The following is a 72,089-nucleotide window of genomic DNA, read 5'->3' on the forward strand; positions in this document are numbered from 1 at the left end:
ATACAATACCGGGGCACCTCCCCCAAGCTTGGTGCAAGCCAAGGGGAGTACCCATACCCGATACTCAATTTTCTTTTGGTGATGAAGAAGGAGGTGGTAGTGACGAAGTGGTAGCGATCTTGTCCTCGGGTTTCCATGGCAGAGGCTCACCACCATAAGAAGAGGAGTGAGCCTCGCGGGTCTTGCAACTGGCAGCCAAACTCATACCTTTAAACCTTGCTTCATATTCAAAGACTTGGTTTTGGAGGTCGTAGATCTGGCTCTGGAGGAAGTTGATTTGCTCGTTGAAGGTGAAGACGATGTCCTTCATGGACTTGCCATCCACCTTGAGATCACGGGTATAGTTCGCGATCATGAGGTGATTGGCATTGACTCCACGTTCCACCATCCCCTTGCACCGGAAGACTTCCTGCTCCATAGCTTCAAGCCTAGCCTCCATAGATCTAGTCCCCTAGGGGCCTTGCACATCGCGGATGTGGAGCACCCCCTCACGCATCTGGATAGCTTGAGGGTGCTGCATCACCTCCCGCAAATATGGGTTGATGACGTTCTCGAGGAACTTGTCCTTGGAGGAGCTCGAAGCGGCCATGGTGAACTAGATCGGTCAGAACACAGCAAGGAAAAGAAAACAGAAGATTTCTCCGTGATGCGGTGATCAATAGGTTCGAGGGGTATATAAAGATTTTTTATCTTGGGAAACAAGCAAACGGAAGAAAAACGGAGTTCGGGAGGTACCCGAGGTGGGCACAACCCACCTGGGCGCGCCCTGGTGTCTTGTGCCCACCAGGGGTGCCTTCCTGGTTGTTTCTTATTTTCCTAATTTTTGTTATATTCCAAAACGGACAGAAAATATTTTTGCGGATTTTTCGGAGTCCGTTTACTTACCGTATCACGTACCTCCTTTTTTTACGATTCTGGAGTGTTCCGGAAGGTTTATTTTCTATGTTCTTCCGGTGTCATAGTTTGGATAATATTGCTTTCAACATTAATGTGTGTACCTGAGATATAATGTTTTATTCGTTGCCCATTAACAACCTTCAGGTTAGTACCATACCATCGGCATTATTTATTCTGATAGCTCCAGATCGATAAACCTCCTCGATAACATAGAGTCCTTCCCATTTGGAGAGAAGTTTTCCTGCAAAGAATCTGAAACGAGAGTTGTACAAAAGAACATATTATCCAACTTTGAACTCATGCTTTTGGATTCTTTTATCATGCCATCTTTTAATTTTTTCTTTAAATAACTTGGCATTTTCATAAGCTTGGGGTTCTCCATTCATCTAATGAGCTAATATCAAATAACCTCTTCTCACCAGCAAGTTTGAAATCATAGTTGAGTTCTTTAATTGCCCAATAAGCTTTATGTTCTAACTCAAGAGGCAAATGACAAGCTTTCCCATAAACCATTTTATAAGGAGACATACCCATAGGATTTTTATATGTTGTTCTATAAAACCCAAAGTGCATCATCTAATTTCTTAGACCAATTCTTCCGGGACCTATTGACAGTCTTTTGTAAAATTAATTTTATTTCTCTATTGCTAAGTTCAACTTGACCACTAAACCAAGGATGGTAGGGTGATGCAATTCTATGGTTAACATCATATTTAACAAGCATTTTACGGAAAGCACCATGAATAAAGTGTGAACCACCATCAGTCATTAAATATCTAGGGACACCAAACCTTGGGAAAATGACTTCCTTAAGCATTTTAATAGAGGTGTTGCGATCAGCACTACTAGTTGGAATAGCTTCTACCCACTTAGTAACATAATCAACAGCAACCAAAATATGTGTATACCCATTAGAGGAAGGAAAAGGTCCCATGTAATCAAATCCCCAAAAATCAAATGGTTCAACAGCAAGTGAATAATTCATAGGCATTTCTTGACGCTTACCGATATTACCTATTCTTTGACATTCATCACAAGATAAGACGAACTTACGAGCACCCTTGAAGAGAGTAGGCCAATAAAACCCAGATTGCAATACCTTGTGAGCAGTTCTGTCTCCCGCATGATGTCCTCCATAAGCTTCGGAGTGACATTTCCGTAGGATTTGTTCCTGTTCATGCTCAGGTACACAACGTCTAATAATACCATCTAATCCTCCTTTATAAAGATGTGGGTCATCCCAAAAGTAATGTCTTAAATCATAAAAGAATTTTGTACTTTTGCTGGTAAGTGAAGCTAGGGGGTTGTATTTAGCAACAATATAATTAGCATAGTCAGCATACCAAGGTGTACTATTAGAAACATTTATTGCTGCTACTTGCTCATCGGGAAAACTATCATCAATAGGTAGTGGGTCATCAAGAACATTCTCCAACCTAGACAGGTTATCAACTACAGGGTTCTTCGCTCCTTTTCTATTAGTGATATGCAAATCAAATTCTTGCAGCAAGAGAACCCATCGAATAAGCCTAGGTTTGGCATCTTTATTTTCCATAAGATACTTTATTGCAGCATGATCAATGTGAACAATTACTTTTGAGTCTACAATATAGGATCTAAATTTATCACAAGCAAACACCACTGCTAGAAATTCCTTTTCAGTAGTAGCATAATTTCTTTGTGCACTGTCTAGAGTTTTACTTGCGTAGTGAATAACATTTAGTTTCTTATCAACTCTTTGTCCTAGAACAGCACCAACAGCATAAACACTAGCATCACACATAATTTCAAAAGGCAAGGTGGTTGAACAATAGGTGCAGAAATTAAGTCTTTTTTGAGTGTTTCGAAGGCTTCTAAACAATCATCATCAAAAACAAAAGGAATATCCTTTTGCAAAAGATTCGTAAGAGGCCTAGAAATTTTAGATAAGTCTTTGATAAATCTCCTATAGAAACCAGCATGACCAAGGAAACTAGGAATACCTTTGATATCTTTAGGACATGGCATTTTCTCAATTGCATCAACCTTAGCTTTGTCCACCTCAATACCTCTTTCAGAAATTTTATGGCCCAAAACAATACCTTCGTTAACCATAAAGTGGCACTTCTCCCAATTCAAGACAAGATTTGTTTGCTCACATCTCTGCAAAACTCGATCAAGATTGCTTAAACAATCATCAAAAGACTTCCCATAAACAGAAAAGTCATCCATGAAAACCTCAAGAATCTTTTCACAAAAATCAGAGAATATAGCAGTCATACATCTTTGAAAGGTAGCAGGTGCATTGCAGAAACCAAAAGGCATACGTCTATAAGCATAAGTTCCAAAAGGACAAGTAAAAGTGGCCTTTTGTTGATCAGGTTCAGAAATAGGTATTTGTGAAAAACCAGAATATCCATCAAGGAAGAAAAAATGTGTGTGCTTAGATCATCATTCTAGCATTTGATCAATAAAAGGCAGAGGGTAATGATCTTTGCTAGTTGCTTTGTTTAATTTTCTAAAATCAATTACCATTCTATAGCCTGTAACAATTCTTTGTGGAATAAGTTCATTCTTATCATTAGGAACAACGGTAATACCTCCTTTCTTAGGGACACAATGGATAGGACTTACCCATCTACTATCAGCTATAGGATAGATTATACCTGCTTCCAGAAGTTTTAATATTTCCATTCTTACCACTTCTTTCATCTTCGGAATTAACCGACGTTGGTGATCCACAACGGGTTTAGCATCAGGTTCCATATTAATCTTGTGCTGGCATAGAGTGGGACTGATGCCCTTAAAATCATCAAGAGTATATCCAATAGCAGCTCAGTGCTTCCTTAGAACTTTCAATAATCTTTCTTCTTCATGTTCTAAAAGGTTAGCACTAATAATAACAGGATATATCTTTTTCTCACCGAGATAAGCATATTTCAATGTGTCAGGTAATTGTTTTAATTCAAACACAGGATCACCTTTAGGTGGAGGAGGACCTCCTAGAGTTTCAATAGGCAAATTGTGCTTAAGCAAAGGTTGTTGTTCGAAAAAGATTCTATCTATTTCATTTCTTTCGTGCATATGCAAATCATTTTCATGGTCTAGCATATATTGTTCTAAAGGATCAGTAGGAGGTACATCAATAGAAGGAAGACGAATAATTTCATCCTTACTAGGCAATTCTTTTTTATGAGGTTTTCTACTAAACTTGGAAAAATTGAACTCATGAGACTCATCACCAAAGCTAACACCGACAGTTTGTTTAGCGCAATCTATAGTAGCATTGACGGTGTTCAAGAAAGGTCTACCGAAAATTATGGGACAAAAGTCATCTTGTGGGGAACCAAGTACTAGAAAATCAGTAGGGTATTTTGTTTTCCCACACAAGACTTCGACATCTCTAACAATCCCAAGTGGTGTGATGGTGTCTCTATTAGCAAGTTTAATAGTAACATCTATGTCTTCTATTTCAGCAGTGCTATGTCATTCATAATTTCTTGGTACAAAGTAAAAGGGATAGCACTTAAACTAGCACCTATATCAGATAAACCATGATAGCAATGATCTCCTATTTTAACTGAGACAACGGGCATGCCAACAATGGGTCTATGTTTATCTTTCCCATCGGGTTTGGCAATTCTAGCAGCTTCACCAACGAAGTAAATAACATGCCCACCAATATTATCAACCAAGAGATCCTTAACCATAGCAACACTAGGTTCTACTTTGATTTGCTCAGGGGGTTTAGATGCTTTGATATTACTTCTACGGACCACAATTGAAACCTTAGTATGTTCTTTTATCTTAACAGGAAAAGGTGGTTTCTCGATGTAAGTAGTAGGAACAACTGGATCAACATTGTAGATGATAGTTTCTTCTTTAGCAACTACTGGTTCTTCAATTTCTTCTTTAATAGGGGGATGATATTTAAACCACTTCTCTTTAGGGAGATCAACATGAGTAGCAAAAGATTCACATAAAGAGGCTACTATCTCAGAGCCAAGTCCATATTTAGTGCTAAACTTTTGAAAAGCATCGGTATTAATAAAATATTTAACACAATCAAACTTAAGCTTAATACCTGACTCTTTACCTTCGTCGAGTTCCTAATCTTCAGAGTTGCGTTTAATTCTTTCCAAGAGTTCCCACCTGAATTCAATAGTCTTCTTCATAAAAGAACCGGCACAAGAAGTATCAAGCATGGATTGATCATTACGAGAAAGCCGAGCATAGAAGTTCTGAATGATAATTTCTGTTGAGAGCTCATGATTGGGGCAAGAATATAACATTGACTTAAGCCTCCCCCAAGCTAGAGCGATACTTTCTCCTTCACGAGGCCAAAAATTATATATATAATTCCTATCACGATGAACTAGATGCATAGGATAATTTTTTTTGATGGAATTCCAATTTCAACTAATTCCAATTCCAAGATCCAATATCATCACATAGCCTATACCATGTCAATGCCTTTCCCTTCAAAGATAAAGGGAAAACCTTCTTCTTAGCTTCATCTCCTGGTAAACCTGAAAGCTTAAACAATCTACAAATTTCATCCACATATATCAAGTGCATATCAGGATGTTCGGTTCCATCTCCTGCATAAGGATTAGCTAGCAGTTGTTCTATCATACTCGAAGGAATTTCATATTCAGTATTTTCAGTAGGTGCAGTGGGTTGAGTGGCAACTAATTAGATTCCGATCAAGGTAAAGATACCCCGAACAAACCCCTCAAAGGATTGCTCTCCATAGTAACAAGTGACAATAAATTTCAGCACGTAATAATAATTTTTCCTTACCAAGATCACTTCACTCCCCGGCAACGGTGCCAGAAAAGAGCCTTGATGACCCACAAGTATAGGGGATCAATCGTAGTCCTTTCGATAAGTAAGAGTGTCAAACCCAACGAGGAGCAGAAGGAAATGACAAGTGGTTTTCAGTAAGGTAATGTCTGCAACCGCTGAAATTGTAAGTAGCAGATAATTTGATAGCAAGATAATTTGTAACGAGCACGTAACAGTAATGGTAAATAATATGCAGTAAGATAGCCTAATACTTTTGTGGCAAAGGACATGCCAAAACGGTTTCTTATAATAAGCAAAGTGTTCTTGAGGGCACACGGGAATTTCATCTAGTCACTTTCACCATGTTGGCTTGATTTGTGTTCACTACTTTCATAATTTGATATGTGGGTGGATCGGTGTTTAGGTGTTGTTCTTACTTGAACAAACCTCCTACTTATGATTAACCCCCTCGCAAGCATCCGCAACTATGAGAAATTATTAAGATAAAATCTAACCATAGCATTAAACTTTTGGATCCAAATCGGTCCCTTACGAAGTAGCGCATAAACTAGGGTTTAAGCTTCTGTCACTCTAGCAACCCATCATCTAATAACTACTCCACCATGCATTCCCTTAGGCCCAAATATGGTGAAGTGTCATGTAGTCGACGTTCACATGACACCACTAAGGGAATCACAACATACATATTATCAAAATATCGAACACATATCAAGTTCACATGATTACTTGCAACATGATTTCTCCCGTAACCTCAAGAACAAAAGTAACTACTCACAAGTGATAAACATTTTCATGATCAGAGGGGTATTAAATAGCATAATGGATCTGAACATATAATCTTCCACCAAATAAACCATATAGTGATTAACTACAAGATGTAATCAACACTACTAGTCACCCACACGTACCAATCTGAGGTTTCGGTACAAAGATTGAACACAAGAGATGAACTAGGGTTTGAGAGGAGATGGTGCTGGTGAAGATGTTGATGAATATTGGCCTCCCCAAGATGAGAGGGTTGTTGGTGATGATGATGACGATGATTTCCCCCTCCAGGAGGAAAATTCCCCCGGCAGAATCGCTCCGCCGGAGGGCAAAAGTGCTCCTGCCCAAGTTCCGCCTCGAGATGGCGGCGCTCTGTCCCGAAAGTCCTCTCGTTGTTCTTTCTAGGTCAAAATGACTTATATACCAGAAGAGGGGCACCGGAGGTGGGCTGGGTTGAGCACAACCCACCAGGGCGCGCCTGGGGGGCGTGGCGCGCCCTGGTGTCTTGTGCTCACCAGGTGGCCCCCCTCCGGTAGTTATTTGCTCTAGTATTTCTTATTTATTCCATAAAAATTCCTCGTGAAGTTTCAGCTCATTTGGACTTGTGCAGAATAGGTAGCATGACGTAACTTTTTCAGGTCTAGATTTCCAGCTGCCGGAATTCTCCCTCTTTGTATGAACCTTGCATATTATGAGCGAAAAGGCATTAAAATTACTCCAAAAAGCATTATTATGCATAAAAACATTATAAATAACAGTAAGAAAATATGATGCAAAATGGACGTATCAATGTGGTGCTTCCTGGTCCGCCTTTTCAGTCATGACATCCCCCCCCCTTGTGAACCGACTTGTCCCCAAGTTGAGGAGAAAGACAGAAAGCGTTGATGGAGCATCACAAGCTCTTCCCATGTTGCTAGAGAAGATGGCAGAGTTGTCAAATCGAACATGGATGCGTGTCGGGGGGATGACCCCCGGGTAGGCTCAAGGAGACGAAACGACACTTCAAAACATCGGGGCGGCCGACGCCCCTCGGTCCGGCTCGGACACTGTAGCATGTCACTTCACCCCACGCCAATAGTCAGGCACTGTTAGCTAATAATGGCGCACTATAGCAGGTGTAATGCGTCACGTCGTTGTTTCCTCAATAGTATAGTTTGCCCTTGTGGGCCACCCCTTGTCCCCTGGGCTCCCTTTATAAGGAGCACCAGGGGAGGCTCACTGGCCACGATCACTTGGCCGCACACTCACGCACACTCTCACGAGCTCCCATGCCCAAGCACTAACGCCACACACATACATACGTGAGGTCAGAGGGCCATAGCTGCCTTCTATAATACAGCTCTAGGACCGACTCTGTACTGCTACATACTCCACATGTAGGGGCTCGCTGGTGCTGGAAACCGCGGTCCAGGCAGGACCCTTTTCATCACCACCGCCGCAACATTGCCGCCGTCCCTCCGCCTGCGTTCGGCCCGGCCGTCCGCGTGCCTCCGCGCTACATCTAAGCTCCGGCCTTGCCATCGGCGGGGGCCGCCTCCTCGCAGCCCAGCCTGCTCGACCTCACCTTGACCCTGCTGCGCACGCTCCGCCTCCCTCGCGCGCCCACGCCCTCCCGCGCGCCTCGCCCACCAAAGCTCCTCTCGATCTCCTCCTTTCAGCGTCGCAGCGCAGGGGCGAAGCCGCCACCATCTGCCGCAGTTGCCTTCCTGCCCATATACGCATCAGATAATAGTCGTAAATAGTCAGACACAAGCCATATATGTCCCAGACAATGGCGTTCTTTGCACCATGCTTCGTGCATCTCCGGCCTTCCCTACTTCCGCTCCTACGCCTTCCCGCCTCCTCCTACCGCCCAGCTCCCTCGTGCGCCTCGCAGCCTGTGGCCTCGCCCGCGGGCTCCGCCCCACAGCCGCACCGCTCCGGCCTCGTTGCCGCTTCCCGCCCGCGCGCGACCCGACTCCGCGCCGCGACTCCGCCCGGCCAGCAGGGTGCGCCCACGGCTCCGTGCCGCGCCTCCGCTTGGCTTGCCGGCTCGCTGCCCGCGCCGGGTATGCCGCCCCACGGCTCCGGCATGCTCCGCCGAGCTCCCCGCGTGACGCCCTGCCTCGGCTGCGCCCCGCCCTCCCGAGCCACTCCCGACGCGCCGCTCCGGCCGTCCCCGCGCGACGCTCCGTCGCGCCCCGTGCGCCCGCCAGCCGCACGACTATGCTCTCCTCCCGCCTGGCCGCCAGCCGGACTCCGCGTCCCGCGCCGGCCGGGGCCGCCGCTACCGCCACCCGCACGCCGGCTCCGCCTCGCCACTCCGCGTCCCGCACTGGCCGGGTAGCCGCTGCCGCCTCCTGCGCGTGGCCCGTCCGCGCCCAAGCCGCTCCCCGCGCCGCTCCTCTGCCCGCCCGCTCCGGGCGCGCCAGCCGCCTGCCGGCTTTCGCGTGCGCCGGCTCCCGCTGCTCAGCAGTTGCGGCCGACTGCTCGTGCAAAGAAAGGGCCGGCTAAAAGAAATAGTGTGTTGATGCCGGCTTGAAAAAGGATATGGGCGGGATGGAAAAATAACAGAGGCGGGCACGCAAAGTCTCTTTTACCGGAACCGGTATGTACCGGCAAAGGATCCATCATACACCTCAGACTTTAAGATTCGTGCAATGAAAATAAAATCCATTCACATTTGGAGATACAGACGGAATACACAACTAATAGAACTTACATGCATAGACTTTTGTCAGGGAAAGTACTAGTGGAGGATGCTTTCACTCAGAATAGTACAACACTGGCTGCATGCACATGTCGTCCTTGTCTCCCTCTCTCTCTCTCTCCAAACAAAAAGCTTGCCTTTTATTTTCAATCTAGCATTTTGAATTGCTCATAACTTTTAAACCGAATTTTTGTTCTGGAAACTTTTTAGATATTTGTATTTAGATCGACAAGATATTTAAATCAAGACCAATCTTGGATATATTTTGACTAGTTTGAATTTTCAATTATATTTCAATTCTAGTTATGTTTTTCAAAGGAGTGAAATAAGTTTTGAAAATGAGTGAAATAAGTTTTTGAAAATGAGTAAAATGTGTGTTTTCAAAGGAGTGAAATAAGTTTTTGAAAATGAGTGGGGTTGGTCTCATGATTTTTTGAAAATGAGTGAAACCAATTATTTCAAATGATTGAAATATGTGTTTTGAAATGACTCACATAAGTATTTTGAAATGAGTGAAACAAACAAGCTAAATCATTTTTAAGAAATGAGTGAAATTTGTTTATTAGAAATGAGTGAAATATGTTGCAACAATTTTAAACTCGTTCGAAATGTATTCAAATAACAAGTTTCACATCTCAACTGAGTGAATACTGTCTTCGAATTGAAAGCAGTGAAATCCCTTTTTTAAAATGAGTGAAACTAAGTTTTTCAAATGATTGAAATATGTGTTTTGAAATGACTGACATAAGTGAAGGAAATATGCCCTAGAGGCAATAATAAAGTTATTATTTATTTCCTTATATCATGATAAATGTTTATTATTCATGCTAGAATTGTATTAACCGGAAACATAATACTTGTGTGAATACTTAGACAAACAGAGTGTCACTAGTATGCCTCTACTTGACTAGCTCGTTGATCAAAGATGGTTATGTTTCCTGGCCATAGACATGAGTTGTCATTTGATTAACGGGATCACATCATTAGAAGAATGATGTGATTGACTTGACCCATTCCGTTAGCTTAGCACTCGATCGTTTAGTATGTTGCTATTGCTTTCTTCATGACTTATACATGTTCCTATGACTATGAGATTATGCAACTCCCGTTTACCGGAGGAACACTTTGTGTGCTACCAAACGTCACAACGTAACTGGGTGATTATAAAGGTGCTCTACAGGTGTCTCCGAAGGTACTTGTTGGGTTGGCGTATTTCGAGATTAGGATTTGTCACTCCGATTGTCGGAGAGGTATCTCTGGGCCCACTCGGTAATGCACATCACTTAAGCCTTGCAAGCATTGCAACTAATGAGTTAGTTGCGGGATGATGTATTACGGAACGAGTAAAGAGACTTGCCGGTAACGAGATTGAACTAGGTATTGAGATACCGACGATCGAATCTCGGGCAAGTAACATACCGATGACAAAGGGAACAACGTATGTTGTTATGCGGTCTGACCGATAAAGATCTTCGTAGGATATATGGGAACCAATATGAGCATCTAGGTTCCGCCATTGGTTATTGACCGGAGACGTGTCTCGGTCATGTCTACATAGTTCTCGAACCCATAGGGTCCGCACGCTTAAAGTTTCAATGATAGTTATATTATGAGTTTATGAGTTTTGATGTACTGAAGGTTGTTCAGAGTCCCGAATGTGATCACAGACATGACGAGGAGTCTCGAAATGGTCGAGACATGAAGATTGATATATTGGAAGCCTATATTTGGATATCGGAAGTGTTCCGGGTGAAATCGAGATTTTACCGGAGTACCGAGGGGCTACCGGAACCCCCCGGGGGCTTAATGGGCCATAGTGGAGAAGAGGAGAGGCGGCTAGGGCAGGGCCGCACGCCCCTCCCCCTCTAGTCCGAATAGGACAAGGAGAGGGGGGCGCCCCCCCCTTTCCTTCCTCTCTCCCTCCTCATTCCCCCCTTCTCCTAATCAAACAAGGAAGGAAGGGAGCCCGACTCCCGGTGGGAGTAGGACTCCTCCTGGCGCGCCTCCTTCTGGCCGGCCGCACCTCCCCCCTTGCTCCTTTATATACGGGGGCAGGGGGCACCCTAGAGACACAACAATTGATTTAATCTTTTAGCCGTGTGCGGTGCCCCCCTCCACCATAGTCCACCTCGATAATACTGTAGCGGTGCTTAGGTGAAGCCCTGCGTCGGTAGAACATCATCATCATCACCACGCCGTCGTGCTGATGAAACTCTCCCTCAACACTCGGCTGGATCGGAGTTTGAGGGACGTCATCGGGCTTGAACGTGTGCCGAACTCGGAGGTGTCGTGCGTTCGGTACTTGATTGGTCGGATCGTGAAGACGTACGACTACATCAACCGCGTTGTGCTAACGCTTCCGCTTTCGGTCTACGAGGGTACGTGGACAACACTCTCCCCTCTCGTTGCTATGCATCACCATGATCTTGCGTGTGCATAGGAATTTTTTTGAAATTACTACGTTCCCCAACAGTGGCATCCGAGCCTAGTTTTATGCGTAGATGTCATATGCACGGGTAGAACACAAGTGAGTTGTGGGCGATATAAGTCATACTGCTTACCAGCATGTCATACTTTGGTTCGGCGGTATTGTTGGATGAAGCGGCCCGGACCGACATTACGCGTACGCTTACGCGAGACTGGTTCTACCGACGTGCTTTGCACACAGGTGGCTGGCGGGTGTCAGTTTCTCCAACTTTAGTTCAACCGAGTGTGGCTACGCTCGGTCCTTGCGAAGGTTAAAATAGCACCAACTTGACCAACTATCGTTGTGGTTTTGATGCGTAGGTAAGAACGGTTCTTGCTCAACCCGTAGCAGCCACGTAAAACTTGCAACAACAAAGTAGAGGACGTCTAACTTGTTTTTGCAGGGCATGTTGTGATGTGATATGGTCAAAGCATGATGCTAAATTTTATTGTATGAGATGATCATGTTTTGTAACCGAGTTATCGGCAACTGGCAGGAGCCATATGGTTGTCGCTTTATTGTATGCAATGCTATCGCCCTGTAATGCTTTACTTTATCACTAAGCGGTAGTGATAGTCGTAGAAGCATAAGATTGGCGATACGACAACGATGCTACGATGCAGATCAAGGTGTCGCGCCGGTGACGATGGTGATCATGACGGTGCTTCGGAGATGGAGATCACAAGCACAAGATGATGATGGCCATATCATATCACTTATATTGATTGCATGTGATGTTTATCTTTTATGCATCTTATCTTGCTTTGATTGACGGTAGCATTATAAGATGATCTCTCACTAAATTTCAAGATAAAAGTGTTCTCCCTGAGTTTGCACCGTTGCCAAAGTTCGTCGTGCCCAGACACCATGTGATGATCGGGTGTGATAAGCTCTACGTCCATCTACAATGGGTGCAACCAGTTTTGCACACGCAGAATACTCAGGTTAAACATGACGAGCCTAGCATATGCAGATATGGCCTCGGAACACTGAGACCGAAAGGTCAAGCGTGAATCATATAGTAGATATGATCAACATAATGATGTTCAGCATTGAAAGCTACTCCATTTCACGTGATGATCTGTTATGGTTTAGTTGATATGGATCACGTGATCACTTAGAGGATTAGAGGGATGTCTATCTAAGTGGGAGTTCTTAAGTAATATGATTAATTGAACTTAAATTTATCATGAACTTAGTACCTGATAGTATCTTGGTTGTCTATGTTGATTGTAGATAGATGGCCTGTGTTGTTGTTCCGTTGAATTTTAATGCGTTCCTTGAGAAAGCAAAGTTGAAAGATGATGGTACCAATTACACGGACTGGGTCTGTAACTTGAGGATTATCCTCATTACTGCACAGAGGAATTACGTCCTGGAAGCACCGCTAGGTGCCAAATCTGCTGCAGGAGCAACACCAGATGTTATGAACGTCTGGCAGAGCAAAGCTGATGGCTACTCGATAGTTCAGTGTGCCATGCTTTACGGCTTAGAACCGGGACTTCAACGGAGTTTTGAACGTCATGGAGCATATGAGATGTTCCAGGAGTTGAAGTTAATATTTCAAGCAAATGCCCGGATTGAGAGATATGAAGTCTCCAATAAGTTCTACAGCTGCAAGATGGAGGAGAATAGTTCTGTCAGTGAGCATATACTCAGAATGTCTGGGTATAACAATCACTTGATTCAACTGGGAGTTAATCTTCCGGATGATAGCGTCATTGACAGAATTCTTCAATCACTGCCACCAAGCTACAAGAGCTTCGTAATGAAATATAACATGCAAGGGATGGATAAGACGATTCCCGAGCTCTTCGCAATGCTAAAAGCTGCGGAGGTAGAAATCAAGAAGGAGCATCAAGTGTTGATGGTTAATAAGACCACCAGTTTCAAGAAAAAGGGCAAAGGAAAGAAGAAGGGGAACTTCAAGAAGAACAGCCAGCAAGTTGCTGCTCAAGAGAAGAAACCCAAGTCTGGACCTAAGCCTGAGACTGAGTGCTTCTACTGCAAACAGACTGGTCACTGGAGGCGGAACTGCCCCAAGTATTTGGCGGATAAGAAGGATGGCAAGGTGAACAAAGGTATATGTGATATACATGTTATTGATATGTACCTTACCAGAGCTCGCAGTAGCACCTGGGTATTTGATACTGGTTCTGTTGCTAATATTTGCAACTCAAAACAGGGACTACGGATTAAGCGAACATTGGCCAAGGACGAGGTGATGATGCGCGTGGGAAATGGTTCCAAAGTCGATGTGATCGCCGTCGGCACGCTACCTCTACATCTACCTTCGGGATTAGTAATAGGCCTAAATAATTGTTATTTGGTGCCAGCGTTGAGCATGAACATTATATGTGGATCTTGTTTGATGCGAGACGGTTATTCATTTAAATCAGAGAATAATGGTTGTTCTATTTATATGAGTAATATCTTTTATGGTCATGCACCCTTAAAGAGTGGTCTATTTTTGATGAATCTCGATAGTAGTGATACACATATTCATAATGTTGAAGCCAAAAGATGCAGAGTTGATAATGATAGTGCAACTTATTTATGGCACTGTCGTTTAGGTCATATCGGTGTAAAGCGCATGAAGAAACTCCATACTGATGGACTTTTGGAACCACTTGATTATGAATCACTTGGTACTTGTGAACCGTGCCTCATGGGCAAGATGACTAAAACGCCGTTCTCCGAAACTATGGAGCGAACAACTGATTTGTTGGAAATCATTGATACAGATGTATGTGGTCCGATGAATGTTGAGGCTCGCGGCGGGTATCGTTATTTTCTCACCTTCGCAGCTGATTTAAGCAGATATGGGTATATCTACTTAATGAAACATAAGTCTGAAACATTTGAGAAGTTCAAAGAATTTCAGAGTGAAGTTGAAAATCATCGTAACAAGAAAATAAAGTTTCTACGATCTGATCATGGAGGAGAATATTTGAGTTACGAGTTTGGTCTACATTTGAAACAATGCGGAATAGTTTCGCAACTCATGCCACCCGGAACACCACAGCGTAATGGTGTGTCCGAACGTCATAATCGTACTTTACTAGATATGGTGCGATCTATGATGTCTCTTACTGATTTACCGCTATCGTTTTGGGGTTATGCTAAGAGATGGCTGCATTCACGTTAAATAGGGCACCATCGAAATCCGTTGAGACGACGCCTTATGAACTGTGGTTTGGCAAGAAACCAAAGTTGTCGTTTCTTAAAGTTTGGGGCTGCGATGCTTATGTGAGAAACTTCAACCTGATAAGCTCGAACCCAAATCGGAGAAATGTGTCTTCATAGGATACCCAAAGGAGACTGTTGGGTACACCTTCTATCACAGATCCGAAGGCAAGACATTCGTTGCTAAGAATGGATCCTTTCTAGAGAAGGAGTTTCTCTCGAAAGAAGTGAGTGGGAGGAAAGTAGAACTTGATGAGGTAACCGTACCTGCTCCCTTATTGGAAAGTAGTTCATTATAGAAACCGGTTCCTATGACGTCTATACCAATTAGTGAGGAAGTTAATGATGATGATCATGGAACTTCAGATCAAGATGTTACTGAACCTCGTAGGTCAACCAGAGTAAGATCCGCACAAGAGTGGTACGGTAATCCTGTTTTGGAGGTTATGTTACTAGACCATGACGAACCTACGAACTATGAAGAAGCGATGGTGAGCCCAAATTCCGCGAAATGGCTCGAGGCCATGAAATCTGAGATGGGATCCATGTATGAGAACAAAGTGTGGACTTTGGTTGACTTGCCCGATGATCGGCAAGCCATTGAGAATAAATGGATCTTCAAGAAGAAGACTGACGCTGACGGTAATGTTACTGTTGGAAATATGCCCTAGAGGCAATAATAAAAGGTTATTATTATATTTATTTGTTCATGATAATCGTCTATTATTCATGCTATAATTGTATTATCCGGAAATCGTAATACATGTGTGAATATATAGACCACAACGTGTCCCTAGTAAGCCTCTGGTTGACTAGCTCATTGATCAACAGATAGTCATGGTTTCCTGACTATGGACATTGGATGTCATTGATAACGGGATCACATCATTAGGAGAATGATGTGATGGACAAGACCGAATCCTAAGCATAGCATAAAAGATCGTGTAGTTTCGTTTGCTAGAGCTTTTCCAATGTCAAGTATCTTTTCCTTAGACCATGAGATCGTGCAACTCCCGGATACCGTAGGAGTGCTTTGGGTGTGCCAAACGTTACAACGTAACTGGGTGACTATAAAGGTGCACTACGGGTATCTCCGAAAGTGCCTGTTGGGTTGGCACGGATCGAGACTGGGATTTGTCACTCCATGTGACGGAGGGGTATCTCTGGGCCCACTCGGTAATGCATCATCATAATGAGCTCAATGTGACTAAGGCGTTAGTCACGGGATCATGCATTGCGGTACGAGTAAAGAGACTTGCCGGTAACGAGATTGAACAAGGTATTGGGATACCGACGATCGAATCTCGGGCAAGTAACATACCGATTGACAAAGGAAATTGCATACGGATTGATTGAATCCTCGACACCGTGGTTCATCCGATGAGATCATCGTGGAACATGTGGGAGCCAACATGGGTATCCAGATCCCGCTGTTGGTTATTGACCGGAGAGGCGTCTCGGTCATGTCTGCATGTCTCCCGAACCCGTAGGGTCTACACACTTAAGGTCCGGTGACGCTAGGGTTGTAGAGATATATGTATGCGGAAACCCGAAAGTTGTTCGGAGTCCTGGATGAGATCCCGGACGTCACGAGAGGTTCTGGAATGGTCCGGAGGTGAAGAATTATATATAGGAAGTCCAGTTTCGGCCACCGGGAAAGTTTCGGGGGTTACCGGTATTGTACCGGGACCACCGGAAGGGTCCCGGGGGTCCACCGGGTGGGGCCACCTATCCCAGAGGTCCCCATGGGCTGAAAGTGGAAGGGAACCAGCCCTTAGTGGGCTGGGGCGCCCCCCTTGGGCCTCCCCCCCATGCGCCTAGGGTTGGGAACCCTAGGGGGGAGCTTCCCCCTTGCCTTGGGGGGCAAGGCAACCCCTTCCCCACCTTGGCCGCCGCCCCCCCCCCCCCCCCTTGGAGATCCCATCTCCCTGGGCCGGCGCCCCCTCCCCAGGGGGCCTATATAAAGGGGGGAGGGAGGGCAGCAACCTACAGCCTTGGGCGCCTCCCTCCTCCCCTGCAACACCTCTCTCTCTCTCGCAGAAGCTCGACGAAGCCCTGCCGGAGAACCGCTACATCCACCACCACGCCGTCGTGCTGCTAGATCTCCATCAACCTCTCCTCCCCCTTGCTGGATCAAGAAGGAGGAGACGTCGCTGCACCGTACGTGTGTTGACCGCGGAGGTGCCGTCCGTTCGGGACTCGGTCATCGGTGATTTGGATCACGGCGAGTACGACTCCGTCATCCACGTTCATTGGAACGCTTCCGCTCGCGATCTACAAGGGTATGTAGATGCACTCCTTTCCCCTCGTTGCTAGTATACTCCATAGATGCTTCTTGGTGAGCGTAGGAAAATTTTAAAATTATGCTACGATTCCCAACAGTGGCATCATGAGCCAGGCTATGCGTAGTTACTATGCACGAGTAGAACACAAAGCAGTTGTGGGCGTTGAGTTTGCCAATTCTTCTTGCCGCTACTAGTCTTTTCTTGTTTCGGCGGCATTGTAGGATGAAGCGGCCCGGACCGACCTTACACGTACGCTTACGTGAGACAGGTTCCACCGATTAACATGCACTAGTTGCATAAGGTGGCTAGCGGGTGTCTGTCTCTCCTACTTTAGTCGGAACGGATTCGATGAAAAGGGTCCTTATGAAGGGTAAATAGAAATTGGCAAATCACGTTGTGGTCATACGTAGGTAAGAAAACGTTCTTGCTAGAAACCCACAAACCACGTAAAAAAACTTGCAACAACAATTAGAGGACGTCTAACTTGTTTTTGCAGCAAGTGCTATGTGATGTGATATGGCCAGAAGATGTGATGAATGATATATGTGATGTATGAGATTGATCATATTCTTGTAATAGGAATCACGACTTGCATGTCGATGAGTATGACAACCGGCAGGAGCCATAGGAGTTGTCTTTATTATTTTGTATGACCTGCGTGTCATTGAATAACGCCATGTAATTTACTTTACTTTGTTGCTAAACGCGTTAGCCATAGAAGTAGAAGTAATCGTTGGCATGACGACTTCATGAAGACACAATGATGGAGATCATGATGATGGAGATCATGGTGTCATGCCGGTGACGAAGATGATCATGGTGCCCCGAAGATGGAGATCAAAGGAGCATAATGATATTGGCCATATCATGTCACTATTTGATTGCATGTGATGTTTATCATGTTTTTGCATCTTATTTGCTTAGAACGACGGTAGTAAGTAAGATGATCCCTTATAATAATTTCAAGAAAGTGTTCACCCTAACTGTGCACCGTTGCGAAGGTTCGTTGTTTCGAAGCACCACGTGATGATCGGGTGTGATAGATTCTAATGTTCGAATACAACGGATGTTGACGAGCCTAGCATGTACAGACATGGCCTCGGAACACACGCAATACACTTAGGTTGACTTGAAGAGCCTAGCATGTACAGACATGGCCTCGGAACACGGAGGACCGAAAGGTCGAGCATGAGTCGTATAGAAGATACGATCAACATGAAGATGTTCACCGATCTTGACTAGTCCGTCTCACGTGATGATCAGACACGGCCTAGTTAAACTCGGATCATGTTTCACTTAGATGACTAGAGGGATGTCTATCTGAGTGGGAGTTCATTAAATAATTTGATTAGATGAACTCAACTATCATGAACTTAGTCTAAAATCTTTACACTATGTCTTGTAGATCAAATGGCCAACGTTGTCCTCAATTTCAACATGTTCCTAGAGAAAACCAAGCTGAAAGATGATGGCAGCAACTATACGGACTGGGTCCGGAACCTGAGGCTCATCCTTATAGTAGCCAAGAAAGATTATGTCTTAGAAGCACCGCTAGGTGATGCACCAATCCCTGAGAACCAAGACGTTATGAACGCTTGGCAATCACGTGCTGATGATTACTCCCTCGTTCAGTGCGGCATGCTTTACAGCCTAGCACCGGGTCTCCAAAAGCGTTTTGAGAAACATGGAGCATACGAGATGTTCGAGGAGCTGAAACTAGTTTTCCAAGCTCATGCCCGGGTCGAGAGATATGATGTCTCCGACAAGTTCTTCAGCTGTAAAATGGAGGAGAACAGTTCTGTTAGTGAGCACATACTCAGAATGTCTGGGTTGCATAACCGCTTGTCTCAGCTGGGAGTTAATCTCCCGGATGACGCGGTCATTGACAGAATCCTCCAGTCGCTTCCACCAAGCTACAAGAGCTTTGTGATGAACTACAATATGCAGGGGATGGAAAAGACCATTCCTGAGGTATATTCAATGCTGAAATCAGCAGAAGGGGAGATCAGAAAAGAACATCAAGTGTTGATGGTGAATCAAACCACTAAGTTCAAGAAAGGCAAGGGTAAGAAGAACTTCAAGAAGGACGGCAAGGGAGTTGCCGCGCCCGGTAAACCAGTTACTGGGAAGAAGTCAAAGAATGGACCCAAGCCCGAGACTGAGTGCTTTTATTGCAAGGGAAGTGGTCACTGGAAGCGGAACTGCCCCAAATACTTAGCGGACAAGAAGAAGGCCGGCAACACCAAAGGTATATGTGATATACAAGTTATTGATGTGTACCTTACCAGTACTCGTAGTAGCTCCTGGGTATTTGATACCGGTGCGGTTGCTCATATTTGTAACTCAAAACAGGAACTACGGAATAAACGGAGACTGGCGAAGGACGAGGTGACGATGCGCGTCGGGAATGGTTCCAAGGTCGATGTGATCGCCGTCGGCACGCTGCCTCTGCATCTACCCACGGGATTAGTTTTAAACCTCAATAATTGTTATTTAGTGCCAGCTTTGAGCATGAACATTGTATCTGGATCTCGTTTAATTCGAGATGGCTACTCATTTAAATCCGAGAATAATGGTTGTTCTATTTATTTGAGAGATATGTTTTATGGTCATGCCCCGCTGGTCAATGGTTTATTTTTGATGAATCTCGAACGTGATGTTACACATGTTCATAGTGTGAATACCAAAAGATGTAAAGTTGATAACGATAGTCCCACATACTTGTGGCACTGCCGCCTTGGTCACATTGGTGTCAAGCGCATGAAGAAGCTCCATGCAGATGGACTTTTGGAGTCTCTTGATTACGAATCATTTGACACGTGCGAACCATGCCTCATGGGTAATATGACCAAGACTCCGTTCTCCGGAACAATGGAGCGAGCAACCAACTTATTGGAAATCATACATACCGATGTGTGTGGTCCAATGAGTGTTGAGGCTCGCGGAGGATATCGTTATGTTCTCACTCTCACTGATGATTTAAGTAGATATGGGTATGTCTACCTAATGAAACACAAGTCTGAAACCTTTGAAAAGTTCAAGGAATTTCAGAGTGAAGTTGAGAATCAACGTGACATGAAAATAAAATTCTTACGATCAGATCGTGGTGGAGAATATTTAAGTCACGAATTTGGTACACACTTAAGGAAATGTGGAATAGTTTCACAACTCACGCCGCCTGGAACACCTCAGAGAAATGGTGTGTCCGAACGTCGTAATCGCACTCTATTGGATATGGTGCGATCTATGATGTCTCTTACCGATTTACCGCTCTTATTTTGGGGCTATGCTTTAGAGACTGCCGCATTCACTTTAAATAGGGCTCCGTCGAAATCCGTTGAGACGACACCGTATGAATTATGGTTTGGGAAGAAACCTAAGCTGTCGTTTCTAAAAGTTTGGGGATGCGATGCTTATGTCAAGAAACTTCAACCTGAAAAGCTCGAACCCAAGTCAGAAAAATGCGTCTTCATAGGATACCCTAAGGAAACTATTGGGTATACCTTCTACCTCAGATCCGAAGGCAAGATCTTCGTTGCCAAGAACGGGTCCTTTCTAGAGAAGGAGTTTCTCTCGAAAGAATTGAGTGGGAGGAAAGTGGAACTTGATGAGGTGATAGTCACCCCTTCCGAACCGGAAAGTAGCGCAGCGCGGGAAAATGTTCCTGTGGTGCCTACACCGACTGGGGAGGAAGTTAATGATGATGATCATGAAGCTTCGGATCAAGTCACTGAACTTCGTAGGTCCACAAGGACACGTTCCGCACCAGAGTGGTACGGCAACCCTGTCCTGGAAATCATGTTGTTAGACAACGGTGAACCTTCGAACTATGAAGAAGCGATGGCGGGCCCGGATTCCGACAAATGGCTAGAAGCCATGAAATCCGAGATAGGATCCATGTATGAAAACGAAGTATGGACTTTGACTGACTTGCCCGATGATCGGCGAGCCATAGAAAACAAATGGATCTTTAAGAAGAAGACGGACGCGGATGGTAATGTGACCATCTACAAAGCTCGACTTGTCGCTAAGGGTTACCGACAAGTTCAAGGGGTTGACTACGATGAGACTTTCTCACCCGTAGCGAAGCTGAAGTCCGTCCGAATCATGTTAGCAATTGCCGCATACTATGATTATGAGATATGGCAGATGGACGTCAAAACGGCATTCCTTAATGGCTTCCTTAAGGAAGAGTTGTATATGATGCAGCCGGAAGGTTTTGTCGATCCTAAGAATGCTAACAAAGTATGCAAGCTCCAGCGCTCAATCTATGGCTGGTGCAAGCATCTCGGAGTTGGAACATTCGATTTGATGAGATGATCAAAGCGTTTGGGTTTACACAGACTTATGGAGAAGCCTGTGTTTACAAGAAAGTGAGTGGGAGCTCTGTAGCATTTCTCATATTATATGTGGATGACATACTATTGATGGGAAATGATATAGAATTCTTGGAAAGTATAAAGGCCTATTTGAATAAGTGTTTTTTAATGAAGGACCTTGGAGAAGCTGCTTATATATTAGGCATCAAGATCTATAGAGATAGATCAAGACGCCTCATTGGTCTTTCACAGAGTACATACCTTGAAGAGATATTGAAGAAGTTCAGTATGGATCAGTCCAAGAAGGGGTTCTTGCCTGTATTGCAAGGTGTGCAATTGAGCACGGCTCAATGCCCGACCACGGCAGAAGATATAGAAGAGATGAGTGTCATCCCCTATGCCTCGGCCATAGGGTCTATTATGTATGCCATGCTGTGTACCAGACCTGATGTAAACCTTGCCGTAAGTTTGGTAGGAAGGTACCAAAGTAATCCCGGCAAGGAACACTGGACAGCGGTCAAGAATATCCTGAAGTACCTGAAGAGGACTAAGGATATGTTTCTCGTTTATGGAGGTGACGAAGAGCTCGTCGTAAAGGGTTACGTCGACGCTAGCTTCGACACAGATCTGGATGACTCGAAGTCACAGACTGGATACGTGTATATTTTGAATGGAGGAGCAGTAAGCTGGTGCAGTTGCAAGCAAAGCGTCGTGGCGGGATCTACATGTGAAGCGGAGTACATGGCAGCCTCGGAGGCAGCACAGGAAGCAGTCTGGATGAAGGAGTTCATTACCGACCTAGGGGTGATTCCCAATGCGTCGGGCTCAATGACTCTCTTCTGTGACAACACTGGAGCTATTGCCCTTGCGAAGGAGCCCAGGTTTCACAGGAAGACCAGGCATATCAAGCGTCGCTTCAACTCCATTCGTGAAAGTGTTCAAAATGGAGACATGGATATTTGTAAAGTACATACGGACCTGAATGTAGCAGATCCGTTGACTAAACCTCTCCCTAGGGCAAAACATGATCAACACCAGGACGCAATGGGTGTTCGATTCATCACAATGTAACTAGATTATTGACTCTAGTGCAAGTGGGAGACTGTTGGAAATATGCCCTAGAGGCAATAATAAAAGGTTATTATTATATTTCTTTGTTCATGATAATCGTCTATTATTCATGCTATAATTGTATTATCCGGAAATCGTAATACATGTGTGAATACATAGACCACAACGTGTCCCTAGTAAGCCTCTAGTTGACTAGCTCATTGATCAACAGATAGTCATGGTTTCCTGACTATGGACATTGGATGTCATTGATAACAGGATCACATCATTAGGAGAATGATGTGATGGACAAGACCCAATCCTAAGCATAGCATAAAAGATCGTGTAGTTTCGTTTGCTAGAGCTTTTCCAATGTCAAGTATCTTTTCCTTAGACCATGAGATCGTGCAACTCCCGGATACCGTAGGAGTGCTTTGGGTGTGCCAAACATCACAACGTAACTGGGTGACTATAAAGGTGCACTACGGGTATCTCCGAAAGTGTCTGTTGGGTTGGCACGGATCGAGACTGGGATTTGTCACTCCATGTGACGGAGAGGTATCTCTGGGCCCACTCGGTAATGCATCATCATAATGAGCTCAATGTGACTAAGGCGTTAGTCACGGGATCATGCATTGCGGTACGAGTAAAGAGACTTGCCGGTAACGAGATTGAACAAGGTATTGGGATACCGACGATCGAATCTCGGGCAAGTAACATACCGATTGACAAAGGAAATTGCATACGGATTGATTGAATCCTCGACACCGTGGTTCATCCGATGAGATCATCGTGGAACATGTGGGAGCCAACATGGGTATCCAGATCCCGCTGTTGGTTATTGACCGGAGAGGCGTCTCGGTCATGTCTGCATGTCTCCCGAACCCGTAGGGTCTACACACTTAAGGTCCGGTGACGCTAGGGTTGTAGAGATATATGTATGCGGAAACCCGAAAGTTGTTCGGAGTCCCGGATGAGATCCCGGACGTCACGAGAGGTTCCGGAATGGTCTGGAGGTGAAGAATTATATATAGGAAGTCCAGTTTCGGCCACCGGGAAAGTTTCGGGGGTTACCGGTATTGTACCGGGACCACCGGAAGGGTCCCGGGGGTCCACCGGGTGGGGCCACCTATCCCAGAGGGCCCCGTGGGCTGAAAGTGGAAGGGAACCAGCCCTTAGTGGGCTGGGGCGCCCCCCTTGGGCCTCCCCCCATGCGCCTAGGGTTGGGAACCCTAGGGGGAGCTTCCCCCTTGCCTTGGGGCACAAGGCAACCCCTTCCCCCCCTTGGCCGCCCCCCCTTGGAGATCCCATCTCCCTGGGCCGGCGCCCCCCCCCCAGGGGGCCTATATAAAGGGGGGAGGGAGGGCAGCAACCTACAGCCTTGGGCGCCTCCCTCCTCCCCTGCAACACCTCTCTCTCTCTCTCGCAGAAGCTCGGCGAAGCCCTGCCGGAGAACCGCTACATCCACCACCACGCTGGATCTCCATCAACCTCTCCTTCCCCCTTGCTGGATCAAGAAGGAGGAGACGTCGCTGCACCGTACGTGTGTTGAACGCGGAGGTGCCGTCCGTTCGGCACTCGGTCATCGGTGATTTGGATCACGGCGAGTACGACTCCGTCATCCACGTTCATTGGAACGCTTCCGCTCGCGATCTACAAGGGTATGTAGATGCACTCCTTTCCCCTCGTTGCTAGTATACTCCATAGATGCTTCTTGGTGAGCGTAGGAAAATTTTAAAATTATGCTACGATTCCCAACAGTTACTGTCTATAAAGCTCGACTTGTTGCGAAAGGTTTTCGACAAGTTCAAGGGATTGACTACGATGAGACCTTCTCACCCGTAGCGATGCTTAAGTCTGTCTAAATCATGTTAGCAATTGCCGCATTTTATGATTATGAAATTTGGCAAATGGATGTAAAAACTGCATTCCTGAATGGATTTCTGGAAGAAGAGTTGTATATGATGCAACTGGAAGGTTTTGTCGATCCAAAGGGAGCTAACAAAGTGTGCAAGCTCCAGCGATCCATTTATGAACTGGTGCAAGCCTCTCGGAGTTGGAATAAACGCTTTGATAGTGTGATCAAAGCATTTGGTTTTGTACAGACTTTTGGAGAAGCCTGTATTTACAAGAAAGTGAGTGGGAGCTCTGTAGCATTTCTGATATTATATGTGGATGACATATTGTTGATTGGAAATGATATAGAATTTCTGGATAGCATAAAGGGATACTTGAATAAGAGTTTTTCAATGAAGGACCTTGGTGAAGCTGCTTATATATTGGGCATCAAGATCTATAGAGATAGATCAAGACGCTTAATTGGACTTTCACAAAGCACATACCTTGACAAAGTTTTGAAGAAGTTCAAAATGGATCAAGCAAAGAAAGGGTTCTTGCCTGTGTTACAAGGTGTGAAGTTGAGTAAGACTCAATGCCCGACCACTGCAGAAGATAGAGAGAAGATGAAAGATGTTCCCTATGCTTCAGCCATAGGCTCTATCATGTATGCAATGCTATGTACTAGACCTGATGTGTGCCTTGCTATAAGTTTAGCAGGGAGGTACCAAAGTAATCCAGGAGTGGATCACTGGACAGCGGTCAAGAACATCGTGAAATACCTGAAAAGGACTAAGGATATGTTTCTCGTTTATGGAGGTGACAAAGAGCTCATTGTAAATGGTTACGTTGATGCAAGCTTTGACACTGATCCGGACGATTCTAAATCGCAAACCGGATACATGTTTACATTGAACGGTGGAGCTGTCAGTTGGTGCAGTTCTAAACAAAGCATCATGGCGGGATCTACGTGTGAAGCGGAGTACATAGCTGCTTCGGAAGCAGCAAATGAAGGAGTCTGGATGAAGGAGTTCATATCCGATCTAGGTGTCATACCTAGTGCATCGGGTCCAATGAAAATCTTTTGTGACAATACGGGTGCAATTGCCTTGGCGAAGGAATCCAGATTTCACGAGAGAACCAAGCACATCAAGAGACGCTTCAATTCCATCCGGGACCTAGTCCAGGTGGGAGACATAGAAATTTGCAAGATACATACGGATCTGAATGTTGCAGACCCGTTGACTAAGCCTCTTCCACGAGCAAAACATGATCAACACCAAGACTCCATGGGTGTTAGAATCATTACTGTGTAATCTAGAGTATTCACTCTAGTGCAAGTGGGAGACTGAAGGAAATATTCCCTAGAGGCAATAATAAAGTTATTATTTATTTCCTTATATCATGATAAATGTTTATTATTCATGCTAGAATTGTATTAACCGAAAACATAATACTTGTGTGAATACTTAGACAAACAGACTGTCACTAGTATGCCTCTACTTGACTAGCTCGTTGATCAAAGATGGTTATGTTTCCTAGCCATAGACATGGGTTGTCATTTGATTAACGGGATCACATCATTAGGAGAATGATGTGATTGACTTGACCCATTCCGTTAGCTTAGCACTCGATCGTTTAGTATGTTGCTATTGCTTTCTTCATGACTTATACATGTTCCTATGACTATGAGATTATGCAACTCCTGTTTACCGGAGGAACACTTTGTGTGCGACCAAATGTCACAACGTAACTGGGTGATTATAAAGGTGCTCTATAGGTGTCTCCGAAGGTACTTGTTGGGTTGGCGTATTTCGAGATTAGGATTTGTCACTCCGATTATTGGAGAGTTATCTCTGGGCCCACTTGGTAATGCACATCACTTAAGCCTTGCAAGCATTGCAACTAATGAGTTAGTTGCGGGATGATGTATTACGGAACGAGTAAAGAGACTTGCCGGTAACGAGACTGAACTAGGTATTGAGATACCGACGATTGAATCTCGGGCAAGTAACATACCGATGACAAAGGGAACAACGTATGTTGTTATGCGGTCTGACCGATAAAGATCTTCGTAGAATATGTGGGAACCAATATGAGCATCCAGGTTCCGCTATTGGTTATTGACCGGAGACGCGTCTCTATCATGTCTACATAGTTCTCGAACCCGTAGGGTCCGCACGCTTAAAGTTTCGATGATAGTTATATTATGAGTTTATGAGTTTTGATGTACCGAAGGTTGTTCGGAGTCCCGGATGTGATCACGGACATGACGAGGAGTCTCGAAATGGTCGAGACATGAAGATTGATATATTGGAAGCCTATATTTGGATATCGGAAGTGTTCCAGGTGAAATCGGGATTTTACCGGAGTACCGAGGGGTTACCGGAACCCCCCGGGGGCTTAATGGGCCATAGTGGGCCTTAGTGGAGAAGAGGAGAGGCGGCTAGGGCAGGGCCGCGCGCCCCTCCCCCTCTAGGCCGAATAGGACAAGGAGAGGGGGGCGGCGCCCCCCTTTCCTTCCTCTCTCCCTCCTCTTTCCCCCTTCTCCTAATCCAACAAGGAAGGGAGGGAGTCCTACTCCCGGTGGGAGTAGGACTCCTCCTGGCGCGCCTCCTCCTGGCCGGCCGCACCTCCCCCCCTTTCTCCTTTATATACGGGGGCAGGGGGCACCCTAGAGACACAACAATTGATTTAATCTTTTAGCCGTGTGCGGTGCCCCCCTCCACCATAGTCCACCTCGATAATACTGTGGCGGTGCTTAGGCGAAGCCCTGCGTCGGTAGAACATCATCATCGTCACCACGCTGTCGTGCTGACGAAACTCTCCCTCAACACTCGGCTGGATCGGAGTTCGAGGGACGTCATCGGGCTGAACGTGTGCTGAACTCGGAGGTGCCGTGCGTTCGGTACTTGATCGGTCGGATCGTGAAGACGTACGACTACATCAACCGCGTTGTGCTAATGCATCCGCTTTCGGTCTACGAGGGTACGTGGACAACACTCTCCCCTCTCGTTGCTATGCATCACCATGATCTTGCGTGTGCGTAGGAATTTTTTTGAAATTACTACGTTCCCCAACAATAAGTATTTTGAAATGAGTGAAATAAACAAGCTAAATCATTTTGAAGAAATGAGTGAAATTTGTTTATTAGAAATGAGTGAAATATGTTGCAACAATTTTAAACTCGTTTGAAATGTATTCAAATAACAAGTTTCACATCTCAATTGAGTGAATATTGCCTTCGAATTGAAAGCGGTGAAATCCGTTTTTGAAATGAGTGAAACTAATTTTTCAAATGATTGAAATATGTGTTTTGAAATGACTGAAATAAGTATTTTGAAATGAGTGAAATAAACAAGCTAAATCATTTTTTAAGAAATGAGTGAAATTTGTTTATTAAAAATGAGTGAAATATGTTGCAAGTATTTTAAACTCGTTCGAAATGTATTCAAATAACAAGTTTCACTACTTAATTGAGTGAACACTGTCTTTGAATTGAAAGGAGTGAAATCCGTTTTTTCTTAATGAGTGAAACCAATTATTTCAAATGATTGAAATATGTGTTTTGAAATGACTGACATAAGTATTTTGAAATGAGTGAAATAAACATGTTAAATCATTTTTAAGAATTAGTGTAATTTGTTTATTAGAAATGAGTGAAATATGTTACAAGAATTTTAAACCCGTTCGAAATGTATTTAAATAACAAGTTTCACATCTCAATTGAGTGAATACTGTCTTCGAATTGAAAGGAGTGAAATCCGTTTTTTTGAAATGAGTGAAACCAATTATTTCAAATGATTCAAATATGTGTTTTGAAATGACTGAAATGAGTGAAATAAACAAGTTAAATCAATTTTTAAGAAATGAGTGAAATATGTTGCAACAATTTTATACTCGTTCGAAATGTATTCAAATAACAAGTTTCACATCTCAATTTCGTGAACACTGTCTTTGAATTGAACATAGTGAGATCCGTTTTTTGAAATGAGTGAAACCAATTTTATCAAATTATTGAAATATGTGTTTTGGAATGACCGAAATAAGTATTTTGAAATGAGTGAAATAAACAAGTTAAATCATTTTTTAAGAAATAAGTGAATTTTTTTTATTATAAATGAGTGAAATATGTTGCAAGAATTTTGAACTCGTTCGAAACGTATTCAAGTTTGATCTTATTTTAAAGATCACGTCGTCAGGAATTCAAATATGTAAAAATATTTTAAAATGAAATTTTTATTCAAAAGATATCAATGAATTAGTATCTTCCAAGATAAATAAAATGTTTGCCTTTTCTGTGTGTGGAGTGGTCTGACAACATGCATGCATGGCTAGGCATAAAAGATGCACTTAGTAGTACGGTTGGGTCTGGCATTGATTTGACCTAATGGACCAGATACTAGCCAAATACAACACTATACCATTGGATAGTTGGCCCACACAAAGTTAGCTGGAAGCATTTGATTGGTTGGGACTTCACCGGTAGCTCCCAGCACCGGTAAAAAAACTTTTTCGGAGGCGGGCAACCCATGCTGGCTAAAGGAAAAAATGCAGAAGAACGAAAAGACGTCTGGCTAGCCCGTTTGCCTGCGCTGCCGCTCGACCGGCTGGCCTATCTGCCCGCGTCGTCACCTGGCTGGCTGGCCGGCCCGCCAGCTTCGACCCCAGGCCGACCGGGGGCCCGACCCAGCTGCCCGTCTGCCTTGACGCCTGGCCGGTCGGGCCCGACCGGCTGGGGCGCCCCTCGACTGCCCGGAGGCTCGGGCTGTCCGGACATCACCTTCGTCCGTCCACCTCAAAAGCAATGTGAGCTTCTCACCCGCATATTTTAGCGTCATACACACAAATCGGATAACCCCGAGCGACCCTCGGGGGCTATCACCGAATTTTTATCAGTTGCATTACTGTTCACCCCGGCGCCAGTCAGTCTCGGCCTGGGGGCTGGCCGTTTGGCCCAATTCGTTCGTTCCCGCAGACGGCTTCGTAGCGCACACGGTACCGAAGGCCCACTCTTCGCACTCTTCGTCTCAGCTACAGACCGTCACACGGCTGTCTGGCTAGCGAGAGCAAAAGCTGGAGGTCACCCCGCAAAAAACGTCCGGGAGAAAACGGCTTGGGCAACCCGGTCGTTTCCTTCGTGGGTATCTGCTCGATTGAATCTACTCCCAAGAGTCCGAGTACTGTATGCTCCACTCTGTGGCCACTCTTCGCCTTAGCAACAGAGCGGCTCCCGGCTGTCTAGCTCGCAAGAAGCAAAGCCAAAGAGTGGAGGGGACATGAAAAAGACTAAAGGGGGCTCGGACGAAACCGAGTCGCCACTCTCTGCATAAAACTTGCACCGCCAAGACCAAACATTTTATATACCTGCGTCGACTAACTTTATGTGTTGCATAATCATTTCCATGGGGAACACCCTCCTCGCCCGGAGGCTCGGAGGCTACACCAGTGGGTGTGTCAACGCGCCCTGCTGGGAAAACGCTGCGCCGGTTGCAGGCCCGCCGCCGGCTGCAACCGACACCCTCGACGCCACAGTGCTCCAACAACAGCGAAGACCCTCCGCCCTGTTGGGGAACGTAGTAATTTCAAAAAAATCCTACGCACACGCAAGATCATGGTGCTGCATAGCAACGAGAGGGGAGAGTGTTGTCTACGTACCCTCGTAGACCGTAAAAGGAAGCGTTATATCAACGCGGTTGATGTAGTCGTACGTCTTCATGATCCGACCGATCCAAGTACCGAAAGCACGGCACCTCCGAGTTCTGCACACGTTCGGCTCGGTGACGTCCTCGCCTTCTCGATCCAGCAAGAGGGGCGAAGTAGTAGATGAGTTCCGGCAGCACGACGGCGTGGTGACGGTGTTGGTGAAGAACAATCTTCGCAGGGCTTCGCCTAAGCACTACGAAAACTATGACGGAGGATAATTTAGAGGAGACGGGGTTGCCGGCACATGGCTTGGTGATTCTTGATGTGTCTTGGGTGCTAGCCCTACCCCTCTATTTATATGTTGAGCCTTGGGGTCGAAACTTGGAGTAAAAGCCTCCACAAAGTCGGTTTCACCCGAAAGGCAAGAGTCCTTCTCGGACTCCAGGGCCAGACGCCAGGGTTCCCGGCGTCTGGACCCAGACGCCAGGGACTCTGGCGTCTGGCCCCTAGACTCCGCAAAACTTCCTTTTGCGCTTTCCAAAAACCTTGTGGGCTTTCCCCTTTGGCCCAGATAAAGTGTTCTCGTGCCCAAACATTTCGGGAAACATCCGGAACCCCTTATGATGGATTCCGGAACCTTTCCGGAGATCAAACACTACTATCCACATATCAATCTTTACTTCCGGACCATTCAGGAGTTCCTCGTCATATCCGTGATCTCATCCAAAACTCCAAACAACATTCGGTCACCAACATACATAACTCATAGTACTATATCGTCAACGAACGTTAAGCGTGCGGACCCTACGGGTTCAAGAACTATGTAGACATGACCGAGACACCTCTCTGGTCAATAACCAATAGCGGGACCTGGATGCCCATGTTGGCTCCTACATATTCTACGAAGATCTTTATCGGTCAGACCGCATAACAACATACGTTGTTCCCTTTGTCATCGGTATGTTACTTGCCTGAGATTCGATCGTCGGTATCTCAATACCTAGTTCAATCTCGTTACCGGCAAGTCTCTTTACTCGTTCTGTAATACATCATCCCGCAACTAACTCATTAGTTGCAATGCTTGCAAGGCTTATAGTGATGTGCATTACCGAGTGGGCCCAGAGACACCTCTTCGACAATCGGAGTGACAAATCCTAATCTCGAAATACGCCAACCCAACAAGTACCTTCGGAGACACCTGTAGAGCACCTTTATAATCACCCAGTTACGTTGTGACGTTTGGTAGCACACAAAGTGTTCCTCATGTAAACAGGAGTTGCATAATCTCATAGTCATAGGAACATGTATAAGTCATGAAGAAAGCAATAGCAACATACTAAACGATCGAATGCTAAGCTAACGGAATGGGTCAAGTCAATCACATCATTCTCCTAATGATGTGATCCCGTTAATCAAATGACAACTCATGTCAATGGCTAGGAAACATAACCATCTTTGATCAACGAGCTAGTCAAGTAGAGGCATACTAGTGACACTCTGTTTGTCTATGTATTCACACAATTATTATGTTTCCGGTTAATACAATTCTAGCATGAATAATAAACATTTATCATGATATAAGGAAATAAATAATAACTTTATTATTGCCTCTAGGGCATATTTCCTTCATGCCCGACTCTTCGAGTCGCCCGAAGGGAGGCTACACCTAGTGGGTGCGCTTGCACGCCTCCACTGGAAACAGCCAGCCGGCGGACTCCGCGTCTGCGCCCGGCAGGACCCCGCGCCCATCAGCCGGCGGACTCCGCGTCTGCGCCTGGCAGGGACCCGCGCCCACCACTCGGTGGACTCTGCGTCCGTGCCTGGCATCCTCGACGCCGCCGTCATCAACCTCTACTACGACACCTAGTGGGTGCGCTTGCGCGCCCCCACTCGGGACACGCCATGCCGGTCGCGGGCCCGCCGGCTACCACCGGCATCCTCGACGCCATCGTCTGCATCAACGCCCGTGAAAACCCTTCGCCCGACTCTGCGAGTCACCCGGAGGCTCGAAGGCTACACCCAGTGGGTGCGCTGGCGCGCCCCCACTGGAAGCAACCCGCGTCGGCTGTCATCGACAACATCTTCTACATCAACGCTCGTGAAAACCCTCCGCCCGACTTTCCAAGTCGCCCGGAGGCTCGGAGGCTACTGTCGGGAGGATGACCCCGGGTAAGCTTAAGGAAACGAAACAACACTTCAGAACTTCGGGGCGGCCGACACCCCTCAGTCCAGCTCGCCATCCGGCTGCTTCGGCCGGCTCGCCACCCGGCTGCCTCGATCCGGCTCGCCACCCGGCTGCTCCAGTCGGCTTCCCGTACGGCTGCTCCAGCCGGCCTGCTACGCGGAGTCAACCACAGTGCCACATCTGACCCGATACGGACAAGACGTCCATACCGTGGTCACTATTGCTGATAAAGCAGACACTATAGCGTGTCACTTCACCGCGTGCCAATAGTCAGACACTGTTGACTAATAGTGACGCACTATAGCAGGTATAATGCGTCACGTCGCTGTTTCCCCAATAGTATAGTTTGGCCCTGTGGGCCACCCCTTGTCTCCTGGGCTCCCCTTTATAAGGGAGGCTCACTGGCCACGGTCACTTGGCCACACACTCACGCACACTCTCAGGAGCTCCCATGCCCAAGCACTCATGCCACACACATGCATACATGAGGTCAGAGGGCCATAGCTGCCTTCTTCTGTAATATAGCTCTAGGAGCGACTCTGTACTGCTACATACTCTACATATATTCCAGACATGCAGGAGTAGAGGTGTTACTTTCCCGCGAGGGCCCCGAACCTGGGTAAACCACCGCGTGTTGTTACCCAATCCCGTCCCAGGTCTCCACTGCAGCCTTGCCCTCACCTCAAGCCACCCCGTAGCATCTGCCTTGACGCGATTACCCCCGCGAGAATACCACGACAATGCGCGGCACGCCTCCTCCTTGTGTTCGGATGGTCTTGCTGTCGACGTTGTTTCCGCTTTCTCCTCCCCTTGCAGCCTCTAACTATTGGGCCCTGCCTATGGTACTTCCTGGTCCGCCTTGCTACGCTGCAAGAGAAGATGGTAGAGTTGTCAAATCGAACGAGGATGCACGACACGTATGCTCCTTGTGTTCTGATGGTCTTGCTGTCGACTCTGTTTACGCTTTCTCCTCCCCTTGCAGCCTCTAATTATTGGGCGTTGCCTATGGTGCTTCCTGGTCTGCCTTGCTAGGCTGCAAGAGAAGATGGTAGAGTTGTCAAATTGAACGAGGATGTCGCGACACGTCTGCTCCTTGTGTTCTGGCGGTCTTGCTGTCGATGCTGTTTACACTTTCTTGTCCCCTTGCAGCCTCTAACTATTGGGCCCTTCCTATGGTGCTTCCTGGTCCGCCTTGCTAGTCGTGACATGTTGTCTCCTTGTTTTCTTTGACGGTATGCACCAACGCAGAAAACAATTTCATATGCAATTTATGTTATGGGAGAACCCATGCATAGCCGAACTATTTTTTTTTCTTCACTTTACTGCATCGTCTTCCTCCCTTGTTGACACATTCTTCCTTCCACCGTCACCTTGTCCTTCCTCGACCCCATCGACCTGCCTACCTCCACCGGCCTAACTGCCTGCCGACGCCACTTGTGGCCAGCATTGCTCCAACTATCGCCTCAACTATATCTGGCCATGGGCCGGGCCTGAAAAAGCCCATGCCCTACCATCGGGCCTACTTTTCAAGCCCAAGCCCGGCCCATCTGGTAAAAAGCCCTGAAAAGCCCTTAAGGCTTAAGGCCGTGGGCGGGCCTCTTCCTTAAAATGCCAATATGCCAAGCCCAAGCCCGTCCAGGCCCTACTGGTGGGCTCAAAACTCAGGCCCAAGCCCGGCCCATGGGCAAGCCCATCGGGCCTAGGCCCTGGATTTTAGGGCCGGGCCTGGGTGGGCCGACAGGGCCGGGCCTGAGATGGCCAGGACTAGCCTCAACGATCCCTTGAACCCATTTGTTCTCTAGCATCGACAACTGCACCTCACACTCACACCGTGTACCCTTTTACTCGCCTATATCAACGACATCGCATCTGACCATATTGCACTATTGTCGTCCCGTTCTTGGATTGTCCTAGCCGATGAAGCTTGGGCGTCCTCTGTCTTCGTCTCGTTCCCTCCCCTTCCTTGTCGATGATGATGCACGTCCCCATCTTGAGCTTGGGATTGCGTGTTCATCCTCTCTGAATTGAAAAAGATATATATATATATATATTAAATGTGTGAGGAATAGCAAATGCGTCTTTATACACACCGGTGATTTTTCATGTCGGTCAATGTGACTTAAATCGTCGATATGATCCCTCAGCGCAAACAAAACTATTCATCTTTCCATCACGGGCTCCTCTCACCTCCCACCACAATGGCATAGGGCTACAATGCAACGACGTCTCCTCCCGAAGGTAAATGGCAGAAAATTTACGCAGATCTGAACATCTAACACGATGTGTTTTTGTTTGGCTGGATGTGAAATAAATGGATCTTAACTTCCCAACTATTGTGTTCAAAAAAAAATGCAGTTCTATCTATTTCTAAATCTGAAGATACGATGATCCCTTCCCGGGGCGATTGCAGTCTGGGCCGTCCGATCTCCTCCCCAAGCCGATCTGGGCCGTCCTTTTTCTCACCGTGGCTGCTAAACGGCAACCGGCAGAAAACCAAACGTGCCAATCCCCTCTCGTGTCCGCCGCCACCCCCTCTTCTCGCGCCTCTCCCCCGGATCCCTTCCGCTCCCGCCGCAGCTCTCCGCTTCTCCCTCGGCGCCACCAGCTCCTGCCGTCGAGCTCCACCCTCCTCCAATCACCGTCCTGGGCATCTTCCTCCTCGCACCCCCCTCCCGCCCTAGAGCCAGCAGCGGCCGTGCTTCCGATGAGACCACTGGGCGGCGCCAAGAAGGAATAGATATAGATAGACGCAGTATATAAATCTTTTACGCCAAGCCCACCTCCAGAATGGCAGAGCGTTGCAAGATCTCTGCTGCCATTGTAGCTGGATCTGAGGAAAGGTCGTGTGTGCTCAAGATAGATGGATACTGATCGAGAGCCAAGGCGCTACTCAAGAACGACGAATTCGTGACCTCTACTTCTTTTGGTGTTGGCGGCCATGACTGGGTCGTGAGATATTACCCAAACGGCTTTGGTAAGAATTATGCCGATTTCGTCTGTGTTTTTGTACTTCTAAATTCTGCCGGAGATGCGAAGGCGAAAGTCACGGTCAATCTGCTTGACCAGAACGGAGAACCGGTGCCTCCTCCCTGTACGTACCTTCTCAAGGGGCGATTCACAATGGTGTTATGACATCAGGAAGGCTTATCTGGAGGGATCGGAGCATCTGAAAGATGATTGCCTTACCATCAGGTGCGATGTCACCGTCATGAAGGAGATCCATGGCGAAGAAGCAATGGTTCCTCCAAGCGACCTGCACCAGCATCTTGGCGACCTACTCAAGAACCAGGATGCAGCATACCTAACCTTTCAAGTCGGTGCACAGAGATTCTCTGCTCACAGGTGTGTCCTTGCTGCTCGGTCATCAGTCTTCAAGGCCGAGCTCCTCGGCGCCATGGAGGAGAGTTCCTCTGGTCATATTGAAATATGTGACATGGAAGCTGATGCTTTCAAGTCCTTGCTCCATTTCATTTACACTGACTTGGTTCCTCCAGTGCTTGATGTGGTGATGGCCGGCCATCTCCTCGTGGCAGCTGACAGGTACAACATCGGCAGGCTGAAGCAGATTTGTGAGGATAAAATGGGCAATAACATTGATGCCAACATGGTGGCAACCAGCTTGGCTCTAGCGGAGCAGCATGGTTGCCATGGTCTCAAAGAAGCTTGCTTCCAGTTCCTTGCTTCTCCGTCCAATTTGGAGGCGATGATGGCAAGCGAAGGTTATGAGCATCTCAAGTCCAGCTGTCCATCTGTTTTCAAGGAGCTAATAGCTAGAGTTCTCCCGGCTGAATGGAACGCGGCTAAGGATATTGTCATGACAATGTGGAAGTAATGCCTAGAGACCAATTATCATATATGCCATCTAGATTTTAGTAGTAATGGTTAAGCTACTTCTCCATGTAAGGTTGCGTGCATGTTTCAGAACAAAAATTGCTACTACTTATCAATCATACTTAAATCTACTCAGGTGAGTAAATGGTTATTTTCCTTTCTCGCGAGATAAAAGAAATAAAAGAAAGTAGTAGTATTGAGACAGCCGCCCATCTACGTACCTTGATTATCCTCATTGTGTGTCAGTTTAATTATTATTGAGTCAATTACATCATGTGTGCATGGTTACATTCTGCTGGATGCAGAATTAGTGCATCCTTGTTCCAATGCTCACATAAATCGTCTAAATTTGGACTTGTTTTGGAAAATAGAAGCTCCATTACCTTGGACCTTTGCACCAACTAAAGCCGTTGCAGATGAGGGAGGCTACCGACCGGTAGAATCAGTCAATCAGTCGAAAATGACAAGAGCCGATGACGGCGAGGCTTCCTCGCAGTTGCTCTGTTTTGTAGCGACTGACTACAACGGTAGGTTTTGTGCGCCGTCCTTAATACGTCACTGGTATATGCTTGTGTTACTTCGCTGTGTCGGTTATTAGCACTCATGTCTACTTTTGCACTGCAAGCTGAATGTAAAGTATGTATGCCGTGTATTAGGACCTTGTGATGTTGTGTTGTAATTCAGTCTAAAGCACTAAGCAAAAGAAAAATAAAGGTGTGCATGTAACCCTCAAGCATTGACTGATGATATCTTCTCTTAGCTATAGCCGTGATGGATGGAGCGTGGGATATTATTTCGCAATGGTTATTGCTGGTAGTGCATCTGCGTGCTTGTTATGCTGTTTTAGATTGTTCCGACTTAGTTTTCGAAAAGACGGGCTTAAAGGGATTGTAGGGGAAACAGGTTTCTGTCAAGCACAAGTTAATTATATGACCTTTTCGCTAACATAACATACGAGATCGTATGGACGGTGGTGCCCCTCAAACCATGAAATTTGCAAGCCATATCAGTTGCTTTCGGTTGCTGGAGTAAATCGGTTTGGCATATTTTCTGGTGCATGGAAACCAACCTCGTAATACCTGTCTAGTTTTGATTCTTTGTTGCAGATCTTGCTCACAGCAGAGTCGCTGGATGTCTGTTGTCTCCTCGTTTTGAAAGACGGTAGGCACCAGCGCAAGTAAACTTTTTTCATATGCGTATGCAATGCATGCACTTTTTACAGTTTCATTCAGTCGACTGCTCCTCCCGCCTTTTTCTTCTTCTTATGCACACCGGTGATTTTCCCCATCAGTTAATGTGACCCAAAACGACATTTTAACCCCTTGGCACGAGCGGCATGGCGGTCTTCCTCGGCACGTGGAACGGGCCGTCGAAGGCGAGGTTGAACATCAGCTGCGACAAGGAGAGGTCCACCCGGCCGGGCGTTGTTGTTCTCCACGACAACGTTGATGGGGAGCTGGACATTGCTGAACGTAGCCGGCCGGTCGTCCCCACGGACATTGCTGCAAGCCAATCCATTGTAGCGAACCGGCCATTGTAGCATTTCCTGTCGGTTTTATAAAATTTGAACATTTCTTTAAAAAGGCCAAAAAAATTAACAAGTGAATTTTTTACATGCGAACATTTTAAAAAAATTCCAAACAGTTTTATAGACCGCTATTTTTTTAAAGAAAAATCTGATTATTTTTAGGGAAGCTAAACATTTTTCGAGAATTACCCTTTTTTGAATTAGTGAACAAATTTTGGAAATGGACACATCTTTTGAAATATTGAACAACTTTTGCAAAATATGAAACACAAACAACTTCTGAATTTCTTATTTTTGTTAAATGGGCTATTTTTTGAAATTCCATAATATTTTTGAAAGCATGAACATTTTTAAAAATCATTGAACATTTTTTTACTTTCTGGATACATTTTGAAAACAGATTTTTTTTGTTGAACTCCAAACATTATTTGAAATTTCATGAAATATTGATGATAAGGTGAACATCTTTTTGAAAATTTCAGAACAATTTTTTGAAATGGAGCTTTCTTAAAAAAAAGGAAAAGTGGAAAAATAATAACCGGCTCCACTCGCCCTTCCTTGCGTCGCCCTCTCGGCGGCGCTCCACCATCTCACCGGTCGCATGCTAGCCTGTTAGGTCGACATGGCCTCGTCGTCCGCGCCCTTCGTGTCTGTGGCGGAAGGATCCGCTCCTGATTCGTTCCTGGACGCCCTGTTGGCACAAAGTAGTGCGTGTGCTGAGGTGCCTTCAATGCTGTCTGTGGGGGAGGGTGAGCAGAGGAGGTGTCTGCAGTCCGTAATCATTGTTCCCTCGTCGCCTTCTGCGCCATGCCTCCTGCTGCGCCCATGCTTCCTGCCTGCATTGATGAGGGTGGATGGAATATGGTGGGGATGGGCAGGCTATCCTCCTTATTACCAGAGACCGCCGCTACATCCTGAGTCCAAGGCCAGTCAGTTTAGAAAGCTTATGTTCAAGAAAGTGAGGGGCAAGTGTTTTAGGTGTCTTGAGCCTGACCACCGGATTGCCAAGTGCACCAACAGAGCCAAGTGTCTTAATGCAGGATGTTGTTTTTAGTAAGTGTTGATTTGGTTAAGATTTGATTTGAATGAGTTAATGCATGACATTGTTTTGGGAAAGTGCCGATTGATTTGAATGAGTTAATGCATGATATTGTTTTTATTAAGTGTTGATTTGATTCATATTTTTTTAAAATTTGATTTGAATGAGTTAATGCGTACATTTTTTTGGTAAGTGCCGATTTGATTGAGTTAATGCACACGTCAATGGGCCGGCCAAATTTACTGCGCTTGAGCGAAAGGTTGCAGCTCGCTGGCATAAGATAAGGTTGATGGAAAGTGAGGCGAGACTACCAACTTCCTCTTTAGAACTAGAGATGCAACGTGTTAACAAGGGACACGTTTATTGAAGTTCTAGTGACCTTCTAGGCTATTTGGTATGCACCACAACATGCGATCCACGTACGAATACCAAAGTCAACTATCAATTTGTCTGTTCATAAAACGTTACACGAAGAAAATTCAAAGTGATCATCATCTTATGCTACAACCTAGAGGGAGGCCTCGAATGTCTTTGATCATCATCTTATGCTACAAACTGATCATCATCTTCGCTGGATCCCACGCCTCCGCCAGGTTCATCAAAGGTTAATTTCGATAGGTTTGTTGCTAAATCCACTAACAGATGGCAGCTGAAGCAATTTGCTGTGACGAGCACAACCATCTCATGGGCTCCTCTCAACAATGGTGTTCAACAGAGTTATCAATCAGAGACATTCGACTATTCGAGGCCTACAGATGCATGTAGTCCTTGTATTTTCGGGAAGGGCTTGCACTTCGTCAAACTCGGCGTCGCATCAGACTAAGCAAAGGAGAATTAAGATGACCACTGCATGATCTTACCGGAGATCACCTCTCGCAAACCGTATTTTTCGAGCATGTCAATTTTACTACGAATAACACGATCGTAATGGCGAGCCTCATAGGCGGCTCGCTAGAATGGAACGACAATCTCGCTTGAGGTGGGAGGCACGTTTGATTATCTGATGGCGTGAACAATTATGCGTTGATATTTGGTGGAATATTAATTGCATGTTAATATTAGGTAGGATATTAATTACATAATTAATGTTGATATTGACATTTTGAAATGATATTAATTGCACGCTAAGCATTTTGACCGCTCGCACCGAAGCAATCTAGGTTGTTGGATAATATGGTTTGATGGCTGAGATTAAGTGGGTTTGTTTTTTCGAATCTTTTTATATTGATATATAGATTTATATTATTAGTCGCTAAATAATGTTGCCCTGTTTGACAAAATAAAATCTTCTATTTGGAAAAGAAAAGCAAAGGCGTCTTTATATGTACGCTGATTAGTAGCGCGTCTGGTAAAATCAATCAGCAGAAAACCTAACGCACTAATCCCCTCTCCGCTCCGCCGCCACCCCTTTTCCGGCGCGCCCCTTCCCCCGATCCCCTCCGCTCCCGCCGCCGCGCTGAGCTTCTCCCTGCTTGCGACCATCTCCCGCCGTCAACCTCCACCCTCCCACAATCCCCGCCCCGGCGCTCCCTCCCCACACCCTAGCAGCGCCACATCCTCCAATCCCTATCGCCAGCGGCGGCGTGCTTCCGGCGACACCACCGGACGTCGGCGAGAAGGAATAGATATTGATAGGCGCAGCAAAACGAATCTTTCCTCTCGCCAGTCTTCCATCTTACTCCAAGCCCACCTCCGCAATGGCAGAGCCCTGCAAGATTCCTGCTGCCATGGTAGCCGAATCTGTAGAGAGGTCATATGTGCTCAAAATAGATGGATACTCGAGAGTGAAGGGGCTACTGAAGAACGGCAAGTTCGTCGCTTCCACCCCTTTCAGTGTTGGAGGCCACAACTGGACCGTGAAATATTACCCGAACGGTTGCCCCAAGTACTGTGACGATTTCATCTCCCTGTATGTGCACCATGAATCTGCCGGTGCCAAAGAAGTGAAGGCGAAATTGACGCTCAATGTGCTTGACAAGAATGGTAATCCGGTGCCTTCCTACACCCGTACCACCCCTGTGAACACCTTCTCAAGGAAAGCTCCAACCTGTGGCTACTATGACTTCATCCCAAAGGATGAGCTTGAGGGGTCGGCGCATCTTAGAGGCGACTGTCTCACCATCAGGTGCGATGTCACCGTTTTGAAGGAGATCGAAGAAGCAATGGTTCCTCCAAGCGACCTGCACCGGCATCTCGGTGATCTCCTGAAGAGCAATGATGCAGCGGACATGACCTTTCAAGTCGATGGACAGAGATACTCTGCTCATCGGTGTGTCGTTGCCGCTCGGTCGTCCGTCTTCAAGGCGGAGCTCCTCGGCGCCATGGAGGAGAGTTCCGGTAGTACTATTGTAATCCGGGACATGGAAGCTGATGTGTTCGAGTCCTTTCTCCATTTCATATACACCGACTCAGTTCCTCCAGCGCTTGATGTGGTGATGGCTGGACATCTACTCGTGGCGGCTGACAGGTACAACATCGGCAGGCTGAAGGTGATATGCGAGGAGAAATTGTGCAGTCACATTGATTCCAACATGGTGGCTACCAGCTTGGCTTTGGCTGAGCAACATGGTTTCCGTCGTCTCAAAGAAGCTTGTTTGCAGTTTCTTGCTTCCCCGTCCAATTTGGAGGCTATGATGACAAGTGATGGCTATGAACATCTGAAATCCAGCTGCCCGGCTGTTCTTAAGGAGCTGATAGCTAGAATTATCCCGGCTGAATTTACATCTGCAAAGGATATTATCATGACAATGTGGAAGTAATGCCTACCATATACCATTATCATATAAGTATTGTCATCCAGATTTTAGTACCAAAGGATATATTATTTTACATACTTACATCTACATGTATGGTTGCGTGTATGTTTCAGAATAAAAATGCTACATATCAATCATCCAATCACTCATGTGACGAGAATGGTTATTTTATGTTCTTGTGAGATAAAAGAAAGTATTACAGAGACTGTCCATGTATGTACATTTTATCCTTGATTATCCATCGTGGATTAGTTTAATTCTTATTGCGTCGATTACTTCATGGGTGCATGGTTAGGGTTCAGCTGGATGCGAAATTAGGCTCATCCGTGTTCCAATGCCTCGCATGGATGGTCTAGACTGGACTGTTTTCTTTTTCCTTCAGAAAATAGAAGCTTCATTACCCCTTGCTCGTGTATGTGGATTTTGGGATCATGTGTTGTAGTTCAGTTTAAAGCACTATAAGCAAAAAAAATAAAATAAAATCTGCATGTAATCTTCAACCACTGATTATTAATATCTTCTGTTAGAAAAAAAAAATACACTGAGTAGTTGTGAAGGGTCATTGGTTATTATTCCCCTCTGAATATCGCTGGTAGTGTTGTTGTGTGAAGACTTGCTATGCTGTTGAGGGTTATTCAGACTTCAGACTTAGTTTTTGAAAGTCAGTTTTAAAGGAATTGTAGGGAAAACAGTTTTTTTTTTCCTGTAGTACTAGTAGTAGTTTTCTGCTGAGCACAACTGCTGTGGTTCTGTGTGCTAAATGTATGTGCTGTGGAAAAAAAAGGGCATGTAACAGGAAACTAGCGCCAAAGGTTAATTTAGTCGCTATCTTGTTGAGTAAATTGGCCGGAGGAAAAAAAAAGTTGTTGCGGTCGAGTACAGGGAAAACTATCTCCAGAATTGAGTTTCTTATAAGATGCTAAACTTGATCGCGAAAATGTGCTTCTGGTGTGGATGTTGATTTGTTCAGGTCGGTACATTCAACTGGAATAACCATTTGCCTGTTGTTCGGCCCACCCAAAATTCTGAATTATATTTACAAGTTGCAACACATTCAGCTGAATTGTACCGTCGTTGGTCTTCCAAATGGTCAAGATGCTTCTGGGTTCTGAATTCTTCTTTCTTTTTCGCACCACACCAGAACCAGATGGTATAGTCCACAAACCATGACAAAAATTGTAAGCCATGTATGTGCTTTCTATTGGAGTAAATCGCTTCCACATATTTACCAGTCTAGTTGGTTCTCTGTTGCCATTTTTTGTTCAAAAAAAGCGCCCCGCCATTTTGTGGGAGGTGGAGCATTGGCTACTAAAAAGTTTATTTTTTTTACTAGGCAGATGAAAAGCTTAGTTTGTGCTGGCGTCTCCTCGTGAAGGTAAACGAGTAGTACTAATTAGTAAATGGTGTCTCCTCGTGATGCAAACATCTAGATCGAGGTGTGAACAGGCCACCGTTTCCATTTGACTTCCCGAGTGCAATTTCCTCTCTCTAATCCATGGATTAAAATCGCGGGAGAAATGATTTCGCGGCGGCCTCCCCCAGCAGCTATAGCGGCCGCCATAGCGGGCAATAGCGGCAAATGGCGGAAAATTTTCTGGTGGGAGAGATGATTTCTGGAGGGTTTTGCCGATTTTTTAGCCATTTAGAGGGATATGTTGAGGTTTTCGCGGCAGCAGCCATAGCTTAGCGGCGAGGCTCCCAGGCAGCTATCGCGGCTATTTCGCGGGCTATTTTAATCTATGCTCTAATCTCACTCTATATATAGATACTACATGAACCAAAGTATTTCCTCTCGCTAGTCTTCCATCCTAATCCAGGCTATACCACCAAGCCCACCTCCAAAATGGCAGAGCAATGCAAGATATCTGCTGCCATGCATGCTATCTCTCTATCTGAGGAAAGGTCGTACGTGCTCAAGGTAGATGGATACTCAAGAGTCAAGGCGCTGCTCAAGAACGGCCAGCGCGTGATCTCCACCCCTTTCAGTGTTGGAGGCCACGATTGGATCGTGAGATATTACCCACACGGTAGCCATGAGGATTCTGAAGATTTCATCTCTCTTTATCTCGAGCTTAAATCTGCCGATGCTGAAGATGTGAAGGCGAAGTTCACGTTCAGTGTACTTGATGAGAATGGAGAACCGGTGCCTTCATACAGCTGTACGTACCCTATTGGATACCTTCTTAAGCAAAGGTGATAACTGGGGTTACCATAACGTCATCAAGAAGGCTGATCTGGAGGCATCGGCGCACATAAGAGATGACTGTCTCACCATCAGGTGTGATGTCACCGTCATCCACAGCGAAGAAACAAGGGTTCCTCCAAGCGATCTCCACCATCATCTCGGCGACCTGCTCATGAACAAGGATGCAGCAGACCTCACCTTTCAGGTAGGTGGGCAGACATTCTCCGCTCTCACAGGTGTGTCCTCGCAACTCGGTCATCCGTCTTCAAAGCTGAGCTCCTCGGGGCCATGAAGGAGAGTTTTGCTGCTAGTCCTATTGAAATCTGTGACATGGAAGCCGATGTGTTCAAGTCCTTGCTCCATTTCATATACACCGACTCAATTCCTTCGGTGCTTGATGTGGTGATGGCTGGTCATCTACTCGTTGCGGCTGACAGGTATAACATTGTCAGGCTCAAGCTGATATGCGAGGAGAAATTGTGCAATCATATTGATTCCAGCATGGTGGCAACCAGTTTGGTTTTATCTGAGCAACATGGTTTCCATCGTCTCAAAGAAGCTTGTTTGCAGTTCCTTGCTTCTCCATCCAATTTGGAGGCGATGGTGGCAAGTGATGGGTATGAGCATTTGAAATCCAGCTGCCCGTCTGTCCTCAAGGAGGTGATATCTAGAATCCTGCCGGCTGAACTGAAAGTGGCAAAGGATATTATCATGGCAATGTGGAAGTAATGCCTACAGTTACTCTACTATTAGGAAAAGATGTGGCTAGACCAGTCTCGTACTGTTCTCATATATATGTCATCCAAATTTTATTAGTAATGGTTATGCTACTTCTGCATGTATGGTTGCAGAACAAAAGTGCTAGTACTTATCAATCATTCAATCTACTCATGTACGGAGAATGGTAGTTCTTTTCTTGCTAGATATGAAATCATTACCGAGACTGCCCGTGGACGTACCATGTTTATCCATTGTGTATTTGTGTACTTATTGAGTCGATTACTTCATGTGTGCATGGTTACGTTTAGTTGGATGTAGAATTAGTGCCATCCTTGTTCCAATGCTCGCATAAATGGTCTATAGTCTGTTTCTCTTTTCGAAAATAGAAGCTTCATCACCTTGGGTCTTTGTACCAACTAAAACCATGGCAGATGAGGCTTCCGGTAGAATCAGTCAAGAATGACCAAATGACAAGAGCCGATGATGAGCGGTTCATCACTGCTTCCCTGTTTTTTGGTGCCGACTACAACGGTAGTTCACATTTGCCTTGTTTCTTTTAAAATAGCCGTTGCCGCGGCAGAACATACTACAACCGTTACTTGTGGAGAGCAATCATACATAAGGGGGAAGAAGATCTAGAGAGGAATGATCGAAGTACAGAGGAAGGCCACAGAGAGGTTCAGTTCATTTTCCGTTTCGCCGGCGGTGCTTTCCTTCTGTAGCAAACGATCCTCTTAATATATTTTTTAAAAGGCCCTCTGAATATTGCTGGTAGTGCAGCTCAGCAGTTGTGTACTTGTGATGCTGGTGAGAGCTGTCCGGTTTCAGTTTCAGAAAAATCGATTGAAGGGTTTGTAGGGGAAACCAGGTTTTTTCTAGTTTTCAGTTAAGCATGACTGTATCTATGTTGTCTGGTAAATAATTTTTCTTCTTCAAAAAGGAGGTTGAAACCCCCGGCCTCTGCATCAGCAATGATGTGATGCGTTTGGAGAATGAAAAAGTTTCTGCGGTCGAGTAGAGTGAAAACATTCTCCAAAATCTCTACACAGCTTGTTAATTTGTTAAACGTGATCACGAAAATGTGCTTGTGGTGTGGATGATGATTTCTTCAGGCCATTGCGTTCAGCTGGACTGTGGTACTTTGGTGAGTCGAAGAAACGCGATCTAGTATTTTGTAGAGGTGCACTTGGGAGTACTATCATTTTGGTGCACCAACGCTCCCCTTGCCTGTTGTTCTGCCCGCCCAAAATGTCAAGATGCTTCTGAATTATATGACCTTTTTTCCCTAACACCGCAGCTTGTAACAAACCATGAAATTTGCGAAGAAAACATATGCATTCTTCGCGCGAGCACTAACCTGACGAGTAGGTTCTTGGTTGCAGATTTTGTTCACAGCAGAGCACTAGCTAGCTGGCTATATTATCCGTTGTCTCCACGTTTTCAGAAACGGCGACAATATGCGCGACGGCAAACAAACCTTTCCATCTGCCGATGCAACGCATGCATCCAGTGGTGATTTTCCCCGTCGTTCAGTGTGACCTGGATCAACAATTTGATTTTTTTTTCATCTGCCAATAATACTCCATCGTGGCCCCCTTTCGCCTCCCGCCAATAGCAGAGCGCTGCAATGCAATGGCGTCTCCTCGTGAGGGGAAACGAGTAGTAAATGACATGCAGCAAATTTACGCGGACGAAAACATCTGCTAGATCCAAGTGTGAACAGACCACTGTTTTCGTTTGACAGAATGTGAAACGAATGGATTTTACTTCCCAAGTGCGCCTCTCTCTATATATATAGATTGACGCATCAAAATCTTTCCTCGCCAATCTCCCTCCCATCCCACTCCAAGGTGTACTCCCAATCCCGCTCCCAGAATGGCAGAGCAACGCAAGATCTCTGTGGCCATGATATCTGAGGAAAGGTCATTTGAGCTCAAGGTAGATGAATACTCAAGAGCCAAGGCGCAACTCAAGATCGGCGACGGCCTGACTTCTACCCCTTTCACTGTTGGAGGCCACAACTGGACCGTGAGATATTACTCAAACGGTGTCTGCGCGCATGATACCGATTCCATCTATCTTTTTCTACGTCTTGAATCTGCCGATGCCGGAGATGTGAAGGCGAAATTCACGCTCAGTCTACTTGACAAGAATGGAGAACCGGTGCCTTCATACAGCCATACCAACCCAATGCACACCTTCTCTAAAAGTTCAGCCTGGAGCTCCGAGCTCGAGATCAAGAGGGCTGATCTGAAGAGATCGCCGTACCTGAGAGATGATAATCTTACCATCAGATGTGATCTCACTGTTATGAAGGAGATCAAGATCGAAGAAACAAGGGTAGCTCCTAGCGACCTGCACCAACATCTGGGTGACCTCCTGAAGAACAAAGACGCAGCAGACCTAGTCTTTCAGGTTGGTGGACAGAGATTCTCTGCTCACAGGTGTGTCCTTGCTGCTCGCTCATCAGTCTTCAAGGCAGAGCTCCTCGGCGCCATGAAGGAGAGTTCTGCAGCTCTTCCTATTGAAATTCATGACATGGAAGCTGATGTGTTCAAGTCCTTGCTACACTTCATATACACCGACTCGGTTCCTCTGCTTGAGACGGCTTGCAACAAAGGCGAAACTGATGTGGTTATGGCTGGCCATCTACTGGTAGCAGCTGACAGATACAACATCGTCAGGCTGAAGCAGATATGTGACGAGAAATTGTGCAATCACATGGATTCAAACATGGTGGCAACCAGCTTGGCTTTAGCCGAGCAGCATGGATTCCATCGTCTCAAAGAAGCTTGCTTGCAGTTCCTTGCTTCTCCGTCCAACTTCGATGCGATGGTGGCAAGTGATGGGTATGAACATCTGAAATCAAGCTGCCCATCTGTTCTCAAGGAGCTCATAGCTAGAATGATCCCGTCTGAATTTAAATCAGCAAAGGATGTTATCATGGCAATTTAGTAGTAATGCATGCGTTTGGTACTATTATCATATATATGCCATCCAACTTTTAGTACTAATCGGTGCAATTGTCATGCTACTTCTCCATGTATGGTTTCTTGCAAGTTTCAGAAAAAAAAATTAGTACCGATCATTCAGTTTAATATATGTTCAGGTGACTAGTATGGTTACTTTTTCTTCTTACGAGAAGAAGAAAAGTGTTGTTTGATTATCCGATGTTTGCCTTCGAAAATGATAGACCTATGGACGACGCTTGCGGAAACAACAATCTTACGGACGTGCGTGTGTCATCTGCACACGAAATCAGAATAAAAACAGTTCTAGTTTTCATTCAATCTCCACATGAAATGTTTGATAGAAAAGCTTGAATAAAATTACTATAAGAACACTTACTAGGTGGATAAAGTACACAACCCAATTGAAAATAATAATAATTGATATAATAAAAGAAATTTGCTAATAGGATTTCAGTCAAACTCCCTATGAAATCCTTGATAAAGAAATTCAGAGAACATATATCAAGTTTACATATGAAATACATCTAGATGCAACTAGTTAAACGCCCGTGCGTTGCTACGGCTTAGTAAAAAATCAATGTAATTCACAACATTGCTCATGTGGCTTATAAATGTGTTGCCACAAATATCATCTTGTACTTGATAATATAACAAAATCCATGTGGCTCGTATTCAAACCACCATGACTCAACTTACGAAGTCTACCTTCATACTATTGCTTTGTGTTCTACAATGGAGAAACATAGTGCCTCTTTTCCACCCAACTTTGACAGATATCTTCTCCATCCAACTTGGATAAAAATTAATACTCTCCATCCATCCTAATTTAAATGGCATGCGTGCATTTCGAAATCCTACTTCAGCCATCAATTTCATCAGCTAAACATGGGAGTATGTTACAACAAAATATCACCAAATTCATTTTCAAGAAAAGTTTCCAAAGGTACAATTGTATGGCACATAGCAAATAATAGTACTGAATAAATTAGCAGCCAGAGCATGCACACTTTTTCATGAAATTCAATTTTTTTGAAAACATGTTCTCTTTCTCCTTGCAACCCGTCTCAGCTTTGCTAAGAGTTTCTATGTTGTAATTGCCATGCAATAGAAGCCTCACTTCAATATGAGGAACCTTAAACTTCTGGTTTTCTCTCTATGTATAAGAAGGCAACAATAAATATATATATGATTAGTATTTAAGCATGAATCCCCATCTTACAAAGGAAAAAATCATAGTACATTCACATACCTTATCAAGAACACAAGGATGCCTACGATCCACTCCCATGGCTAAATGTAATATGGGTTAATGAAAACTCAGGAAATGACTACAAAAAAAAGTTATATGCTCCTCCACTGAGAACGGTAGAGTGCATGGAGGATAAATTTGCAAAGACATGATAATATTATTCACTGTCACAAAAACACATAAAATGAAGCAACAACAAAAAGGATAATTTATGAGTTTCACCCCGGCATAGATTCTTCATTAATACTTGCAGCACCTCAATAATAAAAATTTAGGAGGTAAAATAGAAGCTGAAGGCATGATCACAACCTGAAATAGATGACACAATAATCAATAAAAATATTTAGTTTGAGGTTCAACACTTCAATGATGCATTAACTGAATAAATGTTTCTGGAAGCAGACCATACCTCAAGGTAAAGATGAATGTTCTGGTACTTGGATTCAAGAAGCTGCATACTTAAACTGGAAGCACTTCCAAAACTTCCTTCGGTGTCTTCTTTGTATCATTATGTAGCATGACTGTCTACTTTATTAGCCTAACAGAACTGCTTAAGTTGGCTGAGTAACATGCACATAAATAAATCAGAAAAAGAATAAGTATTATTAGGAGATGAGCAATATGTCGTAAAAAGAAAAGATATATAGCTCCTGAGAAGACGTCTCTTTTTTACTTCACTCCAAATAGATGCACACCGTATTTGAAGAATGTAACACTCCCTCCGATTCAACTTAATTGATGCTGAGTTAATTAATTCGGATCAGAGGGAGTATGAGTTTATATCTAAACAAATAGGGAAACTTCAGGTGAGATTGTTTCATTCTAAAATAAAGGTAGAAGCATATTTCCATGAGGTGAACACACACAACTCTCAAGCAAGTGCATATTATTCTCTAATAAATGGTATTTATTTCCTAAGGTTTTTTGGTTTCTTTAATATTGTTGCTTATGGTGATCTCTTCCCCTACCAATTTTCTCTCTTAATTGTTGGTCCCGTTGTCCTAATGTCAACATTTTATCTCGTTCAGAACCAGCTTGTATAGAAAGGTAATCAAGGTACAGTATAGGAGAAGTCAAACGTGTTCCCCGAAGATGTAATGTACAGGAGTTTGGATTAACACAGCCGACAACAAGGAGAAGCAGTTACAACAAACGAAACACAAGTTGAAAGCATCCAGGCTGCTTTATACAAACAAGTCACATAACCTGAACTCAACTCCAATCTCTTACCAGAACTGTAGGTGTGCGCTTAAATTTTTAGAAGTCATGAACTTGAGCTCTTGAAGGACCAAAACATTGGGCTCGACGCTGACCTGAATCATATGTGTGTTAGACACAACAGTGCGTAGATTACGTACATTACCTATCCACTTAATCCGCAACACAGTCTGATAGCAATCAAGCTATTTTCTCTAGTAATACAGTATACAACAATCGTTTTGAGGTTCAGGCATCAACCCAGTAGAAGCTTTTTCAGGTTCAGACAAATTCGCAAGATAATAGTGAAGAAGAAAGTAAGACAAGTAGTTGCACGATAAGGATTTGTAGCATGCGCCCCAATGCCGGTTTCAACATGTGGTCCACCGACCTATGGACTGAACAAAAGAACATCGTGCCTACAACAATATGGAGCTAATTTATACTAAATAATACGGTGTTGATCAAACATTGGTACGGGTACAAAAAGCATGCACGACTAAAAGCTAATTTGGAAAAGGCATGACCAGAAAAGTAGGAACCACAAGACTATGTGCGAAAATTCATCTCAATTGCAGTGGAGCTTGAACAAGACTACAAGAGTTCCTGGGGTAAAAGAGAAGTGAAAAGAAATGTTTTTAGAGGTTAATAGCTGGACCAATAATAACTTGGAAAAGGAAAATTAATCAAACTTCAATAGCAGGACTATTAATCTATACTTGGACTGCAGTTGCCAATGTAAACGAACCTCTTCAAAAAGTGAAAGCTGCTCTTTTTAAGACACATGAAAACTCAAGAATCCAAATGAAACCAATGTGCTACCTGTGTAGCTATATGAGCAGATGGGTATTTTGCTACAGGAGCAGTGTTCTTGAAAAGCCAATGGTCAGTACCTTGTTATATGAACTAAAAATAATACGTTGAGTTGCAAATGTTTGAAATCAAGGCCTGAGAGTCGCAACTCGCAAGGAGAAGAAGCATTTGTAAAATCGTATTGTCCTAAATGCAGGCAATTGTCTGATGTGTTTTCCTTTTCTTAAACGGATTACTAAATAGAGATACCAATTGTCTTAAATGTGACAGGTAGTATGAAGCTTGACACTACTAATGCAGGTAGGATTTCTATGCTTACCCTGACGCAGAACTCCTAAGGTTTGAAACGGAGCAGCGACGTGCTCACGTCGTTGGATAGGTCGTCGACGGCCTGCGACTACTGGCGTCGCGGCCGCCTAGGCCAGCCGCCACTGCCTCGTCGTGCGGCGTGTAAGGAACGGATCCATCGGCTGCTTCGCTACAGTACTGAAACCCTATATGTGAACGAGGGAGTGCTGGAGCACAGCCTACTGGGAGAAAATGTGTGGAGCGATGGTAGGGAGATAAGGTTACCTAGCCCGTCGTCCGTTGCCGCTGCCACCGCGCCGTCCTGCTCGTTGCCCTCCCCGTGTCGAGCACCTCCTGGACTCACTACTAGGAAAAAGGCTATAGATGGAATGGCCACTAATGGCGCATCAGACATGTGGTGCGCCATTGCTATATAGCAATGGCGCACCATGTGCTGGTGCGCCATTAGTGTGAAAGACACTAATGGCGCACCAGACAAACGGTGCGCCATTAGTAACAAATTTTTTTTTTGCCAGACATACTAATGGCGCACCAGGACTTAGTGCGCCATTACTAGTTGTAACTAGTAATGGCGCACCAGCAACATAGTGCGCCACTAAAATATTTTTTTTATTTTTTACTTTTTTGCAAAACTACTAATGGCGCACCCGGGGCAGTGCGCCATTACTAGTTTGAGCTAGTAATGGCGCACTGCTCCCCATGCGCCATTAGTGTTTTTTGCAAAACTACTAATGGCGCACCACCAGCAGGTGCGCCATTAGTAACCAGGGTTACTAATGGCGCATTATGTGGTGGTGCGCCATTAGTAACCTGAGAGGAGCTAGATATTTTGGACAGCCACACCTACCCACTCACTTTCCCCACTTCATTCTCTCCTCCCTCCTCCAAGCTTGTCTCGGCTGCCTCCTCCTCCTCACCTCATTTGCACCATAAATTCATCCAAATTACGTGGTTAAAGCCCCTTTTTTTGATAGGTAAGTAAGGGGGAAGCTATCTTTATGTTGTTCTCCCTCCAACAACGTGCACATGCACTTTTTATGTCCTAGCTAGATCTATGTATGTTTGTGGTGTTGCATATGTTTGTGGTGTTGCATATATGTTTGTGTTTGCAGGTACCGGTATTTGAAATGCGATAGTTGCCAATATTTTGCCGGAATGTTGATTCATTTCCGTTTCGGCGAGAATTTTGGCACTATGCATTCTTTTTGGTCCTATTTTTAGGGAAAGTCATGCCAAATTTTTTCTTGGTTCTAAAATATCGTTTTGCTCTACCCCGCAGGTGATCATGGTCCGCATGATGACCGAAGGCATCGTGAATAGGTTTTTGAGCTCCGCGAAGGCTGAGATGCTTGAAAAGAACGAGACGGAGATAAGATGTCCGTGTCGAAGATGCAAGCTGAAGAGCCTTATTGCGGACCCGGATTCCGGGCAGGTGCGGGACCACCTGCTCTTGCGTGGTTTCATGGATGGCTATCGGTGGCAAGGTGATGAAGATGACTATGAAGTCGTCCATGGGGGTCGGGCAAGAAATGAGGATGGGCAACAAGACAACCACCGCGGCTCGGGCGGGCGAGAAGACGAAGAATCTCCAGGACATGATCACGACGGTGATGCTGTACACAGTCATCATGTAGAAGATGCCGGACATGATGATGAGGAAGATGCGGGAGCAGACGAAGGGCATGATCATGAAGATGAAGATGCCGGCGGAGCAGACGACGATGGACCATCGATGGGCTGGGTGCAGGACCCTCATATTCAAGAGCTGCTTCTCAAGCAGACGGATAACGCAAGAGCTGCCGCCCGAGAGAAAGCCAAGCTGGATCAACTGGAGATAGACGCGGTTACTCCATTGTATGAAGGATGCAGGCCCGAGGATACCCGCCTGAAAGTAACGCTCATGGCTCTGGAGATGAAGGTAAAGCACAAAATGACCGACGCATGCTTCGACGAGAACATGTCATTCTGGCACGAACGTCTTCCCAAGGGGAACAAGTGCCCGACCAGTTTCGAGGAGGCGAAGAAAATCGTGTGTCCTCTGGATTTACCGCACGTGAAATACCATGTGTGCATGAACAATTGCATCATTTACCGGGATGAGCACGCGGAGTCTACCATATGTCCGGTGTGCGGCGTCACTCGATACAAGAAGAGGAAGAAAGCTCCTCGGAAAGTGGTGTGGTACTTTCCGATCACTCCTCGTCTGCAGCGGTATTTCGCGGACCCTAAGGTAGCAAAGCTCCTGCGTTGGCACGCGGATAGGGAGGAGAAGAAGCGAGAAGATGACGCAAATGATCCGGAGATAAATAAAAAAGACAAGATGCTGAGTCACCCTAAGGATGGGAGCCAGTGGCAAGTGTTGAACTTCGAACACCCAGAATTTGGGAACGATCCAAGGAACTGTTGGGGAACGTAGCAGAAATTCAAAATTTTCTACGCATCACCAAGATCAATCTATGGAGTAATCTAGCAACGAGGGGAAGGGGAGTGAATCTACATACCCTTGTAGATCGCGATGCGGAAGCGTTGCAAGAACGCGGATGAGGGAGTCGTACTCGTAGCGATTCAGATCGCGGTTGATTCCGATCTAAGCACCGAAAGAACGGTGCCTCCGCGTTCAACACACGTGCAGCCCGGTGACGTCTCCCACGCCTTGATCCAGCAAGGAGAGAGGGAGAGGTTGGGGAAGACTCCATCCAGCAGCAACACGACGGCATGGTGGTGGTGGAGGAGCGTGGCAATCCCGCAGGGCTTCGCCAAGCACCGCGGGAGAGGAGGAGGAGGGAGAGGGGTAGGGCTGCACCGAAAGAGAGACGTTCTCATGTCTGTATGGCAGCCCAAACCTCAACTATATATATAGGGGGGAGGGGGCTGCGCCCCCCTTAGGGTTTCCCACCCCAAGAGGAGGCGGCCAGCCCTAGATCCCATCAAAGGGGGGGCGGCCAAGGGGAGGAGAGGGGGGGCGCCCCACTAGATGGGCCCTAAGGCCCATCTGGACCTAGGGTTTGCCCCCTCCCACTCTCCCATGCGCCTGGGTCTTGGTGGGGGGGCGCACCAGCCCACCTGGGGCTGGTCCCCTCCCACACTTGGCCCACGCAGCCTTCTGGGGCTGGTGGCCCCACTTGGTGGACCCCCGGGACCCTCCCGGCGGTCCCGGTACATTACCGATTTCACCCGAAACTTTTCCGGTGACCAAAACAGGACTTCCCATATATAAATCTTTACCTCCGGACCATTCCGGAACTCCTCGTGACGTCTGGGATCTCATCCGGGACTCCGAACAACATTCGGTAACCACGTACATACTTTCCCTATAACCCTAGCGTCATCGAACCTTAAGCGTGTAGACCCTACGGGTTCGGGAACCATGCAGACATGACCGAGACGTTCTCCGGTCAATAACCAACAGCGGGATCTGGATACCCATGTTGGCTCCCACATGTTCCACGATGATCTCATCGGATGAACCACGATGTCGGGGATTCAATCAATCCCGTATTCAATTCCCTTTGTCTATCGATATGTTACTTGCCCGAGATTCGATCGTCGGTATCCCTATACCTTGTTCAATCTCGTTACCGGCAAGTCTCTTTACTCGTTCCGTAACTCACATCATCCCGTGATCAACTCCTTGGTCACATTGTGCACATAATGATGATGTCCTACCGAGTGGGCCCAGAGATACCTCTCCGTTTACACGGAGTGACAAATCCCAGTCTCGATTCGTGCCAACCCAACAGACACTTTCGGAGATACCCGTAGTGCACCTTTATAGCCACCCAGTTACGTTGTGACGTTTGGCACACCCAAAGCATTCCTACGGTATCCGGGAGTTGCACAATCTCATGGTCTAAGGAAGTGATACTTGACATTAGAAAAGCTCTGAGCAAACGAACTACACGATCTTGTGCTAGGCTTAGGATTGGGTCTTGTCCATCACATCATTCTCCTAATGATGTGATCCCGTTATCAATGACATCCAATGTCCATGGTCAGGAAACCGTAACCATCTATTGATCAACGAGCTAGTCAACTAGAGGCTTACTAGGGACATGGTGTTGTCTATGTATCCACACATGTATCTGAGTTTCCTATCAATACAATTCAAGCATGGATAATAAACGATTATCATGAACAAGGAAATATAATAATAACCTATTTATTATTGCCTCTAGGGCATATTTCCAACAGTCTCCCACTTGCACTAGAGTCAATAATCTAGTTCACATCACCATGTGATTAACACTGACAGGTCACATCACCATGTGACCAACACCCAAGAGTTTACTAGAGTCAACAATCTAGTTCACATCTCTATGTGATTAACACTCAATGAGTTCTGGTTTGATCATGTTATGCTTGTGAGAGAGGTTATTAGTCAACGGGTCTGAACCTTTCAGATTTGTGTGTGCTTTACGAATATCTATGTCATCTTTGTGGATGCTACCACGCGCTATTTGGAGCCATTTCAAATAATTGCTCTACTATACGAATCCGGTTTACTACTCAGAGTCATCCGGATTAGTGTCAAAGTTCGCATCGACGTAACCCTTTACGACGAACTCCTTTTCACCTCCATAATCGAGAAAATTCCTTAGTCCACTAGATACTAAGGATAAGTTCGACCGCTGTCATGTGATCCATTCCCGGATCACTATTGTACCCCTTGACCAACTCATGGCAAGGCACACTTCATGTGCGGTACACAGCATAGCATACTGTAGAGCCTACATCTAAAGCATAGGGGACGACCTTCGTCCTTTCTCTCTCTTATGCTGTGGTCAGGTCTTGAGTCTTACTCAATACTCACACCTTGTAACACAGCCAAGAACTTCTTCTTTGCTGATCTATTTTGAACTCTTTCAAAATCATGTCAAGGTGTGCGTTCTTTGAAAGTATCATCGGGCATCTTGATCTATCTCTATAGATCTTGATGCCCAATATGTAAGTAGCTTTTATCCAGGTCTTCCTTTGAAAACTCCTTTCAAACAACCCTTTATGCTTTCCAGAAATTTTACATCATTTCGGATCAACAATATGTCATTCACATATACTTATCAGAAATGTTGTAGCGCTCCCACTCACTTTATTGTAAATACAAGTTTCTAACAAACTTTGTATAAACCCAAAAACTTTGATCACTCCATCAAAGTGTATATTCTGACTCCGAGATGCTTGCTCTAATCCATGGAAGGATCGCTGGAGCTAGCATACCTTTTACCATCCTTAGGATCGACAAAAACTTTCTGATTGTATCACATACAACCTTTCCTTACGAAAACTGGTAAGGAAACTTGTTTTGACATCCATCTGCTAGATTTCACAAATGCAGATAATGCTAACATGATTCCGACGGACTTAAGCACCGCTACGGATGAGAAAATCTCATCGCAGTCAACTCCTTGAACTTGTGGAAATACTCTTTGCCACAAGTCGAGCTTCATAGACGGCAACATTACCGTCCTTGTCCGTCTTCTTCTTAAAGATCCATTTATCTCAATGGCCTTACGACCATCAAGCAGTACTCTCAAAGTCTATACTTTGTTTTCATACATGGATCCTCTCGGATTTTATGGCTTCTTACCATTTGTCGGAATATGGGCCCACCATCGCTTCTCCATAGCTCGTAGGTTCAGTGTTGTCCTACAACATGATATCTCAGACAGGATCACGTACCACTCTGAAGTAGCACGCATCCTCGTCGTCCTACGAGGTTTGGTAGTGACTTGATCCGAAGTTTCATGATCACTATCATAAGCTTCCACTTCAATTGGTGTAGGTGCCACAGGAACAACTTCCTGTGCCCTGCTACACACTAGTTGAAGTGACGGTTCAATAACCTTATCAAGTCTCCACCATCCTCCCACTCAATTCTTTCGAGAGAAACTTTTCCTCGAGAAAGGACTCGTTTCTAGAAACAATTACTTTTGCTTCCAGATCTGAAATAGGAGGTATACCCAACTGTTTTGGGTTTTCTATGAAGATGTATTTATCCGCTTTGGGTTCGAGCTTATCAGCCTGAAACTTTTTCACATAAGCATCGCAGCCCCAAACTTTTAAGAAACGACAACTTAGGTTTCTATAAACGGTGTCGTCTCAACGGAATTGCGTGGTGCCCCTTTTAAAGTGAATGCGGTTGTCTCTAATGCCTAACCCATAAACGACAGTGGTAATTTGATAAGAAACATCATGGTATGCACCATATCCAATAGGGTGCAGTTATGATGTTCGGACACACCATCACACTATGGTGTTCCAGGCGGTATTAATTGTGAAACACTTTCCACAATGTCTTAATTGTGTGCCAAACTCGTAACTCAGATATCTCTATGATCATATCATAGACATTTTATCCTCTTGTCACGACAATCTTCAACTTCACTCTGAAATTACTTGAACCTTTCAATAATTCAGACTTGTGTTTCATCAAGTAAATATTCTCAGCATCTACTCAAATCATCTGTGAAGTAAGAACATAATGATATCCACTGCATGCCTCAGCACTCATTGGACTGCATACATCAAAATGTATTACTTCCAATAAGTTGCTCTCTTGTTCCATCTTACTGAAAACGAGGCTTTTCAGTCATCTTGCCCATGTGGTATGATTTGCATGTCTCAAGTGATTCATAATCAAGTGAGTCCAAACGATCCATCTGTATGGAGTTTCTTCATGCATATATACCAATTGACATGGTTCGCATGTCTCAATCTTTTCAAAAACGAGTGAGTCCAAAGATCCACCTACATGGAGCTTCTTCATGCGTTCTACACCAATATGACTCAAGTGGCAGTGCCACAAGTATGTGGTACTATCATTACTATCTTATATCTTTTGGCATGAACATGTGTATCACTACGATCGAGATTCATTTTAGGTGCAAGACCATTGAAGGTATTATTCAAATAAACAGAGTAACCATTATTCTCCTTAAATGAATAACCGTATTGCGATAAACATAATCCAATCATGTTTATGCTCAACGCAAACACCAAATAACAATTATTTAGGTTTGACACCAATCTCGATGGTAGAGGGAGCATGCGGTGCTTGATCACATCAACCTTGGAAACACTTCCAACACATATCGTCATCTCACCTTTAGCTAGTCTCCATTTATTCCGCAGCTTTTATTTCGAGTTACTAACACTTAGCAACCGAACCGGTATCTAATACCCTTGTGCTGCTCGGAGTACTAGTAAAGTACACATTCATATAATGTATATCCAATATACTTCTGTCGACCTTGCCTGCCTTCTCATCTACCAAGTATCTAGGGTAGTACTGTTTCAGTGACCGTTCCCCTCATGACAGAAGCACTTAGTCTCGGGTTTGGGTTCAACCTTGGGATTCTTCACTAGAGCAGCAAATGACTTGTTGTTTCATGAAGTATCCCTTTTGCCCTTGCCCTTCTTAAAACTAGTGGTTTTACTAACCATCAACAATTGATGCTCCTTCTTGATTTCTACTCTCGCGGTGTCAAACATCGCGAATAGCTCAAGGATCATCATAACTATCCCTGATATGTTATAGTTCATCACGAAGCTCTACTAGCTTGGTGGCAGTGACTATGGAGAACTATCACTATCTCATCTGGGAGATTAACTCCCACTCGATTCAAGTGATTGTGGCACTCAGACAATCTGAGCACATGCTCAACGATTGAGCTTTTCTCCCTTAGTGTGCAGGCTTAAGAAACTTGTCAGAGGTCTCATACCTCTTGACGTGGGCACTAGTCTGAAATCCCAATTTCAGTCTTCGGAACATCTCATATGTTCTGCGACGTTTCAAAAACGTCTTTGGTGCCACAATTCTAAACCGTTAGCATTACGCACTGAACTATCACGTAGTTATCAAAACGTGTATGTCAGATGTTCCGCAACATCTACAGACGACGCTGAGGTTCAGCACACCGAGCGGTGCATTAAGGACATAAGCCTTCTGTGCAGCAATGAGGACAATCCTCAGTTTACGGACCCAGTCCGCATAATTGCTACTACCAACTTTCAACTAAATTTTCTCTAGGAACATATCTTAACCAGTAGAACTAAAGCGTATGACATAATTTGCAAATACCTATTTGACTATGTTCATGATAATGAAGTTCATCTGATTATGAACTCCCACTCAGATAGACATCCCTCTGGTCATCTAAGTGAAACATGATCCGAGTTTAACTAGGCCGTGTCCGATCATCACGTGAGACGGACTAGTCAAGATCGGTGAACATCTCCATGTTGATCGTATCTTCTATACGACTCATGCTCGACCTTTCGGTCCTCCGTGTTCCGAGGCCATGTCTGTACATGCTAGGCTCGTCAAGTCAACCTAAGTGTATTGCGTGTGTTCCGAGGCCATGTCTGTACATGCTAGGCTCGTCAACACCCGTTGTATTCGAACGTAAGAATCTATCACACCCGATCATCACGTGGTGCTTCGAAACGACGAACCTTCGCAACGGTGCACAGTTAGGGTGAACACTTTCTTGAAATTATTATAAGGGATCATCCTACTTGCTACCGTCGTTCTAAGCAAATAAGATGCAAAAACATGATAAACATCACATGCAATCAAATAGTGACATGATATGGCCAATATCATTTTGCTCCTTTGATCTCCATCTTCGGGGCACCATGATCATCTTTGTCACCGGCATGACACCATGATCTCCATCATCATGATCTCCATCATTGTGTCTTCTTGAAGTTGTCACGCCAACGGTTACTTCTACTTCTATGGCTAACGCGCTTAGCAATAAAGTAAAGTAACTTACATGGCGTTATTCAATGACACGCAGGTCATACAAAAAATAAAGACAACTCCTATGGCTCCTGCCGGTTGTCATACTCATCGACATGCAAGTCGTGATCCCTATTACAAGAATATGATCAATCTCATACATCACATATATCATTCATCATATCTTCTGGCCATATCACATCACATAGCACTTGCTGCAAAAACAAGTTAGACGTCCTCTAATTGTTGTTGCAAGTTTTTTACGTGGTTTGTATAGGTTTCTAGCAAGAACGTTTCTTACCTACGTAAGACCACAACGTGATATGCCAATTTCTATTTACCCTTCATAAGGACCCTTTTCATCGAATCCGTTCCGACTAAAGTGGGAGAGACAGACACCCGCTAGCCACCTTATGCAACTAGTGCATGTCAGTCGGTGGAACCTGTCTCACGTAAGCGTACGTGTAAGGTCGGTCCGGGCCGCTTCATCCCACAATGCCGCCGAAACAAGATAAGACTAGTAGCGGCAAGAAGAATTGACATAATCGACGCCCACAACTACTTTGTGTTCTACTCGTGCATAGAAACTACGCATAGACCTAGCTCATGATGCCACTGTTGGGGAACGTAGCAGAAATTCAAAATTTTCTACGCATCACCAAGATCAATCTATGGAGTAATCTAGCAACGAGGGGAAGGGGAGTGAATCTACATACCCTTGTAGATCGCGATGCGGAAGCGTTGCAAGAACGCGGATGAGGGAGTCGTACTCGTAGCGATTCAGATCGCGGTTGATTCCGATCTAAGCACCGAAAGAACGGTGCCTCCGCGTTCAACACACGTGCAGCCCGGTGACGTCTCCCACGCCTTGATCCAGCAAGGAGAGAGGGAGAGGTTGGGGAAGACTCCATCCAGCAGCAACACGACGGCATGGTGGTGGTGGAGGAGCGTGGCAATCCCGCAGGGCTTCGCCAAGCACCGCGGGAGAGGAGGAGGAGGGAGAGGGGTAGGGCTGCACCGAAAGAGAGACGTTCTCATGTCTGTATGGCAGCCCAAACCTCAACTATATATATAGGGGGGAGGGGGCTGCGCCCCCCTTAGGGTTTCCCACCCCAAGAGGAGGCGGCCAGCCCTAGATCCCATCAAAGGGGGGGCGGCCAAGGGGAGGAGAGGGGGGGCGCCCCACTAGATGGGCCCTAAGGCCCATCTGGACCTAGGGTTTGCCCCCTCCCACTCTCCCATGCGCCTGGGTCTTGGTGGGGGGGCGCACCAGCCCACCTGGGGCTGGTCCCCTCCCACACTTGGCCCACGCAGCCTTCTGGGGCTGGTGGCCCCACTTGGTGGACCCCCGGGACCCTCCCGGCGGTCCCGGTACATTACCGATTTCACCCGAAACTTTTCCGGTGACCAAAACAGGACTTCCCATATATAAATCTTTACCTCCGGACCATTCCGGAACTCCTCGTGACGTCTGGGATCTCATCCGGGACTCCGAACAACATTCGGTAACCACGTACATACTTTCCCTATAACCCTAGCGTCATCGAACCTTAAGCGTGTAGACCCTACGGGTTCGGGAACCATGCAGACATGACCGAGACGTTCTCCGGTCAATAACCAACAGCGGGATCTGGATACCCATGTTGGCTCCCACATGTTCCACGATGATCTCATCGGATGAACCACGATGTCGGGGATTCAATCAATCCCGTATTCAATTCCCTTTGTCTATCGATATGTTACTTGCCCGAGATTCGATCGTCGGTATCCCTATACCTTGTTCAATCTCGTTACCGGCAAGTCTCTTTACTCGTTCCGTAACTCACATCATCCCGTGATCAACTCCTTGGTCACATTGTGCACATAATGATGATGTCCTACCGAGTGGGCCCAGAGATACCTCTCCGTTTACACGGAGTGACAAATCCCAGTCTCGATTCGTGCCAACCCAACAGACACTTTCGGAGATACCCGTAGTGCACCTTTATAGCCACCCAGTTACGTTGTGACGTTTGGCACACCCAAAGCATTCCTACGGTATCCGGGAGTTGCACAATCTCATGGTCTAAGGAAGTGATACTTGACATTAGAAAAGCTCTGAGCAAACGAACTACACGATCTTGTGCTAGGCTTAGGATTGGGTCTTGTCCATCACATCATTCTCCTAATGATGTGATCCCGTTATCAATGACATCCAATGTCCATGGTCAGGAAACCGTAACCATCTATTGATCAACGAGCTAGTCAACTAGAGGCTTACTAGGGACATGGTGTTGTCTATGTATCCACACATGTATCTGAGTTTCCTATCAATACAATTCAAGCATGGATAATAAACGATTATCATGAACAAGGAAATATAATAATAACCTATTTATTATTGCCTCTAGGGCATATTTCCAACAGGAACATCGTGCTGGGCGCGAGCACCGATGGAGTCAATCCATTTGGCAGCCAGAGAAGCACACATAGCACCTGGCCTGTGTTTGTGTGGATGTACAACCTTCCCCCCTGGTTGTGCAGGAAGAGGAAGTACATTCACATGAGTATGCTAATTGAAGGGCCGAAACAACCAGGGAACGACATCAATCTGTATCTGGGGCTGCTGGAAGAGGAGCTAGACACGCTGTGGAAAACGCCAGCCAATACGTGGGACGCCGCAGAGAAAGAATATTTCCCTATGAGAGCCGCACTGCTCACGACGGTGCACGACTATCTCGGTTTCGGATATCTCGCGGGGCAGGTGGTCCACGGATTTTCTGGATGTGTCAGGTGCATGGATGACACAACGTATCGCCAGCTAGATAGAGATCCCGGGTCTTCGAAAACCGTGTTCATGGGACATCGAAGGTGGCTTCGCGACAATGACCCGTGGAGGAAACGCAAGGATCTGTTCGATGGTGAAACCGAACCCCGAAGACGCCCGCGTACGAGGAGCGGCGAGGAAATAGACGAGCTGTTGAAAAATTGGAAAGATTGCCCACTGCCGGGAAAGAAGCAAAAGGCGCCAGAGCCGGGAAAGAAGCGAAAGGCGCCAGAGCCACTGCTGAAGGTATGGAAAACGAGGTTTGTTTTCTGGGACTTGCCGTACTGGAAGATCCACCGTGTGCCTCACAGCCTTGATGTCATGCATATCACGAAGAACGTGTGCGAGAGTCTGCTTGGTACCCTGCTCAACATGCCAGAGAGGACCAAAGATGGGCCGAAAGCAAGGGCAGACTTGAAATCAATGGGCATCAGGGAGGAGCTTCACGCTAATGATGATGATGATGATGATGATGAGGCGAAGCAGGACACGGAAAGTCGTCGCAAAGGCAAAAAGGCCAAGAAGACCGGAAATGACTTCCCTCCCGCGTGCTTCACTCTAAGTCAGGAGGAGACCGGTGGAGGCCAAGAACACCGAGGACAAGGACATGAAGAGCGATGGTTATCAGAACTCCGGGGTAACGATGGAATCCTACACCGGTAACGACAAGGATAGATACTACGGAAGGATCGAGGAGATCTGGGAGCTGAGCTACGCTGGAGAGAAGGTCCCGATGTTCCGTGTCAGATGGGCCAAGAGCGTCATAAAAGAAGACCGGTATTTCACCACCATGGTTATACCCGAAGCCAAATCCAAGACCGCAGGCGCGAATGTCACCGCGAAAAATGAGCCATGGGTACTGGCTTCCCAAGTGGACCAATGCTTCTTCATTACCGACCCATCAAAGCCCAGTCGTGTTGTCGTGAGGAGAGGCAAAAGGAAGATCATCGGAATGGATGGAGTCGCCAATGAGCAAGACTTCGACAAGTACGGCGACCCGAAAATGGAACATGACGACGACGATGAAGTATTAGCATACACCACAAGAAGAAGCAGAACCACCCTACCTAAAGGACGTCCGTTCAAGAGAAGAACTCCATTTACAAAAAATAAGGGCAAGAAGATTGTGAACAGATAGCTAGCTAAGATCGATTGTATTTAAATTATAGCCTTCATTTCTCGATTGTATTTCATGGGCACCATCTCCCCCGCTCCACCGGCCGCCGCCGCCGATCCCCCGCACCCTCCCCCACTCCACCGCCGCCGACGACCCACCGCACCCTCCCCCGCTCCACCGGCCGTCGCCGCCGACCCCCCGCACCCTCTCCCCCGCACCCTCCCCGGCCCGCTCCACCGTCACAAATGAATGCAACTAAATTTGCAAAAAAAAGCAAATTTGATTATATTTTCAAATAACAAATTTGATGGTATTTTTTAAAAAATCATTACTGTTTTTATAAAAAAAATATTACTGTTATGATTTAAACAAGTTTGAACATATTTAAACACAAATAAATATCAAACAACATTTTAAATGCATAAAAACAAAAATTGAGGAGCCTAGGAATTGAACCCAGGACCTCCTAGTGTGTGTGCTGCGTGCTGACCAGTTGGGCTAGTGGGCGTGGTCTGATGGAGATAGGGTTAGGTGGAATATAACCTGACCAGTCGGGCTAGTAAGTAAAACAAAATTCTAATGGCGCACCAGGGGGAGGTGCGCCATTAGAATCGACGTACTTATGGCGCACCAGGGGGAGGTGCGCCATTAGAATCGACGTACTTATGGCGCACCAGGGGGAGGTGCGCCATTAGAATCGACGTACTTATGGCGCACCAGGGGGGGTGCGCCATTAGAATAGACGTACTTGTTCCCCTTGCACTGTCGCCTCCCTCCCTCCCTCGCTCACCAGATCCCCCACTCCTCGACCCCAACCGTACGCCGCCGCCCCCTTGCTCCGCCCCCTCCATCCGCCGCGCCTGCACGTCGTCCGCCGCAGTTCGACGACTAGAAGGAGGTTCGCTTTTGTTTCCCCAATTCCTCTCTAGCCATTTCTTCCCTGCCCACGCTGGGGATTAGGGTTTGATGCTTTGGTGCCTTCCCCGAGGAGCAGCAGCGCGTCCACCTGCGCCGCCCCGACCCACTGCGCAGCGCGTCCACCTGCGCCGCCCCGACCCACTGCGCAGCGCGTCCACCTCGCCGAGGAGCAGCAACGCGTCCACCTGGGCCAAGGTGCGGCTCCCCACTTGGGCCATCGAGGTCAGGTACGCCGCCGAGTCCGGGAAGCGCCGCCAACTCCCAGACTGGTCCAAGGCACCCGCCCCCGCCTCCGTCTGCCCATAGCCCAACACAGTCCCCTCGCCCCCTCCTGCCAAGGTGCGGCTCCCCCCTCTTCTTGCCTCCCGCTTTCCCCTTCTTGTACTCCAAAATGCTTCTTTGGAGTATATTAGCTGTCAAATTTAGTCTATCTTGAAGCTTGGGAGCTTCTTTAGCAAGTTCACTGTAAAATTGAGTACAAGATCACTGAAAATTTTCTGGAGTGTATGTTCTGCTGTAAAATTGAGTACAAGATCACTGTAAAATTGAGTACAAGTTCACTGTAAAATTGAGTACAAGATCACTAAAATTGAGTGCATGTTTACTGAATTTTCTGAAGTGTATGTTCACTGAAATCAACTTGACTGAACATCAACTTGTTCTGGTTTAGTGTAGAATCACTTAAGTAGATGGAGTAGTTATTTTTTATACTCTCACTGAAGACCGTGTTGCTAAATCGACATCAAGTTTAGGAACAAGTGTGTTCCTAAATAATCTTCAGTTTCCACTATATTTACTGTCAAGTCTGAAATTTTGATCTTTACTGTCAAGTCTGATTTGCCTCTGAACATTGGTTACAGTAAATTAGTGGTTAACTAGACATAAGGATTAGATCTTAGCTAGTGCTCTTTTCAGACGGCTTGTTCTCAAAATTTGGTACTCCATTAGAGTAACTTAATTCTCAATATTAACCGTTTTAGTTTCTAACAAGTTTCTTCCATGTGTTCTGAATTAAGTACAGTCAATGATCAAGTGATCTCTTCTCCAAGTTGCCTGAAATTGAATCAATCATTTAGTTAACTTGGATTTTTTTCTAAAATCTGTACATTTAGTCAAGTTTCTTCCATGTGTTCTGAATTAAGTACACTATGGGATCATTTTATTTTACTATACATTTGCTTGCAACTGGTTTTAGAAGTATTGCTTGTTTTCCAATTTATGCTGTTTTTTGATATTTTATGCCAATTAAGTGTATTACTTGTGATGATGCTGCTGCTGTTGTACTACTTGTGATGCTGCTGCTGCTGTACTACTTGTGATGCTGCTGCTACTTGTGATTTTGTCAAGTGATGCTGCTGCTACTTGTGATCTTCTGAAATGACCCCTTTCTCATGAAATGTTGATTAATTTCCGTTTCGGTTGAGAATGGGGCACTCCTAGGTCAAGAAAATTAGCAAAGGTCATGCCCAATTTTCTTGACCTAGAAGGTGCCCGATTCTCAACCGAAACAAAAATTAATCAGCATGTATCTTGACATCAACCAATAGTAGTGATCTAGTGCTTTAGTGGTTGGATTAGTTTAGTATTTTTTCACACACTCAGACACCCTTGCTTTCCATGTGTGTGAGAGAGATAGTGAGAGGAGACAAGAAGAAGGGGGTTAGGAAGATGTTGTCTGCTCATCAAAGCTAACCATCTCCCCCTTTTCACCCCTTTTCCTTTCTCTTTTGTGGGTTGCAAGGAAGCTACTGGTTCCATCCCACAACACCTAGCAACAACACACTAACAGGTTCCATCCCAAAACACCTAGGCAATATCACAAGCATCTCTCAATTGTTCCTTCACAATAACCATCTTTTTGGCGACATTCCTCGAGAATTAGGTTATTTGGTCAACTTAGAGATCTTGTTCCTTGACAATAACCAACTTTTTGACCAAACTTTTTTCCTATTTAGAGCGAAACATGGCCCACAACGATGAGGCCGGCGGTTCGGGCGGCAAGCAATTCTGGGAGCTGTCCCAGGAGATGGAGGAAGAACCTCACCGCTATGAGGACGCCGCGGAAGACACCGATCCTGACTACACAACCCCTAGTGGCGTCGGGGATGACACCACTGATGGTGCCGCCGAGGATGCCACCACTGATGATGGCGGCGGACGCACAGATGGCAGCCAACCGAAGAGGCAACGGAAGGACCGGCGCCCGAACGTGCTCGGCACCGTCAAGGAGGAATTTACTGAAGTGAACTCCGACGGGCATCCAACGGCGCCCAAACATGTAGTCAAGGGGTACTCGGTTCAGCTCGGGTGCATTCTCCGGAGCACCGTCTCGATCAACACCGAGAACCTAAGGCATAAGGACCGAGGGAATTTGCGCTGCCTCCTCTTCACGAAGCTACACGAACGATACAAGTTCCCCAATGAGTTTGCAAACACACGCCTCTCAGGGAATAAAGTGAACAGTGCCGCCCTCACGAGGATGAGCACGGCCCTGTCTACATGGAGAAGCACGGTGAAGGCAATGATTGAAAAAGGTGATAGTTATGAGAAGATCAAGGCGAAATATCCTTTGATGAGCGAAGATGACTACAAGGAGTTCAAGATCAAGTGCGAGAGCAGCGCAACCTCCGAATCAAGTCAGTGGGGGAAAGAAATGCGACAGTTGAACTTAGGGGTCCACCAACTCGGTCCCGGCGGTTATAGAGTGGCGGAGCCTATATGGGACAAGGAGGACGCGGAGCGTGCCGAGCAAGGCCTACCGCCCCGCTTCGAGAAATTCCCTGACAAGCAGACCAGGAACTTTGTCAGGGCCCGGTACAAGGAGGACCCGGTAACAAAGGAGCTTACCACGGATCCGAAGACCAAGGCGCTTGAGAAAGTTCTGGTAAGGAATACACCCCCGCGTAATTAGCTACATATATGGTTGCATTCTAGTTAATGAAGCCAAATTTCTAAATGGTTCACATTCCTTCTGCAGGAGGCTGAAAGCAGTAGCGCGGGGTCATCTCAGAGCTCCCCTTTTGACACCCCTTTAAATAGGGCGTTGAACGTAATGAAAAACAAGGATAAGCTCAGTAAGCCGTCGTCAGCTGGTCGTGTGGCCGGCAAAGGCTTGTCCACAAAATGGTCGTCATACTATACCGCTGGTGGGCGAAAGGAGAAAAAGACCAGCTCGGAAAGCCAGTCGCGCGAGGTTCAAGAACTCAAGGCACAAGTGGCGCGGATTCCAGAGATTGTCCAAGAGCAAGTGCAACAACAACTGGGAACGACGCTCACCGCCATTGTGCCTACCTTGATTCAGGGGCTGACGACGTGGATTGCGGGCGGCCAACAAGGGCCTCCCCCGGTTCCCAGCTTCACGGCCAGCAACTCGCACAACGCGCAGGCGGCGCCATTGGTGTCTCCGGCGGAGGCGGTATTCGTGTCTCCGGCGCCGGCACGGGCATTGGAGCTTAATGCACCTGGGTGTACGCCGGCCGGCACCTCGCCAGCAAGCGGCCCCTCCGTCAGTTGCACGCGCACGCCCGCCGTTGGCGGTGCCTCGACATTAGCCGAGCTCGACGGCATCACAGTAACTAAGCCTCTCGGCCGATGACTTCATCTCCTTGCCTTTGACTGGGCATCCCTGACGCCCTACATGTTTTCGCAGGGCGCCACCGATGTTCCTTGCACTCTCCTGCACTTCGTGGGCGGCGAGTTGGTCGATGTCGCCAAGGGCATAATCGTTCAACCGGGCAACCACGTGTTCCACGGTAATCCGATGCCACCCACCTTCTATAGGGTTGAACTGGTTCGGGTACTGCCAGGCTGCGACGAGTTGTTACCTCCGATTCGACCCGCTGGGGCGGACGAAGATGATGTGATGACCCTCAGCGCCTGTGTAAGCTGGCCCCTGCTTTGGCCGAAGAGCCAGATTCGTTTGGGGGCGGGGGACACCACCCCACAGACAAGACCGCCAGTCGTAACAGCGCCAAGCCATGGCAAGAACGCCGCAACGCTACCAGACCTGCCGGACATCCCTATGGCACAGGATCCGAACATGCATATGGCACAGGATCCGAATGACGACGACAACGACGACGGTACATTTACCAACGTCGATAAGTACTTTGCCGAACATGGGTACGGTGACGAGTTCTGCGGGCCTCCTTCTCAAGAACCCAACCCTCAAAAAGATAACCGCGATCTAGCTGGTACGGCGGAGAAACCCAATTGCAACAGGCGTCGTCTGGCGTTCAGTTCTCAGGAGACGCCTCCAGCTGCCGCCTTCACCGAGCCTCAGATAGCTGAGGTGCCAAATATTATCAGCCCGAACACGCTCAAGAAGGCGGTCTGTGAGCAGAACTCGATCCCATTACAGCAGATCAAGAAGAAGGGACGGAAACGAAAGACTAACAAGGGCGCCAGTGCGAGCCAACCGGCACCGAGTACGATCCGTGCTCAGGATGGACCACCTTCACCTAAGGATATCTCGAGGAGGGTGCATGTGGCGGGTAGGCCGATGCTACCGACAAATATGCTCAATGCTGCAACCGGTGCTATGCGGAGTCTGCATGACAGTGTTCTTTCTTTGGAGAAGCAGCGTCTCAAAGAGAATGATGTGGCATACCCGGTTTTCGTGGCCAAGGTGCCAGAGGGCAAGGGCTTTGTGGATAGCGCCGTCGGGGGTACGATCGTCCTGCGATTTGATGACATCTTTGCTATGCTTAACCTTCATCCGCTGCACTACACCTTCGTTCGGCTGTTTTCGCTGAGTATGGAGATGCGGATCATTAGAGACAAGACCCCGGACATTGTGATAGTCGACCCCTTCTACATGCGTGCCAAGATCTTGGGCAGCGCTGGGGACCGGCAAGTCGCGAGTTCACACCTCGAAGGCGTCATTCTGGCAAACCCAGATAAGGATAACTTCCTCGTGCCTTACTTTCCCGAGTAAGTCATCTCCTAACCGCCCCGTAACATATGATTTCTTAGATTTCGATCGTTCTTTTTTTTCTAACATTCTGTGTTCTGTGCAGTGACACACATTGCACACTCATCCTCTTAAGCCCGAAATATTCCATGGCCACGTATTTCGACCCGGACCGTGACTCCAAGATAGACTACACAAATATCAAGAAAGTTCTTGATGATGCTCTCCCCGGCTACGCCGCATCTGGAGGCACCTTTAAGAGGCCAGTTCGTAGGTACGGCAGGCACGTGTTCACCCACAATACGACGTTCCCCTGCGTCAAGCAGCCGCCTGGCGGTCAGAAGGATGCCTACTACGCCCTCCATCACATGCGGGCGATCGTGCGGGACCATAATCACCTTCTGCTACCAAATAATCTCAAAGATTGGGCCGCAAGCTTGGGGGCAATCCAGGACGCGGACATCCGACAAGAATTCTTTCGCATCCAGTCGGAGTTTGCAGAAATCATCCATCAAGATGTCCTTCGTACCTCGGGGCAGTTCTACCTCAAATTTCAACCGTCCAACAGCGAGATAGACACAACGCTACAAATGCAGGCTGACAACGCCCGCGACTTCATGACCATCACGACAGACGTGAAAAAGGTTATTGTAGTTTTCTGTTGAGCACAACTGTGGTAGTTCTGCTGTCTGCTAAATACAGAGTGGTTGTTGTCTTGAGAAAACTAATGGAGGGCGAAAAGGTTGAGTACAGTGAAAACTTTCTTCAAAAACTCTTGGTACAGTGGGGTATCATTGGCGTTCAGGTCGTTACGTTCAGCTGGATGACACTATCATTGGTGTCCCAATTGGTCAGGCAGCTTCTGAATTATACCACCTTCTTCATAACACTGCAGATCGTATAGCCTTCACATAATTTCTGGTGGCATGAACATGAACCTGGCTAATTGGTTCTTTGTTGCTGATTTTGTTCAAAAAAAGTGCCGTGCCTTTTGTGGAAGGTGAAGGATCTGGAGATGAAAATTTATGTTTGTTCATTGAAAGGTTAAATTTTTTACTGGGGTCACATTGACCGACGTGAAAAATCATTAATGTTGCATGCATTGCATCGGCAGATGAAAAGGCTTGGGTGCACTGGCACTACTGTCTTCGTTTGCAGTGCAGTGGCGTCTCATCGTGAAGGTAAACGAGTAGTAATTGGCAGGCGCAGGCCACTTTTTTCATCGTTTGACAGGAAACGAAAGACTAACAAGGGCGCCAGTGCGAGCCAACCGGCACCGAGTACGATCCGTGCTCAGGATGGACCACCTTCACCTAAGGATATCTCGAGGAGGGTGCATGTGGCGGGTAGGCCGATGCTACCGACAAATATGCTCAATGCTGCAACCGGTGCTATGCGGAGTCTGCATGACAGTGTTCTTTCTTTGGAGAAGCAGCGTCTCAGAGAGAATGATGTGGCATACCCGGTTTTCGTGGCCAAGGTGCCAGAGGGCAAGGGCTTTGTGGATAGCGCCGTCGGGGGTACGATCGTCCTGCGATTTGATGACATCTTTGCTATGCTTAACCTTCATCCGCTGCACTACACCTTCGTTCGGCTGTTTTCGCTGAGTATGGAGATGCGGATCATTAGAGACAAGACCCCCGACATTGTGATAGTCGACCCCTTCTACATGCGTGCCAAGATCTTGGGCAGCGCTGGGGACCGGCAAGTCGCGAGTTCACACCTCGAAGGCGTCATTCTGGCAAACCCAGATAAGGATAACTTCCTCGTGCCTTACTTTCCCGAGTAAGTCATCTCCTAACCGCCCCGTAACATATGATTTCTTAGATTTCGATCGTTCTTTTTTTTCTAACATTCCGTGTTCTGTGCAGTGACACACATTGCACACTCATCCTCTTAAGCCCGAAATATTCCATGGCCACGTATTTCGACCCGGACCGTGACTCCAAGATAGACTACACAAATATCAAGAAAGTTCTTGATGATGCTCTCCCCGGCTACGCCGCATCTGGAGGCACCTTTAAGAGGCCAGTTCGTAGGTACGGCAGGCACGTGTTCACCCACAATACGACGTTCCCCTGCGTCAAGCAGCCGCCTGGCGGTCAGAAGGATGCCTACTACGCCCTCCATCACATGCGGGCGATCGTGCGGGACCATAATCACCTTCTGCTACCAAATAATCTCAAAGATTGGGCCGCAAGCTTGGGGGCAATCCAGGACGCGGACATCCGACAAGAATTCTTTCGCATCCAGTCGGAGTTTGCAGAAATCATCCATCAAGATGTCCTTCGTACCTCGGGGCAGTTCTACCTCAAATTTCAACCGTCCAACAGCGAGATAGACACAACGCTACAAATGCAGGCTGACAACGCCCGCGACTTCATGACCATCACGACAGACGTGAAAAAGGTTATTGTAGTTTTCTGTTGAGCACAACTGTGGTAGTTCTGCTGTCTGCTAAATACAGAGTGGTTGTTGTCTTGAGAAAACTAATGGAGGGCGAAAAGGTTGAGTACAGTGAAAACTTTCTTCAAAAACTCTTGGTACAGTGGGGTATCATTAGCGTTCAGGTCGTTACGTTCAGCTGGATGACACTATCATTGGTGTCCCAATTGGTCAGGCAGCTTCTGAATTATACCACCTTCTTCATAACACTGCAGATCGTATAGCCTTCACATAATTTCTGGTGGCATGAACATGAACCTGGCTAATTGGTTCTTTGTTGCTGATTTTGTTCAAAAAAAGTGCCGTGCCTTTTGTGGAAGGTGAAGGATCTGGAGATGAAAAGTCATGTTTGTTCATTGAAAGGTTAAATTGTTTACTGGGGTCACATTGACCGACGTGAAAAATCATTAATGTTGCATGCATTGCATTGGCAGATGAA

General features: G+C 46.1%; 2 protein-coding genes and 2 pseudogenes across 2 annotated transcripts; all 4 read left to right on the forward strand.

Annotated features, from left to right (window-relative positions):
• Positions 1 to 34,900: 34,900 nt before the first annotated feature.
• LOC109762482 (BTB/POZ and MATH domain-containing protein 2-like) lies at positions 34,901 to 35,945 on the forward strand (annotated as a pseudogene).
• A 3,929-nt stretch (positions 35,946 to 39,874) lies between these two features.
• Positions 39,875 to 41,542, forward strand: LOC109762481 (BTB/POZ and MATH domain-containing protein 2-like). Its single transcript, XM_020321340.4, has one exon. It carries the CDS (start codon positions 40,209 to 40,211, stop codon positions 41,268 to 41,270), a length of 1,062 nt encoding a protein of 353 aa, XP_020176929.1. The 5' UTR covers positions 39,875 to 40,208; the 3' UTR covers positions 41,271 to 41,542.
• Positions 41,543 to 43,110: 1,568 nt separating this feature from the next.
• LOC109762483 (BTB/POZ and MATH domain-containing protein 3-like) lies at positions 43,111 to 44,181 on the forward strand (annotated as a pseudogene).
• A 1,854-nt stretch (positions 44,182 to 46,035) lies between these two features.
• On the forward strand, positions 46,036 to 47,270 carry LOC109762487 (BTB/POZ and MATH domain-containing protein 1-like). The gene has a single exon (XM_020321345.2). It carries the CDS (start codon positions 46,048 to 46,050, stop codon positions 47,125 to 47,127), a length of 1,080 nt encoding a protein of 359 aa, XP_020176934.1. The 5' UTR covers positions 46,036 to 46,047; the 3' UTR covers positions 47,128 to 47,270.
• Positions 47,271 to 72,089: the final 24,819 nt, after the last annotated feature.

This window comes from Aegilops tauschii, chromosome 5, assembly GCF_002575655.3.
Source record: "Aegilops tauschii subsp. strangulata cultivar AL8/78 chromosome 5, Aet v6.0, whole genome shotgun sequence".
Taxonomy (NCBI): domain Eukaryota; kingdom Viridiplantae; phylum Streptophyta; class Magnoliopsida; order Poales; family Poaceae; genus Aegilops; species Aegilops tauschii.

Coding starts and splice junctions, on each gene's coding strand:
- LOC109762481 (XM_020321340.4), top strand. CDS start 40,209: ATGGCAGAGCCCTGCAAGATTCCTGCTGCCATGGTAGCCGAATCTGTA.
- LOC109762487 (XM_020321345.2), top strand. CDS start 46,048: ATGGCAGAGCAACGCAAGATCTCTGTGGCCATGATATCTGAGGAAAGG.